Source organism: Juglans microcarpa x Juglans regia, chromosome 1D (genome assembly GCF_004785595.1).
Source record: "Juglans microcarpa x Juglans regia isolate MS1-56 chromosome 1D, Jm3101_v1.0, whole genome shotgun sequence".
NCBI lineage: Eukaryota > Viridiplantae > Streptophyta > Magnoliopsida > Fagales > Juglandaceae > Juglans > Juglans microcarpa x Juglans regia.
Window position 1 is genome coordinate 25642550 of NC_054594.1, and position 72089 is coordinate 25714638.

At 36.7% G+C, this 72089-nt stretch overlaps 3 protein-coding genes and 3 long non-coding RNA genes across 11 annotated transcripts in view; 3 read left to right on the plus strand and 3 right to left on the minus strand.

Annotated features, from left to right (window-relative positions):
• Positions 1-1936: 1936 nt before the first annotated feature.
• On the minus strand, positions 1937-39210 carry LOC121254360 (prolyl 4-hydroxylase 1-like). 3 transcript variants are annotated; one of them, XR_005938614.1, is made up of 14 exons: positions 38917-39195; positions 38072-38119; positions 37115-37177; positions 36654-36706; positions 33037-33102; positions 32205-32279; positions 30243-30317; positions 29032-29102; positions 28891-28942; positions 28672-28761; positions 21956-22048; positions 21423-21602; positions 2751-2762; positions 1937-1946 (listed from the first exon to the last, which is right to left on the minus strand). XR_005938614.1 is itself a non-coding variant. In XM_041154379.1 (12 exons), exons 3-12 carry the CDS (start codon positions 38072-38074, stop codon positions 21495-21497), a joined length of 696 nt encoding a protein of 231 aa, XP_041010313.1. In that variant the 5' UTR covers positions 38075-38119; positions 38307-38766; positions 38917-39210; the 3' UTR covers positions 21308-21494. The 3 variants fall into 3 exon arrangements, 2 of the variants coding, with proteins under 2 accessions (XP_041010313.1, XP_041010304.1); XM_041154379.1 differs by lacking the exons at positions 1937-1946; positions 2751-2762; positions 36654-36706 and adding an exon at positions 38307-38766 and having other exon boundaries at positions 21308-21602; positions 38917-39210; XM_041154370.1 differs by lacking the exons at positions 1937-1946; positions 2751-2762 and having other exon boundaries at positions 21308-21602.
• On the plus strand, positions 6061-13718 carry LOC121254389. Its single transcript, XR_005938620.1, has 4 exons — positions 6061-6196; positions 8559-8562; positions 11331-11336; positions 13706-13718. It is a non-coding gene; the product is annotated as an uncharacterized LOC121254389 (long non-coding RNA).
• Positions 39211-40845: 1635 nt separating the features above from the next.
• Positions 40846-42095, plus strand: LOC121245845 (protein FAR1-RELATED SEQUENCE 5-like). The gene is made up of 3 exons (XM_041143735.1): positions 40846-40947; positions 41038-41197; positions 41275-42095. The coding sequence occupies exons 1-3, from the start codon at positions 40846-40848 to the stop codon at positions 42093-42095; spliced, it is 1083 nt and encodes a 360-aa protein (XP_040999669.1).
• Positions 42096-47211: 5116 nt separating this feature from the next.
• LOC121254378 lies at positions 47212-49516 on the minus strand. Of its 4 annotated transcripts, none has more exons than XR_005938617.1 (4): positions 49496-49516; positions 49349-49400; positions 47594-47765; positions 47212-47496 (listed from the first exon to the last, which is right to left on the minus strand). It is a non-coding gene; the product is annotated as an uncharacterized LOC121254378 (long non-coding RNA). The 4 variants fall into 4 exon arrangements; XR_005938618.1 differs by having other exon boundaries at positions 49354-49440; XR_005938616.1 differs by having other exon boundaries at positions 49349-49440.
• Positions 49517-50165: 649 nt separating this feature from the next.
• On the plus strand, positions 50166-52426 carry LOC121254392. The gene is made up of 2 exons (XR_005938621.1): positions 50166-50615; positions 52073-52426. It is a non-coding gene; the product is annotated as an uncharacterized LOC121254392 (long non-coding RNA).
• Positions 52427-71298: 18872 nt separating this feature from the next.
• Positions 71299-72089, minus strand: part of LOC121254397 (mitochondrial import receptor subunit TOM40-1-like) — an 11325-nt gene continuing 10534 nt past the window's right edge. The window contains exons 10-11 of the mRNA XM_041154421.1: positions 71771-71866; positions 71299-71622 (exon numbers count right to left, since the gene is read on the minus strand). Of these exons, the coding sequence (XP_041010355.1) occupies positions 71566-71622; positions 71771-71866 (153 nt within the window). The 3' untranslated portion in view covers positions 71299-71565. The remainder of the gene's footprint in view (positions 71623-71770; positions 71867-72089) is intronic.

Consider the following 72089-nt stretch of genomic DNA (forward strand, 5'->3'; position numbering starts at 1 on the left):
TTAGAGTATAGCCTATACACTGATTTTTCTACCCTTATTACTTCCAAATGTGTATTAGATGTGGAATTCTTCTTTTTTTGCATGGACTAAAAAAAAAAAAAAAACAGAGAGATAAAAGGAAAGAACATGAGTTACAAGGTGTTGAAGTGAGTGAGCTTCAAAAGCAAAAATATCAAAGCTCGGTAGAATAGTAAAATATTAGGGTGACATAATTTTTCACCAAATTATAAAAAAATGAAAAAAAGAACAAAAAAAAAGGCATAAGAAAAAGAGGCATTATTCGAGAAATGTGCTTTATTGAAATGTTTAATAACGTTCCATAGATATGTACTTGGAAGTTTTTTAATCCTTTTCCTTTTCTTGTGATATAGCCTAACCTAAGTCATATTACAACCTTTTGTTTTGACAGTTCTGATCCCAAGTAAGCTTGTGGAAAGAATGATTGAATTCTCATTTGTTGGTGTTCCTATCATAAGATTAATACTTGCTTGTTGCTTGTTCATAATTACTTAAACCTCCATGCGAATGTGTGTACATCACTTCTCAACTCCATAGAGAGAGCCCTTAGACGAAACACTATTATACCCATGAGTTATGGAGTTGAACATTTTGCTTGAGACGTTTTTTATATTGCATGCGTCAAGGTTAGTGGTAAGATGGTTATGGCTTGGAGAACACACACTCCGTGAATTGCTATAGGTGAATTGATCTTGATGAGGTTGTTGGATTCATCAGTCTGTTTTGATATGTGAATTGGGAAAATGTGATTTGGTGGCCTATTTTAGTGATTCTCATCTCTTTCATCTCTTTCATCTCTTTTGTCTAGAAATTACTAGGAACTAGCAATAAACAAATTGGGGAGTGTGATGAGTGTACAAAAGTGGACTCGAAATACCCTATTATTGGACTAAAATATTAAAATGTGAATAAAAATTATTTGAATTAATTTATAATCTTGGATTTAGTTTCTATTTATTTTGAGATGTTTCTAAGTACAATTTTATATTTAATTTCAGAGTCTAGAAAAGAGGAGAGACCTAAGCCCACTCAAATGAGAGCTATAGCCTACTAAAACCCAATTTAGAAAGGAAGTTGAATAGGTGATGTGCTAAAATTTGAAAGGCTGACTGTTGGGAAGTTGTGCACTATTTCAAGTTTTATGATCTGAACCATTTGATCTCTAGGAATCTTAAAGAAAAGAGAAGATGGGTAGGTGAGGTATGAGTAAATTCAAATATACTGAATTTTATGAAAGTTGGTAGGTGGGTAGCATTTAAGATGGATAAAATCAAGTAGGATCACTTTCAACATCGGGTGGACTTTTGAAAAATTAGATATGGATTGGTGAGGATACGAGTGATTGTCAAATTCAAATTAAATTCAATGTGTGGTTGAGACTACAACACGTGAACAACAGAAGTAAATTCAAAATTTAAATGGTGACCAAGACTGCCAACGTATAAGGGACTCTTCAACCATTTGACGGCACGTACGCAAGGAGTTTTAAGATTATTAAGGGTTTTTCTTTGGTTGTTGTTTTGGAGAGTTTTTGTTGTTCTTGCTCAAATGGACAACTAAATTTTCAAGTACGGTTAGGGATGAACTTGCACATAGATGATATTTTTAATTTATGTATTTGATTTTCAATTATTAAAACTCTTTTGTTTTATCATTCTCAATTCATTGTTGATGTTTTCTTCTCCAAATAATCATATAATTTATTTTGTTTATAGATTCAGTCATGCTTTTTCTATTGAATGGATTAGCTCTTTGATTATATTTGAATCAATTATTTATATATATTGATTTAATTCTTTGCTGTAATATCGCTCCCTGAGTATATTGTCGTCGTTGGATTTTATCAATAGTAATAATAATTTATGTATTTTAAAAGTGGTGAATGATTTTTCAAATGGTTACATTTGGTTTAATTTTGTTTTATAAATCTATACATTCCGATTGAGAATTTTGGAAATTGAATCCCCAATTGAGTTATTCAATGAATTAAGAATAATTAAAATATCGAATTTGTGCAATAGATTCCTGATGCTTTACTGTTTGTCAAATTTGTATACTTTTTCCATTAGTCACTTTGCTTTAAAATTAATCTTTGTTCTTCATTAATTATTTAATATTTTTCTTTAGTTTATTTGTTCATTCTACTATTCTTTTAATTTGTCTCTCTGTGAAATTGACACCCCAAAGTTGTGATACGACTATCGCGTTATTCTTTGGGCATAATCATCTATTAAAGGAAGAAGCAGGCAATGACATATGGCAATCAAATTGAATATGAGCAAGGCCTATGACCATGTGGAATGGAGTTTTTTGAGAAGGGTAATGCAGAAAATGGGGTTTAATGAGAATTGGACCAAATTAGTGATGGGATGTGTTTCTTCTGTGTCATACTCTCTTATTATCAATGGATCCCCACAAAGATTCTTTGAACCATCTAGAGGTATTAGACAAGGGGATCCTCTATCCCCTTATCTATTCCTTTTGGTGGCATAAGTCTTTAGCTCTTTACTCATATGCACAATTTGTTAAGAGCATTCATGGTCCTATGGGAAAAGGTCATATTACTATCAACCATTTGTTTTTTGTGATGATAGCTTACTCTTTTGTAGAGCCAATGCTGTGGAGTGGACTAATATCCACTCATTAATGTGTCTTTATGAAAGGGCCTTAGGTCAGGTACTAAATAAGGACAAAACAACAATTTTTTTCAGTTCAAGTACTCAAAAGGGAACAAGGGATTATATCTTGAATGTTGATGGAACTCGAGCAACTACTAGTTATGAAAAGTATCTAGGCTTACCATCTCTTGTGGAGAGATCAAGAACTCAAGCTTTCAAAAGTATTCTGGATAGAATTAGGAGTAGGGTTAGCATTTGGAAATCCAAAATTCTTTCCATGGCAGGGAAGGAAATTCATCTAAAAGCAGTGGTTCAAGCACTTCCTACCTACTGCATGGGAGTGTTTAAACTACCAAAATCATTGTTGTTAGAAATCAATAGAGTCATGAACCATTTCTGGTGGGGACAACATTATGGGGATAGGAAAGTACATTGGATATCTTGGGGTCGGTTGGGGAAAGGAAAATTAGCAGGTGGTGTTGGTTTTAGATATTTGCAAAGTTTTAATTTAGCTTTATTGGCTAAGCAAGCATGGAGAATTCTGCATTTTCCTGATTCCCTAGCAACCAAAGTACTCAAGGTAAAATACTTTTCAACTTCAAATTTCTTCCAAGCTAAAGTTAGTAATAGACATTCATTTATTTGGAGAAATCTATTGGCTACAAGAGAGCTTATTGTACAAGGCTCCATGTGGAGAATTGGAAATGGTCAAGATAACAAAATATGAAAAGACAAGTGGCTTCCTAAACCATCTTCTTACATAGTTTAGCCTCAAAGCCAGATTTTAAATGAGGAGGCCAAGGTAGCTAATTTGATTCTAGTGGACAACAAGCAATGGAATAAAGAATTGATATTAGACATGTTGGGTACTAGAAATGCTACCACCATCCAAAAAATTCCTATGAGTGCTACTGGTGCAAGAGACAGACTTATATGGTTAGTCACTAAGGATGAGAGCTTTACTGTTAAGAGTGCCTATCATCTTCAAATGGAACTCAATGAAATCCATCTTGGACAATCATCTCGAGGAGCTCAAAACAATAAAGACTGAACGTGCTGTTGGAAATTAAATCTTCCTAATGCAGTGAAGGTTTTTGTGTGGAGAGCTTGTATGGAGTCCTTGCCAACAAAGATGAACCTTTTTAAGAAAAAGATTATAGACTTTCCTTTTTGTCCTATATGTTACATGGAAAAAGAAACAGCTACTAATATTCTATGGAATTGTGCTTCAACTAGAGATGTATGGGGTCAAGGGCCAACACTTTTCCAAAAGAGCTCATTGAGAGTAGATAGTTTTATGGAGATTTTTGAATCTCTAATTGTTAAATGTGACAATCAACTTGTGGAACTATTTGCTGTAATAGTAAGAGACATTTGGTATCGAAGAAACAAGTCAATTTTTGAAGGAATTTTTTTGCATCCCACTTTGTTAGCTCAACAAGCAGTTCAAGATCTTGCAAATTTTTAAGCTACGCAGGCAACTTTAGAGCCTTCTCATAGATTTACTTCTAACCAAGTTGTGCATTGGATACCCCCTCCTCATGGTCAAGTTAAGATTAATTGGGACGCAACTTTGAGTGAGTCTCAGGACAGTATTGGCCTTGGCTTGGTGGCAAGGGATCATGTAGGAGGTATCTTAGCTACTAAAAGAGTGTCAAAAGCAGGTTGTGTAACCCCTTTACTAGCTGAAACAATATGGGGCTTTCAAGCTGCAAAGTTAGCATTAGAATTGGGTTTAACATCAGTCATCCTTGAAGGTGATTCATTTCAAGTTGTTCAAGGCCTTAATAGACACCAAGCCAAATGGGATTATGTGGGATTGGTATTAGATGATACTAGAAATCTGCTATCTACTTTCGAGACTTGTGTAATTATGTTCGTAAAAAGAAGTGGCAATGATATTGCCCATTCTCTTGCTAAAAAAGTTTTAGATCTTAGAGTGGAATTTGAACAATTGGTTCTTAGAAGTCACTGTAATGGTTATCCTGTAATGCTACACTGATCCATGTAAAACAATATATACAATGATTTTCTGGAAAAATATATAACTAGGCCCATGCCGATTTAAAACACGAGTCCAATTTAAAAATTAAGCACATCATAATATATTTTAATAGCTTTATGAAATACATGAAACCCAACTTATTGCAAAATTTAAGTCAATATTCGATAGGTGTCTAAGGTTGCGTTTGAGTAGTGAGGTAGTCTCAGATATTTTGTTAATAGTAGTGAAAAATAATGATAGAATATTGAATAGTAGTGCAAAGTAGGTAAAAAATAATAATAAAATAATAAATAAAAATGAAATATTCTAATAATACCTCAGATACTCCCAGTACTCAACTTAATATTCTTCCACTATAAACTTAACTCAAAAACGTAAGTCCAATAAAATCAAGCCCAGCCCAGCAAAATCATGCCCAACATAAGAGCAATTCACTTCCGGTCATGATTTCTTTATGAGCAATGTTACACAACCTCCACACACCATATTTTTTAAAATTTTAAATTTTTTTATTATTTTTTTAATTTCTTTTGAGTTTATTCTTTTTAAACTAATTCAATTCTTCTATTCATTATTCATATATTAAATATTTGATAAAAGAAAAAAATAATAAAAATTAAAAAAAAATGATGTGTGGAGGTTGTGTAGATTTTTTCTTTCTAAAATAGGGCTAGTAACATAATTATATTTATAATAATTTCTCCAAGATGCTTCACAAAAGAGCTACACGGCTAAATGATTAAATGGCATTCAGTTCTTCTACATACAACCGGCAGTTGCAACCATAGGGAAATCGGCACTTGCCATGTCAGTAAATATATTAAAAAAATAAAACTGGGGAAAGGGAAAGAAAGAGGTCTCGGTTCTGGAAGACTATTGGCCACACATCATTTTGCTTGTATCTTCCCAGCAATGTCCTTTGATATGGCTGTCCTACAATATCATTTTGCCTAGAATTGGTCAACAATGGTCGTCCTTTGTAAAGTCATTTCATTTTCTCTCCCTTTCACCATTTCTTGAATTTCTTTGACAACTTTTACTAGTATGATAACATGGGCTTTCTTTTTCTTTCTGCTCGATCTCTTTCTTGGACTCTATCACTCCCAAGTTGGCTTGGGTTTTCATCTGACAAACCAGTTAATTACAGAGAATAGGGCGCTAAATTTTGGTCATTTCTTGTTGCTTTATCTGAAAGTTTCTTTGAATGTTGCGTCTAGAAATCAACTATGGCCTTGTAAGTGACAGGAAATAGGGGAAACGTCATATTTTTGCCACCCAAACCCATTTCTGTAGAGCATTTTGAGTGAAAGGAAGAAGACCTTTGACTGAAAAATGCCCAACCCCATTTCGACTATAGAGCATCTTGATTGAAAGTAAGAAGCTGACTTCTACTCCTTCCTCTTCCTATCCCATGTGGTACCTCAACCACTTGTGCTTCAACGAGGGACCCACTTGATGCGAAAACACCATGGATTTTTCTACATTTTTATTCCTCTTTTTTCTTCCATTTGCTAATTTCTTCTCTAATTTTTGGGTATGAGCTGTTGTCCGCTTTGTGGGGTCTAGAGAATGAAAGAGCTCTGTTGTTTCGTGTTGCTACTCGGACTTGAAGCTCTCTACCGGATGTTCAGGTTGCCCAGTGACATAATCGAGGAGTCCCTCTTCGGCCTTGTCGTCACCGTGGACGTCGGTGCCCTTTACGAAAGTCTGGTCGAAAAAGATCACGACGAAGAGGAAGAGTGTGATGGAGAGAAAGATGGGCTAGAAGTAAGCCAAAATGGTGACAAAACTGGGTGCTACGAGGACGATGGAGACGATGGTAAGAGAGAGAGTGAGAGCGAAGATGATGGGGAACTTGTACTCAAGAAGCTTTTCTACGATCTCCATGGCTTCTTGGGTTTGGCAGAGAGAGCAAGAGAAAGAGAATGAGAGGTATGCTGGAGTGGAGAAGACGAAGGGAAGGGAAGGGGTTAGGCTTGGTGAGTACGTTTTGAGTTATCAAATGAAACAGGACATTTCAATCCACGTGGGCAACGATTTCCTAAAGATTCCCCCTGCCGGTTGTTTATAGCATTTTTCAATGGCATTTGCGTAATAACTCTAAAGCTATGGGAAAGCCAAAGGCTAAAAACCACCACTCTGCACATGAACATAATGAAATGCTCACTTGAGCCCAAAGGGACCGTGCAATAACTCACCGAGAAAGAGGCAGAGAGAGGTAGAACGGTGGCTAGGCTGAGGTCGACAGTGGTAGAAGCTTTCGTGTGTGGTGGTAGGGCCCTAGAGAAAGATGGTTCCGGGGCTGTTAGAAGGAGAAAGGAATGGAGAAGACAAAGTGGAGGGAGATCGGGCGTGGGCTTACCGAAGCGGCGCAAGGCTGATGGAGAGTGCTTGGACGGTGATTTCTATGGTTGCCTGGGTGGTTTCTAGCAAAATGAGGGTGGATGCCTCGGGTTCATGCCTTAGGCTCGCTTTTGGTGTTCGATGGCTAACAGTGGCTGTTTCTCATGGTTGCAACGTTGTTCTAAGGCTAAGGGAGGTGCCGTCACGTGGTTGCGGCATGGAGGAAATGGGTGGTGCAATACTGGGCTACCTGTGGCTGCTTCGGCATGGATATGGTGGTACTCTATTTTGATGGAGCAAAACACGGGGCCTTGAGGCTACAGCTTAGTGGTGGATCTGACATGTAGGCCATGGGGCTATTCCCCTTACTCTTACCGAAAAAACTTGTTAGTAGAGGAATACCTCATAAGGATATGTTGGTTTTGATAACCTTGATCATTTGCAGAGAAGAAGAGAGATGAAATGGAAAGGTGCAGAGAATAAATTGGTTCTAAGAAGGTGTGTTGCTTGCATTATCTCATTCGTCCTTTGTAGTGTATTGTACTACCTATTTATAGTAAGTATAAAGGAAAAAAAGAATAAGAATCCCTAACTAATTTGTACAGTCTGTGTAAAACAGAATTATAGCTCATTGCAATCCAGAATCATCTTTGTTGAGCTGAGGTATCCTTGTTGAGCTGGAGCATGTATGAGATGGCTTAGTGTGATGACTTTGAGCTGGAGCATTCTGCTGAGGTGGCAACTCTAACATCCCTCCACAAGATGAAGAGTGTATGTCAATAACTCCCATCTTGCTCAGTAATGAAAAGAACATTGGAGAATAAAGAGCTTTTGTGAGGATATCGGCTAAATGGCAGGAAAAAGGTGTGTATGCAGTTGAGATGATGCCCCCTTGAATTTTATCCTGAATTAGATGACAATGTCATCTAATTTGATGTGCTTGGTCCTTTTGTGGAAAACTGGGTTGGAGGCAATGTGTAGAGCAGACTTGCTATCATAGTGAAGCATGACAGGTTGAGGATGAGGAACCATGAGATCAGCAAATAAGTACTTTAACCAGACAAGCTCACAAGAAGTAGCAGCCATAGAACGGTACTCTGCCTCAGCTGAATTACGAGAGATGGTGGTCTGCTTCTTGCACTTCCATGAAATGAGTGATTGCCCAAGGAACACATAGTAGCCAATGGTGGACTTTCTTGTATCTGGGCATGATGCCCAATTGGAGTCACAATAAGAGATTAATTAACAAGAAGATGACGCAGGAAATAATAAGCCTTGGCCATGAGATTTTTTTACATAGTACATAATAAGTTGCTTGAAGATGTGGAATCCGAGGGGCACTTATGTATTGACTGAGTAAGTTGATAGAAAGGAAAGATTAGGTCATGTGATTATTAAGTAGAGGAGTCTCCTAATGAGCCTTCTAAATTCTGATGGATCATGTAACAATTGGCCTTCATCCTTGGTGAGTTTGAGTTTTGGGTCCATGGGAATTGAGCTAGGCTTGCAAGCAGTTAAACTAGCATCAACAAGTATGTCTAGGCAATACTTCCTTGGGCATAATTGAATTCCAGTTGAGTTGCGAGCCACCTCCAAACCAAGACTTTGCAAAGGGTACAAAACAATTTATCTCGACGTTGGGAGGCAAAAGGTTTGGGGATGTATTGGTTGGGTGAATATTGAGTTTTGGTAGCTAAGGCCAATGTGTCATGGAGATTGGGAATATTAGAGATCTGCTTATGCTTTTCTTCTTGTTGGACGAGAACATAAACTTCACTCAAGGATGGTGTGAGTTTGAGAAGGATAATCTGGGCTTTGATGTTGCCGAATGAGTCATTAAGTCCCACGAGAAATGTCATCATCCAATCACGTTGTTGATTCTCAAGAACATGTTTCATGGCACCACATGAGCATGATGGAATAGACTCAAAATTAAGAAGTTATGTTCATGCTATGCTTGAAAAATATATTTCATGACATGCGCATATGTAGCAAGATTTCATGTGAAAATGACATTTATAAATGCAAAATGCTAAAATGGTGAGAATTTCACATGTCATGTAAACAAGTAATAAAATGTTCAATGATGTTTCATACTCAAAATGACATTTATAATATGAATGTGGTGCTTATACAAGAATCATAAATATACATGGTCTAATAAAAATTTTGATGGCACTTTCATTAAAGAGAGATTGAATAGGGGGTGGCTAATACAAAGTGGTCTGAAGTGTTTAGAAGTGGGGAGGTGCATGTCTTACTAGTTATTAAGTCAGACCAAAGGCCTTTACTGCTCGTGATGGAAGAAAAGAGGCAGGTATGGAGGAGAAAGCAAAGAGTATTTAGGTTTGAAGCAAAATGGACTTTAGAGAGGAAGAAAGTGTTGTTGTTCAAGGGGCATGGAATACATATGTAGCTGGGATGGATCCTCTCCTATAGGTACAACAAAAGTTACATGCTTGTAGAAGAGACCTGATAAGGTGGAGCTCAATTCTGGTTCAGGATGAAAGCAAGTCCATCAGACAAACGACTAAATTGCTGAGAGTGGAACAATAAAATGAAGGAGCCCATAATTCAAAGAACATTAAGAAGCTGCAAGAGGATATTAGTTTTTTGATAGCAAAAGACAATATAAAGTGGAAACAAAGATCTAAAATGGATTGGTATCAAAAGGGAGATAAAAACTCGAAGTATTTCCATGCATGTGCTAACCAAAGAAGGAAGAAAAATTGGATACACCATATTCGAGATGTCCAGAATAGATAGCTGACTGATAAGGCAGGTATAGAAGGGGCCTTCCAGGAGTATTTTACAATAATTTTTACTTCCTCTAATCCATCATTAGAGGTTATTGATAGCTACACCAGTGTTATTGAGCCTAGGCTGTCTGCTGATAAGAATGAAGAGCTAGTTAAGGAGTATACTCAAGAAGAAGTTCATAAAGACTTGAAGCAGATGGGTTCCCTCAAATCTCCTGGCCCATATGGGTTTGGAGCTTACTTCTACCAAACATATTGGGATATTGTAGGGGAAGATGTATGTAATGTTGTCTTAAATTCTTGAAATGGGGGACCATTGGATTCCTACCTCAATTATACTCATATAGCTCTAATCCCGAAGGTTAATTCTCCTAATATAGTAAGTGAATTTCGACCTATCAGCCTCTGTAATGTTCTATATAAACTTGTATCCAAAGTTCTAGCTAACAAGTTGAAAAAGGTGCTGAATGGTCTCATCTCCAACAATCAAAGTGCTTTTATTCCTAGGCGCCTCCTTACAGATAATGTTATGATAGCCTATGAAACAATGCACACTATAAAGACAAGACAGAAAGGCAAATCAACAAGCATGGCATTAAAGTTAGACATGATTGATTGGAATGGAATTTTCTTGAAGTAGTAATGAGAAAGATGGACTTTCCAGAGAGGTGGATCAGGCTCATTATGACTTGTGTAACATCAGTCACATATTCAGTACTTATTAATGGGCAGCCAAGAGAAATTATTAAACCAACTAGAGGCTTAAGGCAAAGGGATCACATTTTTCCTTACCTTTTTATAATGTGTGCTGAAGGCTTAAGTGCTCTTATAAACTCAGCTAAAAGAAGGGGATTAACTCAAGGGGTGGATGTCTCAAGAGGGGGAATAACCATTTATTATTTGCTAATGATTACATTATTTTTGGCAGGGCCAATCTGATAGAATGGTATAACTTTCAGGCACTTTTACACTCATATGAGCAAGCTTCAGGCCAATTGCTCAACAAAAACAAGACTACAATTTATTTCAGCTCTAAAACTTGCAAGGCTGTTAGAAGTCAAATCATTCAAGCGGTCGAGGTTAGGGAATGTGGTTTCTATGAAAAATACTTAGGTCTACCACCTATGGTGGGGAGATCAAAGTATAATACTTTTAGGCACTTAAAAGATAAGATATGGGGGAGAGTGCAAAGCTGGAAAAATAAATTTCTAACATTAGCAAGGAAGGAAGTGTTGCTTAAAACTGTGATTCAAGCTATGCCAACCTTTCCTATGAGCCTATTCAAATTACCAAGGAAGTTGTGTATGGAAATCACTTCTATTATGTCTAAATTTTGGTGGGACCACAAGGAGAATATGAGTAAGATTCAGTGGAGGAGCTGGGTTAGAATGATGGAATCAAAGAAAGAGGTGGTTTGGGCTTTAGAGATGTAGAGTCTTTTAACAAGGCTATGCTAGCAAAATAGTGTTGGAGACTTCTCAAACAACCTCATTCTTTGGTATCTAAAGTCATGACAGATAAGTATTTTAAGCATGAGGATTTGTTGAATGCAAGGATTAGGAGTGGACCTTCTTTTATTTGGAGAAGCCTTATGTCTGCCATGGATTTACTTAAAGATGGTTTGCTGTGGAGAGTTGGTAGGGGGATAAGATCAAAGTCTGGAAAGATAGATGGCTGCCTACTCCTACTACATACCAGGTACAATCTCCAATGATTGCTTTGAATAGAGAAGCCACTGTGTATGAAATTATAGACCATGAGCAAGGGGAATGGAAGACTCAATTGATTATTATATATTCAATAATATTGAAGATGAGGCCATTCTGAGCATACCACTTAGTAGATCGAGTCTTGAAGATCAACAAATATGGTTATATGCAAAAGATGGAAAGTTCTCTATGAAGAGTGCTTACCATTTAGAGCTATCAAAGAGGAGAATGATTCAAAGAGAGCCTTCAGATTCCACTGACCTCACAGCAGGTTGGAAACAAATTTGGAAACTGAATGTGGAAGGGAAAGTTAATATGTTTATATGGAAGTTAGGCCAAGACATACTGCCTACTAGGGTGAATCTGGTTAAGAAGTAGATCAATGTGGATAGACTATGTCCAATTTGTGAAAGGGAAGATGAGACTTCTGTACACATTGTATGGAGTTGCCCTGCAACATCAGATGCATGTGTGGTTTGAGATTGGTAGTCCAATGCATAAATGGGGGTGCCATGAAGTAAGATTATGGACTTGTGGCAAAAGCTAAATGAACTGTTATGTCTGGAAGATTTAGGTGTCATGGCATATGGTATGAGACTACTCTAGTTGAGAAGAAATTAACTCCTCTTTGAAAACAGATTTGAGCATCCAAGAATAATTATGCAGAAGGCCAGACAATGTCAACGGGAATTTAGTGCTGCATAGGAACAACTCAATGCTAAAAGGCATCAACATGCATCTGCTCGAGTTGTCAGTCAATGGAAAACACCAACTGGTTTCATGTGCAAGGCCAATTGGGATGTGGCACTAGATTTATGGAAAAAGAAAATTGGCTTGGGGATCATAGTCAAGAATAGTGAGGGGGATTGTCTGGATGTGTTGTGCTTAACATTGAAGGGTTTGATACAACCAGTAATTGCAGAGGCTCTGGCCTTGAGGAAGGCTTGTGATTTTTGTGTTGATTTGGGACTGTCACGAGTTATCTTTGAAGGAGATTGTCAATTGGTGGTCAAATATGTCAATTGTAAGGAGGAGATAGATACCAACTATGACAGTATCGTTGCAGACATTCGAAGTTTGTTGTTTGAGAGGCCACCGTGGAGCACTTGTTTTACCTACAGAGAATCTAATTCTATAGCACAAATGTTAGCAAAGTTAGCTTTGTCATTAACTGAGGATCAAGTTTGGATTGAGGAAGTCGTTTTTCAAGTTGAGAGTTATGAAATGACTCTGAGTTTATTGAATGAATGATAATGTCAATGGTTTAATTAAAAAAAAAAGATTCACTACGCACATTCCTATTATGAGATCCTTCCTAACAGACATTTCAAAATAATCCATTAATCAATGGCCTGTACTACTACTTATGAGACAGGACCATTTAATCGGTCCATTTTCTAACTCATTGTAACTTTAATTTCCCATGTTGTATTTTCTGCTTGGAAAATGCTATCTTTATACACAAAAAAAAACTTACAAACTTATGTGTTCCCACATGGCATTGACATGCGTCACTACCATGTTAAAAACAACTTAAAAATGAAAGGGATCTTTGTATCTTTGTTTCCGAATCAAGCCGCTTGAAGCCTCAACTCCTGAAACCCTAGCCCCAACCCAGGCTTGACCCTTGAAACCCTAATGTCGTTCACATCCAATATGCACGATAATCACCATCAATTGGTCATCCATATAAAATCTGGCGGTGTGTGACATTGAAAACATGACCTTTCTAGATTTTCCCGATAGTTCTACAACTTTGGTGATGGGTTTTAAGCTTCAGTGATCTAAAATTTGGGGTTTCAAGCTCTCCACCTAAAAACTTACATCCTGACAATAATATCTTTATTTTTCTCATAGTGTATACATTTGTTTAGATTACTTTGTTAATCCATATTCTAGACACACCCTATCACATGAAATCTGAACCATCAAAGGAGAGATGAATGGGGCAGTTCTTTGAATCTTAATGCACTAGTATCAACAAGCAACTTCAACATCTAAGGTCTCACTCTTACAATCTAATTTTGATGACATTATTTTCCATTGGTATCAGTAGGTTCACTGTGTTTGCAATTTGCTATCATTTGTTTGAAATCTCAATATGTATGTTTGCAATTTTCGCACTATCTCCAGTGTATAGGGTCTCTTTGTTGGTTTGCTTTGTTGTGTATTCTCAAAGTGTAAACGATGGTGCTATGCATGCTCAAAGTGTGCACATTGGCTTGGCTGGTTTAAAGTTATTGCTTCTAAAAGCACACACAAGTTGTTGGTTGGTTTTGCTAATTGGTTGGGAATAGCTGATTGGATTTGCTAGTTAGTTTTTAATCGTTAGGACCATAACTTTGTGTGTGGAAGATGTTGGCATCAAGTAGTGACAAAGAGACATAATAAAAAATTGATGAACCATATTGCTATTGTGTTGTAAAAGATTGCATGAAGACTTCCGACAAGAATAATAACTTCAGAAGACGGTTTTTTACTAGTAGAAACTGGTAGGTGGAATGATTTGCTAACATAATTTACATTAGTATGCTATTTGGGAGATCATATAATACTTTTGTTGGGTTGATTTGGAGCTTCCTAATTATGGCAAGAAGATGCATAAGCGTTAGTGTGATATAAATGAACATTGAGTTTGAAAGTTGACCATGTTGGTGAAAATACACAATAATATAATAAAAGTTACATTGAAATTAATATTCAAACGAAGTCAGTTTAGACTGAGACACGAAAATATCTCTCTCTTTAAGGAGATTCAAGCCCTGATCTGCGGTGTACAAAGTCTCAAATTAACCGGTGCAGTAGAACTCCTCTTAACTTGACTCCTCCAGGATACAACAACCCAATTAATTGTCGTATAGCCCGAACCAACTCTGCACAAGTGGTTGAGCTCAAAACTCCACCAAAAGAACACATTTCTTTTATCTGGAAAAACTCTCAAAATTATCTAGGTACAACCCTATTTTCTAGTCTCTCTAGAGATTTTTCTCTATAAGACAGCACCTCACTCAAACGGAAAAAACAATACTCAACGAATCCCCACTTCTCTCAATAAGCTCAACCATTTAAATAAAAAATAAATGTTTTCCTCCATCGATTAGAAAGTACAATATATAGGGTAGCATTGTTGTCTTCATGGGTTATTTTGACAGCACTTTCATATTTTCTTTGCTATTATCTATTGCAAAGACAGTTTTATTATACATGATTTTTACATGAGATGAAAATGGTATTTGGTATGTAGAATTTCTCATTTGGTATTAATATCTATGGCAAATGCATCCAAAAATAGGAACTCAGTTTCTGTTCCAAAGGCAATTGATTTTAAGGTATACACATAACTAGAATCCTCAAAACATGCCACTTTATCCATTGCAAATACAAAGAGTTTTTAGAGAAAATATAAATCAAGTATCCTAAAAGCACAAATGGATCATAACAACAATTAAATACAATTGAAATGTTTGTATCGCATTACATATCCACACCACATATAACTGGATCCTTAAAACACAAATACATAAAAACATAAGTTCAATTATTGAGTATATGACACACTAGCACTCAAGGTAAATGGTATGGCAATTACATAACTTATATTTTTTAGTACATAACAGGGACATAACTTGTATTTTTTAGTACATGGCACTGTGTTGAATTTGCTGTGATGGGATATGGATCTTGTTTCCGGCACATATTATCAGGCTTTCGACCTTCCTCTCGATGTATTCAGTGAATGGGTCTTCTTTCTGGTCTAAAATTTTTCGAATTTTAAGCTTTATTACACACTATAGATGATCAAGCTGCAGGTCGTTCATCTTCAAAAGAAATTACAAGTCGTTTGAGCCTAAAGTTAGAAAAGGGATAAATTGTATTTATTCGAGTTTGCTTATTTCTATCACTCTAATTATTTTTTGTAAATAATTCTTTTTCTTTTATTGAGCTAGATGCTACTTGTAGTATAGAAACAGTTAGTTTATTACACAAAGGTGTATATGTAGGACAGACTGTATAGTGCTCAATACACAGAGAATATTCAGAAAACTCTTCCTTCATCCTTCATGCAATTGCTTTCTATGTTCCTCCTCATCCTTCTTCTTTGAACTCTTACATGGCATCAGAGCTCTGAGAGCAACATTCATGGAGGATTTTGAAGGTTCCGATAGCTCCTCAAACAATTCCTCTGTCCATTCAGGCAAAACCTCAAACACCCATCGTGCCACATTTATGGCCAAATACTCGAACCATGCCGACCCCAACAACCCCTTCCACCTGGATACTAGCGACAACTCTGCCATTATTCTGGTCACCGACTTGCTCACCAGCGACAATTATGCCACTTGGTCCCGCATGATGAGAAGAGCCTTACGTGCCAAAAACAAGTTGGGCTTCATCACCGATTCAATCCCTCAACCCATTGACCCAGACGACCTTCTTCTTGACCTTTTAGGAGCGCTGCAACGATATGGTTGTCTCATGACTTCACAACTCTATTAGCTCATCCATTAGATCCAGTGTTGCCTTCATTGAAGACGCCCACGCCATTTGGCTCGATCTCCAGGATCGGTAATCCCACTAGAATGCACCTCGCATCTACCAGCTCAAAAAGACCTTCGCCAGCCTCCTTCAAGAATTTGACACTATAAATGTGTACTATGGCAACCTTAAAACTCTCTGGGATGAATTGCTCATTTACGATCCGATTCCCATTTGTGCTTGTGGTTCAATGAAAACCCTCTGACCTTTACCAATGTGATTGTGTGTTTCAATTTTTGATGGGTTTAAACGCCACCTATTCCTCTGTTTGAGATCCTCTCCCTCCCATCACAAAAGTTTTTTCCCTCATTCAACAGCAAGAACGCCACCACCAACTAATCCCTAATTCTAGCCCATCTGACTCAATGGCTTTTGCCATTCGAAAACCTTTTCAATACTCTACCAGAAACTCACCCCAACCCAAATTAAAGAAAGAAAGAGCCTATTGCTCTCACTGCAAAATCACAGGACATTCCCTTGATAATTGTTTCAAGGTTGGTAAAATGCTGAGGCACCTATTTGTTCTCATTATCACATGTCTAGACACACCATGGAGAAATGTTACAAGCTCCATGGCTACCCCCTGGACACAAACTTTTTTATAAGTCTCAAGGATCTAATGCTCTTGCTGCTCAAATTGCTCTTGACCTTGAGGACATCAGTGATGATCGAGTAGGTCTTACTAAGTCTCATACCAGCAATTAATGGCTTTACTTCAACCAAAGGAGTCTTCCACCACTATTTAGCCCTCTGCTAACCAGATCTAGTCCAACATTCCCTCTACTTCGACTGCCCACATATCTGGTATCCCTCTTTGTTTATCCACATGCACACACAATTCTTGTTCTCTGAAAGTGTCCCTTGGATAATTGATACTGAAGTAACTAACCATATGGTCTGTTGCACCACCTTCTTCACTACCATTACTGTCAATGTATCTCACTTTGTTAAATTACCAAATAACACAAATGTACATGTTACACACACTGGCACAATCCACTTAACACCCTCCATTTGCCTCACAGAAGTCTTGTGTGTTCCATCTTTCAATTTTAATTTAATTTTAGCCAAAAAGTTGGTTGCCAATCTCACTTGTTGCCAAGTATTTTTTTCTAATTTTTGTATAATTCAGGACCTTTTATCTTGGACAGCGATTGGAAAGGGTGAAGTGAAGAATGGCCTATATTACCTACTTAACACTACTATCTCTCCCTCTACACTGGTCACCACACTTTCACACTTATCAAATGTCAAGAACTCTGCTACAACTTCTATCTTACATACTGAAAATGTTACTAACCTATGGCAATGTCACCTAGGTCACCTTTCCTTTCCTGTTTTAAATCTGATTTTAGATCCCATTGTAAAGCAAAGCATTTCTACTTCTAATACAAAGCATTGTTACATCTGTCCATTGGCCAAATTTCGTAGACTTCCATTTCCTCATAGCACACATAAAACATCAAGACCCTTTGAAATTGTGCACTATGATCTCTGGGGACCTTGTTCAATCCCTGCTTATGATGGTTCGAAGTATTTCTTGACATTAGTTGATGACTTCACTCGAAGTACATGGCTATATCTCCTTCATACTAAAACAGAAACCAGAAATAACATTGAATCCTTTGCCAATATGGTTGAAACTCAATTTAACCTTGAAATCAATATTTTAAGAAGTGATAATGGAGGAGAATTTCAAATGCAAGCATTTTTTCACACCAAATGAATCATTCATCAAACTAGTTGTGTTGCCACTTCACAACTGGAGTTGTGGAGAGAAAACACCAACACTTGCTTAATGTAGCTCGTGCCTTAAAATTTCAATATGGCCTCTCTCTAGAATATTGGGATGATTGTGTCTTAACAGACACATATCTCATAAATAGGACTCCTAGTCCTTTACTTCAAAACAAGACACCCCTTAAACTCTTATTTAAGTCCTCACCCACTTATGCTCACTTAAAAGTTTTTGGATCTCTTTGTTTTGCTGCCACACTTTCCCAAGGTAGAAAAAAAATTTGATCCCCGAGGTCGCATGTGCATTTTTTTGGGTACTCCTTTGGCACCAAAGGTTATAAATTACTTGACCTTGAGTCCAAAACCACTTTCATCTCTCGAGATGTGCTTTTCCATGAGTCCATCTTTCCCTTTCAATCCTTGCCTCATCTCTCACCAACTCCCTCTCAAAACCCCTCCTTCGTCATTACACAACCCTTGCCTGATTCCCTTGATATTCCTACCACATCTTCCCCCCCTTAAATCTGCCACTTCTTTTCCCCACTATCCAGCCACTTCACCTTCCATTTCAATTCCAAACCCATCACACCCACCTGTCACTACATCCCACAATTCCCTCCCATCTTCTCATCATGATGACCCTTCCATTTTCACCCATGGTTCCCCACCTTCTCCTCCTCTTCGCAGGTCAACAGGATGAGGAGAGCTCCACAATACTTGCAAGAATTTCACTACCACCAGAATTCACTTCCAGCCCCTTCTCAATTGATGTCCAGGTCTCCATCATCCTCTACTGGTAATCCTTGCTCCCTAGTCAATTTTCTGACATACCAGAATTTTCCCCCATCATTTACTACTTTTTCCAATTCCATTTCCATTGTTTCTGACCCAACAACTTACAATCAAGCTGTCAAATATCCTGGTTGGTGTCAAGCCATGAACACTGAACAGTCAGCCTTAGAACAGAACCAGACTTGGACTATCACTAACTTGCCTCTTGGAAAAGAGGCAATTGACTGTAAATACATCTACAAAACCAAATTTCATGTTGATAGGTCTATAGTAAGGTTGAAAGCAAGGCTTGTTGCCAAGGGATTCACACAGCAAGAAGGAATAGTTTATACGGAGACTTTCTCTTCAGTAGCCAAGCTTGTTATTGTCAGAGTTTTGTTATCTGTGGCGGCAGTACAAGGCTGGTCACTTCTCCAATTTGATGTTAACAACGCATTTCTTCATGGCGATTTGGATTAGGAAATAAATATGTGAAAACCTCCTGGTTATAACAAAGGAGTACCCACTCAAGTATGCAAGCTTCTTAAGAGTCTTTATAGCCTTAAACATGCTTCTAGACAATGGTATTCTAAATTTTCTTCCTCTCTTATTGCCTTTGGATTTGAGCAATCTAAAGCTAATTACAGCTTGTTTACTAAACTAGATGGTTCATTCTTCATTGCCTTACTAGTTTATGTAGATGATATTATTATGGCTAGTAACTGTCCTTCTTCCATCACATCACTCAAATCTTTTCTTAACACTTAGTTTAAGATCAAAGATCTTGGTTGTTTGCGCTATTTTCTTGGTTTGGAAGTTGCAAGGTTTTCCAAAGGTATTCACTTGTGCCAAATAAAATATACCTTGGATATCTTGGCTGACTCATGGACACTTGGTAGCAAACCTTTCAAGCTGCCACTTGAACATAATTTTAAGCTAAGCAAATATTCTAGTGCTCCACTCTCAGAACCGAGCTCTTATAGAAGACTTATTGGTCGTTTGCTATATCTAACCATCATTAGGCCTGATATATGTTATATTGTCCAACTCCACAGTCAATTTATGAATCATCCCACGACTTCACATTTGGCTGCAGCTCATAAAATACTTCGGTATATCAAAGCAGCACCTGGACAGGGCATCTTGCTCTCATCTTCTTCTTAACTTCAACTCAAGGCCTATTGTGATTCTGATTGGGCCTCATGTCCTAACACACGTCGTTCTGTTACCGGGTATTGCATTCTTCTTGGATTTCTTGGAAGTCTAAGAAACAATCTGTGGTGTCTCGTTCTTCAGCCGAGGCTGAGTATCGCTCTATGTCCTCCACATGTTCTGAGCTCACTTGGCTTTGATATTTGCTTCTTGATCTTCAGGTTTCTCATCCTCAAGTTGCATTACTTTATTGTGACAATCAAGCAACCCTCCACATCGCTGCCAATCCAATCTTCCACGAACATACAAAGCATATCGAGTTAGATTACTTAATTAGAGACAAGATCCAAGAGGGCATCATCATCACAACCCATGTTTCCTCAAAATGTCAACTCGCTGATATCTTTACAAAGGCTTTGCCTTCCTTTATTCTTCAGTTGCATTTGTCCAAGATGGGAATAGTGAACCTCTATTCTCTATCTTGTGGGGGGCTATTACACACTACAGATGATCAAGCTGTAGGTCATTCATCTTCAAAAGAAACTACAAGTCATTTGAGCCTAAAGTTAGAAAATAGATAAATTGTATTTATTCGAGTTTGCTTATTTCTATTACTCTTATTCTTTTTTGTAAATAATTCTTATTCTTTTATTTAGCTAGCTGCTACTTTTAGTATAGAAACAGTTAGTTTGTTACACAAAGGTGTATATGTAGGACAGGCTGACAGAGAATATTCAGAAAACTCTTCCTTTATCCTTCGTGCAATTGCTTTCTACGTTCCTCCTTCTTCTTCTTTGAACTCTTACAAGCTTGAATGAGAAATGCCGACGAGGTTGCTCTAGTTTCATAAGAGCGAGGCTAGGGTTTTCGAGAGGGTCTAAGGAGGGATGAATGAGGTAGGGAAATTTTGAAACTGGAGGGGCTTTTTCTCAAGTAGTTTTTTTTTTTTTTTTTTTTTTTTTTTTTTTTTAAATAAGGTGACAATGGCACATGTCATGACACATCAGCACATAAGAAACCCATGTTTTTGTGGGTACATATATCACCACTCTTTTTGCTTTCTCCCACCACTCCTAATTTTTTCTTTGCATTGCATAAAGAGCTACTAATTCTGTTTTCTCGCACCTCCTCTAATGAGTTATTTTACAGTCAAGTTCCTTTAGATCAGATGGCATATGACTTGATCTCCAAATAGGAGAACCAAGGTTCAAATCCCCTACCCCCTTTATAAATATAATAATAATAATAATAATAATAATAATGAGTTATTTTATCTTAAATCTATATTATTAATCAAGTTGCCAACTTGATTTACATCACATTTTATGGATATAAATTATAAATTTTAATAGCAATCGGCACTTGTTTTTTATCATAAATCCATTAGATTCACCCCGTTGGGGCGTTCGATTATCAGCAAGAAGCCCCACATCTTCAGCACACAGCGCGTCATCACAAGGTCCAAAGCTCAACCTGACTAATCATTGATTTGAGTATTGGTAATTTCCCAAATATTAATATTAGAGTTTCGGTCCGGTTTGGATATACAAAATCATCTTATCTCATTTTATTATTATAACTTTTTCAAACTCTCACACAAAATATAATAAACAATTCAATTTTTTCAAATCTAAAAATAAAAATTATATTAAAAAATTATATTCTAACAATATTTTATTCCACTTTCAACAAAATATTTAATTTCATCTCATCTGAACTGTCAACTGTATAACCAAACGAGGCTTAATACATCTGAAAAACTATTCACAATCACTGGTCAGGAGGAAAAACCCAGGAAGAGGGATCCCTTTCTGTATTTGTGAGAAATGGGTTAGCAAAATTGAAATCAGTAAGTAGTTCTCTGCCTCATCCATTTTGTGGCCGACCACTTTTCCCCTGCCAATACCTCACATCCTCCATGTATGCTATTTGGATCCGACACTCCATCTAGTCCCTGAAAGATGATGCAAGTAAATAATTATTAAGCTAAAAAGGCAAGATTAGATCAGACATCCAGGTACAAAGTTTAATTGAATCTGGCCCTTTTAACTCTCAATGGCACATTGACCAATGCAAGCCATACACCATTCCCTATTCCAACTGGGAAATTTTGATGCCTTGTGCTTAGACCTATTTCGATCTATCACCCTGTGCGTTTCTTTTAAGCACAGGGCAACATTTCCTTCAAATATTAGCTAACTTGTGCCGCCCACCGCCCTCGAACCCCCATAAAAAGGGTCATCTGACCATCTTTCACAAGAACCATAAAGATGCACAAATTTAGCAAGCAACATTAAGAAAGCAAACCATGCTCCAAAAAAGCACAGCATCTCCTTTGTTGGGATTTACAGACAACCCTTTGACAATCTTCCCACCACAGCTACATTCACCCGAACCAGCCTGAGAATTATCAGTCAAAAGTTAAAACATATACATCTCTTTGTTTCCTTCTTGGTAAATATGCAATAGAACTTTAAAGAAGATATAACACTAACTGATACAGGATTGAAAGAAAATCAATAATAATCCTATAGATGAATGTTTAACTTCAACCACGAATCATTTGCAATAGATTTATGAATAAAACGGGAAACCAATCTGCTGTATTTCCAATAACATTGCTGGCTTTCAAGGGAACAGTAAAGTAACAACCACAATATTAACATCAATATATAATATGATGAAACAAGGGTACTTTTTGTTTAAAAGAATGTAGTCTCATAGTTAAAAAAGAAAAAAAGCCTAATTCATAGCGGGTTTCTTACCTGAGAATACGAAATCTCTCATTCAAAGTTATGCATAACTCTCTCTCTCTCTCTTCCTTTCGCGTCTAAGATAACAGTTTCACTAAATTTGGAAGGACTCAGTTTTACCTAAGGTCTGTACCACAAATGTTTTACATTTGGAGCATGCCAATGTAAGAGAAGCAAAATCACATCTCTAATCACAAGATATTCGTGCTGCTCAGGTCTGGGATATACTTAACTTCTCCCAATTCACAACATAAATCATTAACATTTAGAGCATACTTGTTCCCGCCTGCCCAATTGGAGATACTTCTGATACTCGGTGCTATCCCCAACCAGTCTCCTACAAACTTCCCACCTTCCCTCCCTGGCACACAAACTCCGACCCGGAAAAGCATGATGAAGGCAGGATCTGATCTGAAGTCTCTAAGATGAATAACAACTGGCAATGTGCTCTCCAGAACAAAATTTAAGGATTTTTAACCAATACAATTTAAAAATCCAGGCAGGAAGCGATTGCTACCACTAGATCAATAGATAATTATACAGGTGATGTCTTCTTTCTCAGCAATTAGCAACCCATAACTATTTTGAAGCACAATATCAACTTCCACAGTTTACATCACTGAAAACTGCCTCATCAACCGTAATAACACAAAACTCTGCTCGCAGGCATCACCAAGGACTGATTTTAGGAAATAACTCAAATTAAGCCATTCATATCTCTTTGGTATTTTTCTAAATGCTGCAAGCAATTAATTTTTCCGTCTCTAATATACACTGGCCAATTCCAGCATTTATGATTCCCATAAATGATCCACTTACCAGAGCATCTTCATTTCTTTTTACTTCCATAGATGCGCCCAAACCCATAAATATAGAAGTATCAGGGTGATAAATCCTCAAGAAACCATAAGTGCCTATCTAGGTGCCTGGCTAATGTCCAGGTGTTAATTTGTCAAGTAGCCACCACACACATGAACAAAGGAGATGATATCGATAATAAACTCCAGTTATTTGAACAAAATAACAAAGGAATGAAGCCACCAAAATGCAAAACTTAGAGAAGCCTTAGACCCTGAACTTCTATAGAAAGAAACAGAAACTCAAACACCAAGATCGTGGTAAACTTTTTCTCAGCTCATTTTATAACTTACTTGACTTGAGAATTATCAAGCAGCCCTGAACTCTTTTTTGATAGGTAAAAGTAAAGTTTTATTGATATAAGAGACATCGCCCAAGTCCACTGGTAGTATACAATTAACATGCCTAATTACATCAAAGCACTAGTGAGAGATACAAGCAAATCATGAAGATTGCGTATATTACAAATAATGGCCAAAGCCCAGGAGAGTAAAGTCTTGTAAAAAAATCGCTTCAGCTCATCCAAAGAATGCTCCATGTCTTCAAAGCACCTCTTGTTTCTCTCCAGTCACGAGCACCACATAATGCAACGAGGGATCATTCTCCACACAGCAGCAATGTGGGCATTCCCCCCGATACTCGTCCAGCAGCACATAATATCCCTAACTCTTCTAGGCATAACCCATGCCACCCCTGTCCTATTAAAGATCTCATTCCATAAATACCGGGCCACCTCACAATTTAACAAAAGATGATCCACTGCTTCCCCATCACTCTTGTACATAAAGCACCAATCTGAAATAATGAGACCACGTTGTCACAAATTATCCGAGGTGAGAATCCGCCCAAGAGATGTAGTCCAAATGAAGAAAGCAATCTTGGGAGGTACCTTCCACTTCCAGATAGCCTTCTAAGGATAGCTATGATCATTAAAAAATCCCAAGAGAGCCTTATAGAAGGAGCGCACAGAGAAGTTTTTATTTCCACTCGTATTCCACAACAGCCTATCCCACATCTCATTGCCAATCAACATTACATATAACGAATCAAAGAAATCAGCAAACATATCCAACTCCCAATCTTGAGCCGCTCTCGAAAATCTCACATTCCAATGGACAGCACCATTAGATAGTATCAATAAATCAGCCACAACAGCCTCTTTGTCGCAAGAAATTTGGTTGAGCATAGAAAACACCTGCTTTAGAGCCTTTTCACCACACCACACATCGTGCCAAAAGTAAACACTACTGCCTCTTCCAATTGCAAATCTGAAAAACTGAGAGAATCTTCCCCATCCAGCTCTTATGTTTTTCCACAATCCCACGCCATGTGTCCCCCTAACTTCACTAGAGCACCAACCCCAAATACTCCCATACGTAAAATCTATGACTTCTCTCCATAAGCCCTCTCCTACCCTACGATACCTCCACAACCATTTCCCAAAAAATTCTTAGTTGAAGACCCTTATTTTACGCACCCCCAAGCCACCACATGGTATTGGTGAGCAAACTTTATCTCAATCCACAAGATGGAACTTAGGCCTCGTTTGTTTTCATAAATATTCTCATCTCATCTCATCTAATCATTACAACTTTTTCGAATTTCCACACAAAATAAAATAAACAATTCAACTTTTTCAAATCCCAAAACAAAAATAATATTAAAAAAAATATATTCTAACAATATTTTATTCAATATTCAACTTTTATCTCAACTCATCTCATCTTATCTATGAAAGCAAACGAGGCTTTAGTTTCCTCCCTCATGCCTCACCAAAGAAAGTTATGAAAAGTTTTCTCAATATGAGAGGCCACACTTGCAGGTAGCGGAAATAAAGATAGAAAATAAGTAGGGAGGTTAGATAAAGTGATCTTAATGAGAGTTAATCTACCACCCTAGGACAAATATATTTGTTTCCAATTAGCCAATCATCTTTTGATTTTTTCTAACACCCCATTCCAAATAGATTTTGTCTTGAAAACAACCCCGATGGAAGACCGAGGTAGTTCAGGGACAGCAAAGCAATCTTACAACATGAGATAGTTTCCAAGCCCTAAATATCATTCACATCACTCACAGGTAGGGGTGTAAATGGTCCGGTCCATCGCCGGACCGGACCGAATACCCATAGGGACCGGACCGGTAGTTATCGTACCAGTAAGGTCTAATCGGTCCGGCCTAATTTTTTTTTTTAAATCAATTAATAAAAAAAATATATTTAAAATACTAAATTAAATTAAGTGATTTACTAATGTGGATTATGTAACAAACTCAATAAAAAAATATTTTATATGGTCAATGATAATAAATTAGATGAAAATTACATTATTAATTTATATAATTACTATATAATTAACTAATTGATATTATATATTAGTTAATTCATAGAATATTAACAAGTGTTAATAACATATTTAAAATTTTATATTGTTAATAGTGATAGGTTAGATGAAGATATATATAAAATATTGTTAATTTAAAGAATACTAACAAGTATTAATAACATATTTAAAATTTTATATTATTAATTGTACAATTATTATATAAATAATATATATAAAATATTTTTTTATTTTTATTTTTTATTCGGTCGGTCCGGTCTGGTCCGAGAAATCTCCACCCCGGGACTGGATTGAAGACCGAAATTCCCTTACTTATTGGACCGGACCGGACCATACATTTTTTCTGTCCGGTTCGGACCAAACCGGTCGGTCCTATCGGTTTCTCCGGTCCGGACAAACCGTTTTACATGCCTACTCACAGGAACCATTTCAGACTTCGAGAGATTTACCTTCAGGCTTGAAACTGCTTCAAAGCAAAGTAATACAACCCTCAAGTATTGCATATGATCATTGTCTGGCTCACAAAAAAGTAGCATGTCATTAGCAAATAGTAGGTGAGATATGATAACGCCTCCCACAGAAAATCCAGCAATAAAGCCTCCATTAACAGCTGCACTCAACATACGACTCACTGCTTCCATAACAATGACAAACAACAAAGGGAGGGGGGATCCCCTTGTCTTAATCCCCTAGAACTGTTATAAGAATCCTTTCGGTGCTCCATTCACCAAAACCGTCTCCATGTCCAGCTTGAACAAGAGTCTGGGTGTACCCTCATTGATTCTGCAATCTAGGCATTCGTTGGCAATCAACACCGAATCCAAGATTTGTCTCCCCTTCACAAACACGTATTGAGATTTTGATATAATACTACTCATAACCTTACTCATGCAATTGGAAAGCACCTTTGAGATAATCTTATACACCCCATTAATGAGACTAATAGGCCAAAAAGCTTTCACCTCCACTACCCCAACTTTCTTAGGGATGAGCAATATAAGACGTATTAATCCCTTTTTCAAATTTGCCAAAGGTGTATAACTCCTGAAAAACCTGCATTCCTCCCCCACCACGTCCCAACAATCATGATAAAAGGCCATCAAAAACCCATCCGGCCCAAGGGCTTTATCGTTGGCCCACCCAAAGAACCTCCTTTGCTTCGAAAGGTCTCTCTAACCACAAAGAGCTTAATTGATCAATATTCTCAAAAGGCATACCATCCAGTTTCAATCTTCATGTGGATTTTTCAGCAAGTAGGTCTTCAAAGAAATTGACAATATGGTTCTTAATAGCATCATAATTAGAGTAAACCTGTCCCTCAACCTCAAGCACATCAATAGCATTGTTCCTACGGTGAAAATTAGCCATCTAGTGGAAAATATTCGTACAGTGGTCCCCTTCCTTCAGCCAAAGGGCTCGACTTTTGTCTCCGCGAGATTTCCTCCATTAGTAACACCATCTCCAACTCCTGAACTCTTCCCCATCCATAGTCACTCATCTTGTCAAGTGAACAACAAATAACCAGAAACCTTGTCTTACATACCTCTTGTCCCTCCTTTTGCTTGTGGTGACAATTTCCCTAGATTAGAGAAATGTGAAAACCAAGCTAGTAGGCAGCAAGTAGTATGTGTGCTCAAGAAAAATGATAAGTTGATCAAGGGCACTTTCAAAAGGGCAAAAGATACTTTAAGTTTGAGAATATGTGGCTAAAATCTGAGGGTTTTGTGGATGAGGTGAAAGAATGGTGGACTTCGCATAGCTTCCAAGGTTCTTCTAGTTATGTTTTGAAACATAAACTCAAAGCTCTAAAAGCTGACTTCAAATTTTGAAATGATGAAGCCTTTCAAAATGTGGGGAGACAAAAAAAGCTCCATCTAGATGAATTCTGTATCTTTGAAGTCATCAAAGTTACGAGGATGCTAGATGTTGGAAGAGAAAACAAAGGATTTCGAAAAGGCCTACTCTCCAATAAAGAGGTTTTTAAGGAGACAAAAATCAAGGTTCTCATGGTTAAGGGAACGGGATATGTGTACAAATTTTTTTCACTGAATGGAAAATCCACACAGAAGGAAAAAAATTCAGACTCCTTGAAAGTAATGACATAAAATTATCCAATCATCAAGAGACTAGTGACCATATTGTACAGTTCTACAAGAGGTTGCAGCATTGATAAAGAACACTCTAAAACCTACCCACTTACCTTATAGCTATATCATCCCTCCTTGTTGGCAATGCCAGCTGTATTATAAAATTGCAGAGGGGCTTATTATGGGGTAGTAAGGGAGAAGAGCTGAAATTCCCTTTAGATATTTGGGCCAAGGTTTGTACCATATCTCTGAAGATATTGGGCATCAGGAAATTGATTAGATTCAATAGAGCTTACTAAAGAAGTGACTATGGAGCTATACCAATGAAAAAGACAGCCTATATAGATCACATGTGGCAGTGGGAGGGGTGGGTGGTGTTCCAATGAGGTAAATGGAAAATATGGGGTTGGGCTATGGAATAACATCTACAGGGGTTGGGAGGAGTTTTACCAATACACTAGATATAAGATGGGAGATGGATCTAAGATAAAATTCTAGTATTATTAATGGCATCAATATCAACAACTTTAAGGGGCTTTGCCAAATCTATTCAGCACTGCTCGGATTAAGGATGGATCAACATTTTACAGCTTTCAAATGGCTCTCCTTAAGGGGACGTGGATTTTATTAGAGTGACAGAGAACTGTGAGGTGGACCTCTTTACCTCATTCTATGATTGGTTGTATTCTCTTCGAGTGAGATAGGGTGGTGAATAAAAGATGCTCAAATCGGAAAATAGCTCAAATGTGAAAACTATAATATAATGTTATACATTTTCTTAAAAATGAAAAGCATGAAAAAAGTGTAAAATAACTTCTTCTTTTTTATAAGTAATAAGATATTTTATCGATATAGAATAGGCATAGCCCAAGTACATAGGAAAAAAAAAAGTGTAAAATAACTTGAAGCACCTATGGTTCTAACCTTCATCTATCTAGAAAATGATAATAAGAATTAAGCGTCAAATTTTAAAAGGTAATTACCATAGGGAAATACGTTTCTCCTCCTTCAACATTGTCACTTAAATACATAAGGACTGTTGCTATTCGCTGACCACCTCGCTTCACATTGAACTGACCAAAAAAAAAACAAGGGAAGATTTTGATTCCTTTTCACAACACCAAGTAAAGGAGTTAAAGACATGTATGAGCAATGACTACAAAGGATATAAATCCAAATAAAATCCAGGGTAAATAACTTACAGTATCCGAAAAGTAGTCATGATGGGGTTTGTAATACTGACTCTTTTCGTACCTGCGCTGCTGCAGCTGTTAGCCTTGGTACTAAAACATGTCTTCCTGTTCGCAAAGAATGCATTACTAGTATGCAAATTAGATTCCCACCTTAATACTTGTATGAGCTCACCATTTTCTACTGGTACTTGAGAATAGACAGATATTCGTTTTTCAATTGCCTGATTGTGCAAGAAAAGACGATTTCAGCAGAGAATTCAATTACAAGTCAGCAACATAAAGAAGGCCTACCCCCAATCAATACAAACTAAAAAATAAAATTATATGAATGTTCAGTACATGATAGCACGTGCAAATTATATTCTTGAAAACCTCTCCCTGCTCTCATTCTCTTCGGGTACCACATCTGTGAACATTACTCCCTCCCATGTCCCAAAATAAAAAGAGTAGAGAAAAATAAAGAACCAAAACAAGAAACGAGGCGTTTTGTAGAGACTATGGCCAAAAGTGAGATTTTAATCTTAATCAAACATTAATATTCCTTATTCATAACTTACTTTTGCTCACCACTCAAATGAAGTAACATTTCTCAATGAATCAGGCCCGAATATTAAATGCAAAGGTAAAACTTCAAAGAGTTACTGCTCAACTTACAGCTGTAGCCATGCTAAACAGCTACCACAAGGTGGATATTTTTTCCCCGTGTTTTTTTTATTGGTAAGTGACATGCGCACCTAGTGGATTTTGAGCCCACTACCTCGTTGTCCGCTTTGCCCCAAGGGTACCATTTAAGCTAAAGCTCACGTTGCCATAGGAGTAGAAAAATAATTCCCCAGTTGTTACTTGCATGCATGCGCACACACATATATAAGCTCCACTAGAAGACCTCTCAAGCTGGCCATGGGCATAGAGTGTTTCCAAGGACAGATGCCATCCACTCATAAAGCATACCTCCAACAGGGCCGATTGCCCCTGGCCAAGAAGTTGTAATGATTCTATTTGACAGTTTTGAGTTGCTTCATGTTGAACAAGTTTAAGAAATCAAACAGAAATTTAAGAGAGACATTGTTTTTTTTTTTTTTTCAAAAAATTAAATAAAATACTCGGTGCATGCTCCTGTTCATGTTGAACAAGTTTAAGAAATCAAACAGAAACATTGGCTTTTTTTCAAAACATTAAATAAAATACTCGGTACATGCTCCCGAACCCGAACTGTTCAACAAAATGCAGTCTTCGATGAAGTTTGCATTTCAGTCTAAATTCCATATCTTAATATAGTCGTAGAAGTTCATAAGTAAACTAGACAGTAAACTTTGTTGACAAGTAAAGAAAGCAATAATCAAACTAGACAGTAAACTAACCTGTATCATTGGATACTTCTTTTCTTCAGGACTTAAAAACATACCAGAGCTAGTCCTAACACCACTTTTGATTCCCTGAAATAGGCAGGCACACTTCAGTCATTGCAACTTAAAAAAATAAGGTTATCTTAAGGCAAGAAAACTTTTAGCATCAAGAGCTCTATTTCGATTGTGATCGAATGATGACAAAGCTCATATAGAGAATTTTGCTTTATGAAATATTTCTGGCGTGAAAGGGTTCCGGCATCCCACATTACCACAGCACGGGAATGTGACAGTATCAGATAAATTACTACATTATGCTCATTTCCAAGTCTAACAAATTAGGACAACCTCATCTCAGTTTTAAGTGAGTGTGTGCGTGTGGATGGATACTTTCAGATTTATTTCATTGACTACCAACATTATTGTAGATTATCGGATCTTTATTAGGTGAAACAAAGATAAACAACTTGTACGAGTGAATTAAGTCAATCAGGTTTGAGACCCAGAACCTAACACATACTAGAATGGATGGGAAGTTTGCTGCATATCAGCATTATTTTCAATACTTAACCACTTAAATAAGAGAATCAGCTGACTTACCTCCCTACCCTATAGGATCTAGGTAATGACATGCATGATCAGTCTCATGGCTCATGCTGCTAATATGTGAATTCAAAATACCATTCAGAAGTAAATGGAATTCACAATAACCAGGTGACTCTAACCATATTGTGACAGCTTTTGCAACACAACCAAATTTTTTTTTATAAGTGCATCACAACCAGATATATTTCGGTAGTCAGAATCTTCCCCAACGCTGTTGTCCAAGTAAAGAAGATCGCTTTTGGAGGAAGCGCCGATTAGTTATACTAGACTGGTGTTGCATGTGCAAGAGATCTGGTGAGACAGTGGCACACCTTTTGCTACATTGTGAGACTACTAGAGCCTTGTGGGTCGAAGTCTTCAGCCGGATAGAGTTAGCCTTTGTTATGCCTGCAACGGTGGTAGATCTATTGGCTAGCTGGACACTTCCGAGAGGAGCGCAACAAATCAAGGCAGTGTGGAACATGATCCCGATCTGTATTATGTGGTGTGGCAAGAGCGCAACCATCGGACTTTCGAAAACAAAGAGCAGTCCCCGGTGGAACTTAGAATGCTATTTTTCCGTACTTTATTCCTATGGGCCATTGCTTTAGATTTTAATGGCCAGAATTTTCATGATTTTCTAGTTTCCCTTTCTTCAACCTAGATAGGTTTCATCTCTTGTATACCATCTTGTGTACTTGGGCTTTGCCTATCTTTATTAATACATCTTTGATTACTTATAAAAAAAAAAAAAAAACATATTTTCCCTTTTATCATTAAGTAAATCAAGCTTGGTTTTCCCAAAATTACCTAGTATTCTGTTAGTTAACATCTGTAACCATTTAGTTTCCCAAATCAATTGGAAAGCACAGAATTTTTTTTTTCACCAGAAAAATTTTTCTTCATCATCCTCCCTTTTTCTCTCTCTTCGTGATTCCTAGTAAATTTGCATGCACTTGATAGTCAATGAAATAAATCTGAAAGCATACCGATACAAATATCATCTACAGCTGATATGAATCTACCACATTAGACAAGTTATCTGTTTGTAAGACATAAATGACAAAAACTAATAATTAGGGAAATGGAAGATCACACCCCATATGAGCCTCTGCTAAGACAAAGAAGCCACATATTTTTTTGATAATTCAAAGAAGCTACATGTTAGGCAGATTGGAGCATATGGGTAAAATGAAGCATCTGAGAAGAAAATATTTCCCGATGCTAACTCTATTATCAAAGTTAAAGATAAAAAACAGAGAGAAGAGGAGAACATATCATGAAATGAAATCACGCAACAGAAAATCTACCAAATATTTGCAAGAGAGAATATTAAATTTAACATTATGGGCCAATAAAAAGATTAATTAAAAGGAAGGCCATTGTCTCTACCTTCCCAGTTTTTGTATCCACTACAGTGGAAATATGAAGTCGGGGGAGGGCTATAGCCCTAAGGTAGTCACATTCCTGTAAAACAAACAAATTTTCCATTTTGAATTACTAATTTTGTAGATCTATCTGTAATTTTTTTTAAAAGGAAAAAAATTAAAATTCACAGATTGCAAAAGAACACCCTTAAACTATTCAAGAATCAAGCAGAGAATCTTCAATTTCTACCAAAGTTTAAAATCCAGCATATGTTGCCAAATTACATTGATACAGTCCCTGTTGGTTTGAGATCAATCATCTCGTATGGGAGCTTCTACCCATGTATAGGAAGATCATTTTTAGTGATAGATTTTACTATTCAAGCTTTGGAAAATAACTTTGGAATAAACATAGATTACAAGGTAGCAAGGAGTAGAATGTACTACGCAATAGAAAGATGTGGCCTAGCTTGTAATTATGTGGATGTTTGGAAGCAGATGAGCAGAGGAAGGCTTAACATCTACACTTTATATTAGTTGCTTTCTGTTAGTTTAAAATTCTTTGAAATAAAGTTTAAATCCTTGCTATAGTTTTTGGGGTCATATATAATATACACTGCTGGTCAAAGACACCAGGAAACCTTGGTTCTAAAGAATTTCATTAAGAATGATACCATGAATTATACAGTTACAAGCTTCAACATTTATAATTGTCATATTCAAAAGATTCAAGAAATAATATTCAGCTCCAGATTTCCAGTTGCTCAAAAGTACCTTAGCACCCCCAGAGCCAGCATATTTAATAATAAGTAGCATGTCAACATCAGAAGATGCTATAAAATAGAGCATACACTTACCTCCATGCTCAAAAAATTATGAAGTACAATTATTCGAGGTGACCAGCTAATTACTTCAGGTTTGACCTACATAAAGAAAAAAAGAGCATTAAGCATCAAAGTTTCCAAAATGAAACATAAGTACTGTTTTCCAGAAAAACTGTAACACCCCGTTCCCATAGGATAGAGATGTTACTAACATTCATAACATAATGCCCGGTAAAGAGAATCATATCTTGAATATACCTCATTTATTGAAAAGCGATAAAATATTAAAAACTGATTTGAACATAATCATCTCAAAAACTGAACGTAAAGTAAAAGAACATAAATTAATCCTAGGAATGACGTAAAAGACGTCTTATTCTTGTGTGAATTATCATCTATTCCTTCCTAATCCTTTGTACTAAATCTACTCCTGGCCATCCAGCTCTGCATCGTCATAAACATCATCTGTAACAATTAGACATGAAAGAAACAAGAAGACAAACAAGAATGAGTCAAATACTCAGTAAATAGCACATTATACTGTAAAACATAATCTGGCCTAGCATGGATTTAGTTTCTGAAGACTCTTAACAACATATATACATATATCGTCATATATTCACATAGCACATATCTATCCATCATCATAAGCTGAAGCATGCATAATATGTAACGTGAATGTATAATAACTTGTTTATCTTGTTTAATATGGAGTGAAACACGCTTGAGTCCGTGTTTCACTTAACTGGCATAACATGGAGTGAAACACGCTTGGGTCCGTGTTTCACTTAACTGAGTAACATGAAGTAAAACACGCTTGGGTCCGTGTTTCACTTAACTGAGTCATGGAGTGAAACACGCTTGGGTCCGTGTTTCACTTAACTGAATATCATGGAGTGAAACACGCTTGGGTCCGTGTTTCACTTAACTGAATAACATGGAGTGAAACACGCTTGGGTCCGTGTTTCACTTTACTTGTGGTTAACTACGCTTGAGTCCGTGGTACTGTATTAAAATTTCTTATCTTTCTTAATGCATGAGAATTTACTAGGCTTCACGAACTTTCTTAACATGGCATATTCTTGTACATGGCATAACATAACATGACATAGCATAACATGACTAGAACTGAACATTTTATGACATTCCATGGCATACATGATCTAAGTATTACATGAACATGGCATACATGATTTACGTGCTACATGAACATGGCATACATGATCTACGTGCTACATGAACATAGCATACATGATCTAATTATCACATGAACATGGCTTGCATAATTTGACTATTCTATTACATGGCATATTTGACTTGAATTACTACATGAACATCTCATGGCTTTCATATGATTTTAGTAACATTCAATCAATCAAATAACAAATTCATTCATTCAAGCATAATCTCATATTTCATCAAAGATCATGAAAGGAATCTAACATTGACTTCGAGCATAGATAATCATCATAAGGACATCATATTTTCATACATAACAATAATATTCACAGTACGCATGCATTCATATGATCATACTATTTACCTCTTAGCGTTGCTTCCTGATTTCCAACTTATAGCGCGCTACCTATACGAGGTACTAATCATCACTAACCTTTCTAGAAAGATGTGTCATAGCATTCTAAATACTTAAAATCATATATAATAATATTATTCAAAACTCATAACATGTTCCTTAAATAATTTTTTAAAATTCTTAGTTAAAAGTCGATTGGAATATTACTTAAATAATGGACTCAAAAGATACTTTAAAAATTATACTTTAAAATTATGCTTTAAAATCCCTTAAATACTTATCTATAAAAAATGAGTCTATGACTAATATATTTGTTCAATTAAAAGCTTCGGCCCACTTAAAAATTAGCCCAGTTTAAACCTCAAACCCGCATGAAATCAACCCACTTAACCTAATACTATAGTTTCTGTAATAATACAAGTCCAACCAGATTTATAAGCCAGTCAAGTTACAACTAAACCCAGCCCCAATAGAACTCAGCCTAATAGAAAGGGTATTTTGGGAAAACTGAAGCAAAAGAAATAAGAAGAAAACAGGTTTACGGGAGAAGGGCTGTGCGATGCTCACCAAGAGAGAGCTGAGTGCGACGGCGGCTCTGGGTGGCTGGGAGTGACTGGCGACGTGACTGGGGGTCCCTATGGTGGTGCGACACCAAGAGAGGGAGAGAGAGAGAGAGTTTAGAGAGAAAACCAATAAGCCGAAAAACACTAGGGAAAGAAGTTAGTGGCCAACGGCAATGGGCTTACCGGAAGGGAGTGGGTGCGACGGGACTAGGTTGGCCGGCGTTTTCTGTGGTGGTGTTGGAGGTGGTCTGGCGAGGTGACTCTTGGTTGCCGAGAGGGGCTATGATGGTGCTTGCAGGAGTAAGTTTATTTTCTCTGCATAAACGAGTTTTCTCTAGCAATTTGTGTGTGTAATTCAGAGGCTTTGTGGGTTTCTTATAGGCGATGGGAGGGAACAATGTGAACCTTCAGGAGATTGGCTGAAATTTGAAGTTGCCTAGACTTTAGGAACCTATTCTTACGAGGATACAGATTCTGAGAGGATTTGAAGAGTTTGAGTTGGAGTTAATCTCAAACTAGAAACCGAGTCTAACACGGGAACTTAATGGATAAAGTATACGAAGGTTTTGGATAGGGAAGGAATCACTAATTTAATCTATCTATTAGCACATTTTCTAAAATGATAATAAAAATATAAAACAATAAAAATAAATAAATAAATAAAATACTAGTTTTAAGCCCTAAATTTGGATCCGTATGCTACAAAAACAGATTGGGAAAAAAAATTCAAGAGATGAGAGATGCAGGAGAGTGTCACATATTAAAATCGAATATATACCGGTTAACCACAAAATGAGATAAAGGGTATTCTGCATCTATTTCTGTGGAGGGGCAGAGAGAGAGAGAGAGAGAGAGAGAGAGAGTAATCTGTGATGCATTGGCTATGCATCACAGGAACTTAGGACAAATTCAAGATTTGGGACAACATCAAACAAAACCATCAATACCCTCCTTTTATATTTTCTCCATATCCCACCCCATTTCCTTTAGCATAACCTAATGAAAGAAGAAAATATAAAGAAAGAAAGAAAGAAAGAAAGAAAGAAGGAAAAGAAGTAAGAAACAACCATCAACACAAAATAAATAAACACACTACTTGTAAATGACACATCTCTTACCTGTCCTAATAAGTATATACAGTTAACTTGCTCTAAAAATCTTTACCTAATTCATCTATAACTCTAAATCCTTTCATAAATATGCATTTACCGAAAATAAAATAGATATTTCTTTTTTATGAGCAAAATACAGTATATATATATTTATATTTTTCCCCAGTGGAACGTAATAATCATATGGAGGCAGAATTTCCATCTTGGTCTGATAGTAGCATCAATTATGCTTAAAAAAATTGCTTGCATATTTCTAATTTAAACATTCATATTTTAAAAATTACCTACAAAAAATGTACTACTTCAAAATGCAAGCCATTAAGATTATAAGTGAACTTTTCTTCCTTTATATAACCCCACCCCCCCCCCCCCCCAACCATCTTTGTGCATGAGATACAGAGGCCATAGGATTTAAAATAGATATTCCAATCATGAACATACATATCCAAGACGTAAAATTCTTGCTTCCTTGTCGTTATCCCAGTGGGGAATACCTGACAATAGTAAACAGATAAGAGATCAGAGAAGAAGTACTCCCAGACTCCACTAAATTCTTTTTGACACGTGCACTAGTTCACCAAAATGATGCTGTATCAGGCATCTTCTCCATGGGAAAAATTGAAAATGCTATAATGTTGAAAGCATCCTTATTAATTTTTTTACTGAACAAAATAATCGTCACAAAAATAACCAATAAATCCTTGTGTTTACATGTTTCAAACTCAGACTACGTAAACTGTAGATGCCATAAATCCAAGTCAGTATGTGCCAATCTAAATAAGCAACTCATCACATGGTCCACTTTATGGTTCACAGATGCAACCGATTTAGAGTACAACGAAATCAAAATTTCTTATGCAAAACTCAATTTTGGGAAAAAATTGGTTAGGAAGCATACTGACCTTTGGGCAGTTGAAGGTAGCCATCATTCTGATTTCCCCGCAATCTTCTAAATGATGGAACCTCTGTGCCCATAAAGGATATCATTCTTAAGTTTCATTCGATAAAGTAGTGATAAACAAAATATGACTAAGGAAGCATATATATCAACAGAAAAAACTATTTTTTTAGAACAAACAACATCAATAAACAATCAAAATCTTGGGAATAAAATAATATCATAATGTTGAAACTGAGCTCCTCAACAAACCTTTTATAGAGTTGATTATATGACTATAATGCTATTACAAAAAAAAAAGACACTAATGCTCATTTTGAGGTAACAAATTAAGTTTCATCTGGGGAGGAGATACAAAATCTGCTGCTGTATTGACCGTCAATCAATTCTAAAACCACAAACCTATACCTTAAAATGGCTGACTAGCTTCCTGGAAGTAAGGATATCAGAAACCCCACAAAACATAAATAAATAATCATATATCATCTAATCTCCTGCAAATTTCATCATGCCTACTTCTCCCTTCCATTTAATGTTTAAGTTTCTTATCTTCCAATCATCCGTACCGCCCAGATAAAGAAGTAGTCCTCCTACAAGTATGAGAATATACAATCTTCCAAAATATGCCCCAAACTTCTTGATTATAATTCAGAGTAATTTCAAGAGTCAAATTTCCTCCCTACCACCTAATACCTTGTAATTGCCAGCAAACCTAAAATATATGATTCAAGATTTCCCTAACCTACATTGGGTGCAGACTCTTCAACGTACTGTATAATAATAGGATAGAAAACATATGTCAAGAAGTAATTTAAGAAGAAATAGTAATTCAGTAGACAAATATAAAGAAATTATTTTACCAATCATTTAAAAGATATAACATAAGTATGATATGCAAGGAAAGGACAGATAAAATAATTGCTCAATATCATCTGAAAGATGCAATGCCCGAGAAATATACCATAGGAGTCTTCCAACCTTCGTATGAATGCTAATTGGAACAAAGCACCTACGATTCCCATACAACATGTCAGCACGAATATACTAAGAGAAAGCTCTCTATTGGCGGTTTATAAACCATTGGGAGCATAATCAATGTAAAACATCATTTTAGGGAAGGAATTGAGTTTTCAGTCCATTAAAATAAAGAAACAAACGAAAGAAATATACTTGATCTCCTTAGCAAAAGAACTAACAATAATATAATCCACCCCTCACTATGACATTTCCAGCTAGACCTGAAACCAATGAAACTCGTGAAATTCCGTAATTTCAAACTTTGTTGAATTCACTCCGGCGGCTTTTCCTTTCCGAGTTTATTTATGAAAAATCACTTGGATGGCCGTAGACGAGTGATCAAGATCGTTGATATTTATCGGAAATATATCAAACAACTAATACTGGCCAAGAAATTCATGGAATAAACTCGGACAGCAACATAAATAGTATAATCCACTGAATATGTTAATTTCATTCACTCTAAGCTATAGAAACCGAATAACTCGTATTAGAGCTGAAAGGTATGCTTGTAGCCAAGAAAAATGGAGGGAAAGCATAGATGAAATCTCTTCTTCGTTTACTCTTAATTTGCGCTCAGAAAAGAAAACGAACGTCCACAAACAACCAAGCTGTTTATTAAACCGAATCCTTGGTACTCTTCCAACAACAGCACAAAGATAAAAGAAAAGGAAAAGAACATAAGAACTTGACCATAAAAGTAAAGATTACTTGGAGGACAGAGACCAGGATTTTGGCAAATAAAGCATAATGTATGTGAGAAATGAAAGAAAGGGTTCGATTCTGTACCAATAATCATTCCGACAGTGACGAGTGTTAGAAGCCCGAACGCGATCTTCATCGTGGCCGCAGTCATGGCTCACTCTTTCGTTTTCTTTCCAAACTCTGGTCGTTCTGGAGGAAGAGACAGAGATACTGTTTTGGAGGGAGAGAGAGAGAGAGAACGAGTCGCGGAGTCTGGCGATGGAAGAATCAACGTTTGACGAAACAAGAAGAAACCACTCCGGCCCATTGCTTTCGTTGCAGGTTTTTATTTACCCACCTTTTTAAAAAAAAAAAAATTAATGTACTCAGAGATTCGTATGGGGGATTTTTTATAGTGGAAGGTGAGAGCATATAACATTAATTAACAACCAATTTGTTAGCGACAAAAGATAATGATTATAAATGAAGAGTAAATCTATACGGAATCCACTGTAGCCGTGCACTCAGTGCACTCAGTACGTGGATTTCATTTTTTTTTTAAAAAAAAAAAAAAATCAAAACGTGCGTTTTGATTGAAGACTGGTTTGAAAATTCGTTTCATTCGTTTCTGCCATTTGAATTCATGCCGCGAAACCCCTGCTCCATCGCGACCCGCGTCTCCTTCCACAACCCATCACCTCCCGGCGACGCCATCTCTCTCATCAGTGCCACCGAGCGGCAGTCCTCCGAATGCCCAGTGCCTCCACTGTCCCGTGAGTTCATTTGAACGGAGCAAAGAATATTTGAATCCCGCGAAATCCCCTTCCTCGCCACGAACCCGCGTCCGTCGGCTTCCGCTTGCTAGCGCCACCTCGCGACGACTTCTTCTTCCCAGCGCCACCTCGAGACGCTCGTACGTCTACCCAGCGCCGCCGCTCCCCGCGAGCTGATCGAACGGACCAAACCAACGACGGGTAAGAGTGCTCTGTTTCGCCAAATGGTTTTGTAGGTAAATATTATACTACCATTTTCCCGTCCATACATGCTATGTACATCATGATTTTTGTGTTTTCTGAGATGGGTATGCGCTTAGGGCATGGAGAAATTTCCAGAAAATGATATTTGCTATTATAATCTGTATTTACATGTGAAAACATTGAGGAAAACCTGTGTTGTCTCCTAATGTTATCAAGATGCAACTGAGGTTGTCATTAACAAATATGCTAAATTTTAATTTTCAGATTTAATATTTATGCTGATGTGTGAAAGCTTGATCAGAAGTTGTTTATTAGTGATCATAGTTAATATTTGAGCTTATTTAATTTTGGTTGCTTTAAAAGTTGTTTATTAGTGATCATAGTTAATCATTCCAATGAATTGTTCCGTCCGAAACATATATTTTTTTAAGAGTATAATTAATTAGAAGAAAATGTGGTAAAATAGAAAACAGTTTCATGTCAACAAAAGAACAAAATCTTTTAAACTTCATGTGTAGTGAAGACCAATTTGATTAAACAGTATGAGAACAAAGCAAACTTTTGACTTCTTAAATAATAGGAAGTCTCAAAATATGGCTATAGCATAGATAGGATGCTGTCAAAGTAATTGTTTTTGCAATATTCATAAAAAAATAAAAAATAAAAAAAAAAAACTAAATGTGTCCAATAAGTGTCTTGCAATAGTTTCATGAAAACACTATTAGAAACTATTCCGAGCACTGAGATTAGAATATATTTTAACTCATTTTTTTTGTTCTTGACAAGTAGAAAGACATGAAAATAGACTAACTAAATACTTGCTACATGATTCGATGGATTCCATGAATTGGAAAGATCTGTTTCTGCTCACTGAGAGTGATTTGTTTCTATTTTTTCCGTTCAAACAATAATTGTACGTTTGTATTTCATTTACGTAGAAAGTGCTTATATTTTCAGATTTTGCATTACGTATGAGGGTTTAATCTTTATTTTTCTTCTTTTGCCATCTTGGAAGACTGGATAGAAATTATCGGAAGACATTCTTAGCCTTATTGTGATGGGGGAAAATGAAGATAGAATGCATCCTTTTGATATAAATATGCCCTACAATTCCCCGAGTACTCATGTAGATTATAGCCCATTTTCTGATTCATTTGAGGTATATTTATTTGAATTTTTATATTTCAGAAGTTAACATGTTAAATTTTTTAGAGTCATCCAATTTTCCCTAACAACGTGCCTGTTGCAGCATATGCCACCTTATATGTCCTACCACCCTCCGCCGAGTAATCCAGATGACTTGAGGCAAGAAGTGCCCCCGACACCAACTGTGCCAACCGATACCACATTTGAACAAAATCTTGGAAGTACATCACGGATGACTGCTGAAAGTTGTCTTGATGCCGATGGTAGTACAGTTTTATTTGCCTTGATTATAATCATTGTAATTTTGTTTTGATGCTAATCCATATGTTTCCATTTTTAGACATGGTCTTCGACATAAATGAATATTTAGAGGGTACCACTGTTGTCGATGATGATGAAGTACGAGTTGAAGCACCAAGATCTGGGATGGAATTTGATAGTATGAAAGATCTTACAGCCTACTATAAGCAGTATGCGAAGCAAGAGGGTTTTGGTGTACGGACACAAAGGACTAGGAAAGATGATGAAGGGAGGCCTGTGTACGTGACTGTTGGTTGTGCCCGTGGCGGAAAGTACAATCCTACGAACAATAATATCTCGAAGCCACGACCAACAACTAGAACGGATTGTAAAGCGAGAGTAAATGCGACATTGAGGAAGAATGATAAATGGGTTTTCACCACTGTTGAAAATGTGCACAACCACATAACTGTGAGCCCCAAGAAGACAAGATTCTTGCGATCTCACAAACATCTAGATGAATACAGTCAAAGGATCCTCGACCTAAATGATCGAGCCGGTATACGAATGAACAAGAATTTTTATTCTCTTGTCGTTGATGCGGGGGGTTTTGAGAATCTTCAGTTTCAAGAGAAAGATTGTCGGAATTTCATTGACAAGGCTCGACATTTAAGGTTGGGTAAAGGTGGTGGCGAAGCACTTAATCAGTATTTCCAAAGAATGAGAGATCGGAATGATGGGTTCGTTTCTAACATGGACTTGGATGATGAGGGAAGGTTACGAAATGTATTTTGGGCTGATGCTCGGAGTCGAGCGGCGTATGAGTATTTCGGAGACGTAGTAACATTTGATACAACGTACCTAACAAATAGGTACGGGATGCCTTTTGCGCCATTCGTTGGTGTTAATCATCATGGTTAGTCCATATTATTAGGAGCGGGATTGCTTTCAAACGAGGACACTGAAACTTTTGTGTGGTTGTTCCGAATGTGGTTGGATTGTATGAATGGTCGGGCGCCCAAAGCCATGATAACCGACCAAGATCGGGCAATGAAAAGTGCTATTGCCATTGTATTCCCTGAAACTCGTCACAGATATTGTTTATGGCATATAATGCGCAAACTTCCAGAGAAGTTAGGATCTCATGCGCAATTCAATGCGGGGTTGAAGACTGACCTTCATACTGCATTATATGACTCACATACCAGCGGTGAATTTGAGGAGAGCTGGGGTCAAGTAATTGTGAAGTATGATCTCCACGACAATAAATGGCTTCAATCCTTATATGAGGAAAGGTCTTTTTGGGTTCCAGCTTAGTTGAAAAGTGTATTCTGGGCTGGAATGAGCACAACACAAAGGTCGGAAAGCATGAATGCATTTTTCGATGGGTATGTCCATTCCGGTACCACGTTGAAGGAATTCGTCGACCAATTTGATAATGCTCTTAGAAAGAAGGTGGAGTTAGAGACAATGGCTGATTTCAATTCTAACAACCAAACTATTCCCTGCGTGTCCCATTTTAATATTGAGAAGCAGTTCCAAAGGTTATATACAAATGCAAAGTTCAAAGAAGTACAAAGAGAATTACTGGGCCTAATGTGTTGTAATTGCTCGTCGGTAAGCACAGAAGGGTGCATTTTAAAATACCAAGTGTTGGATGAAATATCTACTGATGACCACATCAAAACCTTGGATTTCTGTGTTTACTATAACGAAGAGGAGGTGGAGGTCAAATGCACGTGTGCACTGTTTCAGACGATGGGGATTCTATGTAGGCATGCACTTAGAGTTTGCCAGTTGAAAAAGATTAATGTGCTGCCAAATGTATATGTGTTGGATCGTTGGAGAAAGGACTTAAAGAGGAAATACACATTAGTCAGAAGCAGTTACGATGACCAGCGGGACAGAGCAGATGCACGGAATTATGAGCGGGTGCTTAAAAGATGTTCAAAATTAGCCACCAAAATATCCTCTGATAATGAAAAAATCAGTGCTTTCTTGCTTGTTGTTGATGAGTTTGAGATAAAATGTGAAGGTTCAACACTAGAGTCGGCATATGAACAAACGAAGGCCAAAGCAAATGTCGTCTTGGATAAGGGTAAGAAGATACGAAGCCCCAATGTGGTTCGAGGGAAAGGGAGACCCCCAAGTAAGAGGAAGGTTCCACCAGTGGAAAAGTTGGCAACAAAGAGAAAGAAACCGGTATGACATCATGTCTAATTTTACATTGTTTTAAGTTAATATTATGAATCTAATATCTGTCTATTTATGTCTTGGACCTCAGACTTCCAGGAAAATCTTGGTAGATGAAACACAATTGGGTGAGACATCGGGATCTGAACAACACCAATTTGATGATGGGGTTGATGTTGGAACACAAAATAGCATTTTTACACAATCAACTGCAGAGGTTAATTGTGTCTTTTAAATAACTGACAACCATGTATGACATCATGATGCACACTTGTAACCCTACGATTGTTTTATTTCAGATGTGTCACCATCTCGATGCACACTTGTAATCTCATGGTGATGAGAAGCCACATTTTTTGAAGCTCTTGGAGAGGGTATGTTGTAGTTAAAGAGGAAAATATCATGACAATTTTGAAAATGATGCAATCTTTCTATTTGAAAATGATGCAATCTCATTTCTTTTTTTTTTAAGGAGAAGCTGGAATTTGGGAGTTCGGGGAGTAACTTGACTCTGGGGCCGTAGCTCATTCTAATTATCTCGCAATTTTTTTTCCCCGTTTAGTATTATTTTGCATGATTGGCTCTGTCGATTTTTCTTTAAAGTGTTCTTTTTAGATACTTGTATTTCTCATTGATTTGTCTTTATATCCTCTAACATTGTATGATTGTATTTCTCAGATCTGCCGCCGGGATTGAGTTGCTGTTTTTTTGTCTTTTAGAGGGTTGGGTGGTAGTTTTGTGGCTTTATATCCTCCTAGTGCAGTTTTGGTATCCATGGGTGTATGTCAATGGTAAGGTTTTTTGTGGAGATGCAACGAGTAATTTGTTGTACCTCTTGGAGATTGGAGATCAAATGTGTTTTGCTACCATGAGCCAACAAGTTTTGGAGGAGTACTACAAAATTTTGGCAGTTGATGATGATGCAACTGAGGAAAATATCAGTTTAAATTACCTAAGTTTTGCACTGGTTAGTGATCTCTCTTTCAAGGTTAACATGTATGAATGGTGGTTTTTCCATTGCTTCATTGTCAAAAGTTCTTGTCATTAACTTCAATGGGACAATGGGTCAGCCGTCTTATTAGTGATTCTGTGGAAGGCAGCAATGGCTACTTTTGCTGCGTAATAATCACTTTTGTTGCTGGTGGAAGGCAGCAATGGCTGTTTTTTATAACTTCCTTGCTTTTTATATCATGCAGTTAATTGTGTTTTTTTATCATAGATTGCCATTTTAGAAATGTAGGCATGATTTATTTTTCAATACTTTTAGATTTGGTACATTTGAACATGACTCAGTAATCTATTACTCCTATCAGCTTCCATTTCTTTGACTTATTCATCTCATTTCTTCATTGCACATATGAGTTTATAGTTTGGTTGGGGTGATTTTTAAATGAAGTTTCCTTCCAAGATAATTTATGTTCTATTTCTTCATGTTGTTATCCAACTCTGCGAGCAATTGGTTCTTATGCTTCTATTTGAAAGTAATGTGTATTTTTTCTTTTCCAGGGGCTTCTGTAATACTAAAGAGTTGGCAATGGAAGCTGGTTTGCCTAATGGTGTCTTAAATTTTGTTCATGGCACCAATGTATACTCTCTCTCTCTCTCTTCTCGACCAATGTATGCTCTTTAGTTCAGCACTATTTTACTAGTTGTTGGTTCACAATGCTCGGAGTCCCATGCCATTGCACTCAATGACACTCAGCACTCAGCATACATGTCCCATGCCATTGCACTCAATGTATGTTGTTTAGTTCAGCACTGGTTTTGGTGCTACTGGCCAAAGGTGCATGGCACTCAGTTTAGTATTATTTTATATTAGTCTATCTTTTATATTGTGTCTTTTATATTAGTCTATCTTTTATAATACTACTTTTGTACTTTGATACTTTTGTAGCTTGAGGGTCAATGTCATGTTTATTATACTGAATATAATAGTAAGTGCATGCTGTACGTACAAGTAATTGAAAATTTTCATTACTCTCATATCCATTACTTAGTCAACGGTTCCACTTTTATCTTGAAATAATCCTTGGTCATTATGGTGATATTTTTTTTTTCTCATCCTTTATGCTGCCATGTTACCCATTCAAGTTTTGGATTTCTTAAGTTCCTTTTTGCAATCTTCTATTTAACAGATGTTTTATTCTGAGAGAAGTCTATTATCTTTGTTACAATGCAGCTTCTTGTTTCTTTTCTCGGTTCAAGTGAAGATGGTTGTTTTTCTAGAATGTTCCAAACATTCCTTGACACAACAATTCCTTGTCTTGAAGTAAATTAAGTCTAATAAATGCTGGAATGTGCCAAAGCTCTCAAAGTAAATGCTGGAACAGAGCCTGAAGTAGATCTTGGTCCTGTAATTAGCAAACAGGTTAGGCCTATTTCCTGAGATCGACCTGTCTGTAACTAGTATTGGACCTTTCATAGTATACTATTAATTGCTTATGTTGTGTCTTGAATGGTTGATTCGTTGATGTCTTATGCAAGAAGCATACTATATGTACTTTGCGATATAATATTCAAATGGGACATAAGGTACCATTTTATCATTGGTACCTTATGTGCATGTGAAACTGAAGCTTATTTTATGGTCTGTTGGTTGTTGCAGTTCTAGCATTTTCGATGCCAAGGCTGGAATTGCACAGAATGACAACTTTGTGAAGCTAGGCGCTTGGTATGACAATGAATGGGGTAACAGGTAATACACGTTTGCACAGAATTCACTCATTCTCACAACTGATGGGGAGTTATTGCCATAGTCTCATGGTTCTAAATTTTGGATGTTTAAAGTAGAGGTTTAGTGTCTATTTTTACTTATTTTAAACTGGTTGTTTTTGCTGCAGCACTGGTGTCGTTGACCTGATCCGACACATTGCATCTGTTCACTGAGGGCTGTTGGACATAGCAGACTGAGATCGACCTGATGTTGAGCTTCCATTTCCTCCTGCTAGTTTGCAGTTGACTTTGTTTAAGGAGTGAGGTGTTTTGGAATAATGGTGTTTTTAGGAGGGTATTTAGTTGGTTATATCTCATCTGGTCTTTTATCTACAAATGGGGTGGTCATTGTAGTACGAAATTCTTTTTTCTCCATTTGATGCATTTTGACCAAATCATCTTAAAACATTAATTGGAGATATGCATTCAGCAAAGGTTAACATCCTCATTCAGATTTTGAAGTTATAACATATTGAAAATCCATGGCATTTTGTTGTGAATTATTAGATGTTCATCATAATATTCATTCAACCAGCAGTGACACTTTTGATGCCTCTGGCGTGCTACCACTTAAAGAAGAATACAGTTCACAATATTTTTCATTAAAATGACAGGAAATGGATACATTCACATGCTAATTGAACCGGTGAATTCAATTAGCATACAATGGAGATGGGGAATTGAAAGCACGCCTTTTGGAGAATTATGCAGAATTATAGGGAAATAGAACTGGAATTATACAGATGAGATGGGTGTCTTAAATTCGGTTCTAGACATACTAATAATTCCCTGCCCTTCCACTTTACTTGTTAACCTTTGGAGCCAATGGCATGACCTTTACTTTTGCCAACACCCCTGTGACGAGTGAGTTCTTTTGGCGTCAATGTGAAGGGCAAATCTCCATAGCTATATTTCACAATGAATATGGAAAACCCAATCACAATTGAAGAGAATACAATACCTCAATTCACAATATTCACCAAAAAAACAAAGCCATTTAATCTTGAAGAGAAGGGATTCAGCTCATTTAATCGAGCTCAGCAGTAGCTTCAAACTGTTATTCTAACAGATTAGAGTAAGTCCTAATTTATACAACATGCTTTTTAATCTAATGTGTCTACATCAAAAATTACAAAAATTACATAATTTATACAACGTGCTTTTTACATTACATTTATCCAAACCAAGCAAACAATATTACAAAGGTGATAATCCAGTACAAATACAATAACTTTCGCTTTTCCTTTTTCAGATTCTTCGCTATCTCTCTCACTTTTTCTTCCCTTTTCCGAACGGCATACTCGCGGCATAATACATCATCCCATGTATTACGCCGCGAGTTCTATTTTAATAACATGTTCTCCACTAACAACTGAAAAATATCCGCCCATACGAAGAATTCACACCTCGCATCTTCCTGCACACAATACGAACTCCCAAATTAATATGACACAAAGTACAACCCGCAACAGCAAATCAATTAGTTTAATATGACAAATATTAAGTTGCTTTACCGTATTATATTTGGGGCAGGCAAAAAATCTCCTTCCTGGATTTTTCTTAGTGTAGGACGTCTTTAGTGGCGTTTTCAAACCACACCAACAAGTTGGTGACTCCATCACAAAATCATTATCTAAAGATGATGATTGAGAAGATGCCATAGTGATTCTGTCAAAGGAAAGACAACTACAAACACAAGAGTCTGTCTCATATGAACAAAATTGAATACATAGTAATATTGCCTAGTGAATGTCTGATTAACTAAGACCATCATCAAATTTAAACATAACTTGATTTCAAGTAACCCAACACTAGCAGCTCATTATCATGTTTATGACAATAACCACACACTTCCATTCAAGGATACAATATTTATAAAGTTAAAATAATTAATGATGTAGTTAGTCATGGTAAATGTATATCTAAGTACACATTAGTGTTCCCAAATGGATAAAGATGCCAAAAAGAATACAGATTTGGATATTCAAGTTGCAGGGTTCAGTTTTCAGCTAGGAAAGTCCAGTTAATTGCAACATGATTGGCCGTTTATTATTATTTATTTGTATGGTTCTATATACAAGTACAAGTAGAGAAGATTAATTTTGAGTCATGGAGAAAAAATAAAGTTTCAGGAAAAGAACAATCACAACACAAGCAAAGAAAGGTGAGTCTAAATAGACATGCATTTAAAATGTGCCACTTAATAGATTTGGTTAAAGAGACAAAATTTAAGAAGATGAGTTTTACTCATATCTCATTTCTAGGTTACTTTCACTGCAATAGCCTTATTGTGATGGCATTGCTACTCAAACCTTGGAGAGTGCAATAATTTTTTTTCTTCGGTAAGGGGGTTTAACTACACTAATAGAAAGCCATAGTCTAATTTTCTATTAACTAGTGTCAATAAAGTACAACCACATGCATGGTCTATTTCAAAGTAATCAAACCCAACCTAGGTAAGTGAAGAGAATATGCATTTTATTCTAATGAGAGTTGGACATATTGCTGAAGATACTCAAGAAGCTTGTCTTGTTTTGATGACTCTCGAACCCTTGCAAAGCTCTCAGCTAGTTTGTTTCCCTATGCTTGCAAATATATATATATATATATATACACACACACACATATATTCTCAGATCATCTCTGGAAAATGTCAAGTAGATTATGCCTTGACATTTTTTTTACTAAAGAGGAAAAAATAATAAGGGTAAGTTATATTGGATGAGCGAGTTTGGCTCCAAGGAAAGGGGGGGTTGAGGCTGGAAAGATGAACTGGAATTTACATATATCATACATACATAAATTATGGTCTTTTTTGGTAAGATGGCTGATCTGTAGCCGATGGAAAAATTGTTTCTCAAATTTGTTTAACCTGATATAAGACATTAACACATGGAAGTCCACTATTGTACAAACCCTTTCTAATAATCTCTTTCAAGCTTCATCACGGATTCTTAAAACCTGTGCTAATATGCTTGCCTAGATAAATCTCAGACTGGAATGTGTTTATAATTGGTTAAAGAGACAGTTTCTTCTTTAAGTTTCATATTGTTTGCCCAGTTTGACACATTACTGCTATTGAGGATTTCTCTGCTTGTTCATATATTTGACCAGTAAACCTACAGCTCATATAACTAAACCCTAGAGGAAAAAAAATGCTGTAAACACAGAGAAAAAAAAATAATCATATGACTAAACCCTAGAATCAGATAGGAAAAAAACATAATACATGAAAAAGCTTCAGGAATATTATTTACAAGAAACTGTACATTACCCCTCCCGCAGCTCTGGGCTTCGTGTCGGTGGATTGAGGGCTTCAATCTGAGTGTGTCGAACACAGAGAGAGAGAAGAAGAAGAAACCTTAGCGAATAAGTGTAAATCTTAGAGAAGGAGAAGACGAAGAAGAAGATATAACCTGCGAGGAGCTCGGCCTTCGGGGAGGAACTCAAAATCACGGGACAGGGCCTCCCTTAGGGCAGAGGAGTCTCGGGGTGGGGGGGAGAATAAGGAAAGAGAAGGGATGGGAGACAAAACAGGAGGGAGGAAACGCGGGGGGTTGGGGGAGAGTGAATCTTGAAGACGAAAGGGCAATCTCGCGTCTGGGGGGCTCGGGGAAACGACGCGGTAGGGTTGGGGGAGAGGAACCAATGTTGAAGACGAACCAATGTTGGGGGGAGGGGGGGGCTCGGACACGTCATGTGTGTAAATGAGTGCAGCAAACAGTGGATGTATAATAGACTTTCCGATAAATGAATGTAATTCACTAATTGAGATATAGTTGATTCTTTTATGGTGTATGGAATCTTGTATGCACTAGAAGGCACGCCCAACAACAAAAGCTGAGTGGCACAGTAGAAGGGTCCATGGGGAATTTACAACAATCATTAAATATCTGATCTTATACATTTTAAGGCTCCTCTACCTTCAATAGCTCCTAGAGTTCGTCTGTACGTTGTTGTAGTCGGTTCTTCCCCTAATGTGTTGAATTCATTATTAGGACCCACCAGCTCTTCAAATAGAACGTACACTTTCACATAATTAAATGCTTTGCAATAAACTCTTGAATTCTGTGTATACTAGGATTTTCATATGATATTGTCGAGTGAAAAACTTCCAGATAGATGGGTTTCAAATCCAATTTTACGCCTAGTCAATAGATGGACGACACGTAAGCACTTCAAAAAAATGAAAGTCAAACCTGCGTCCACCCAATTTCGCTCTCCCTCCCTCTGAATCTCTCTTCCTAACCCATCTCTGCACTCAAACTTTTCTCAAAAAAATAAAAAAACCCCTCCACGACTCACAATGACGAACCAAGTAAAAGGAATACTCATGCCGGAACGCCCACCACGACTCACAACGGAAGCCCCACTAGACGCGACGCCCACCACCAGCACCCGTCTTCAAAGCCGACAAAATGTAAACTCTGAGAAAATGGGGGCATTGTTTGAATTTCGATTTCCTTTTTTATTCATTTTCCTCTCTGTTAATTAGCTTTCTATCTCAACTGGGTTTCTGGTATTCCTCCCTAGTAGGTAAACTCTGCATCCCTAGTACAATTCTTTGTTCGAATTTCAGATTCTCTACATTAGAAATGAGATCAGGGTTTTTTTCTTAATCTAATTTGGGCACCTCTCTAATTTGTTCGAATATAACTGTATATACATCATATTTTTACTTAATCTTCATCAATTACATTACTGCATTTTTAATATGAGAAGATTTTTAATATTTTTGCTTAAACTTCATCAATTACATCATATTTCTAGTATTACACTTGTTAGTGTTTGTGATTCCACTTGTGATGTTTGCTGGCGTTGGAAACTATTACGATTATGTTGGCAGTTTTATTTAGAAAGCCTGCATTTGGACATGGCTTAATCTTCATCAATTACATTACATTGATGCTACTATTGATGATCAAAAGATGTTTGTTGGACTGTGAGTAATTATCAAAGATTGGGAAGGCCAGATTGTGGCAGCTTATAGTGGTCAAGTATAGTTAGTATCAAATTCTACAATGGCTGAGAGTTTAGCTTTGAGGAAAGCTGTGCAATTGTGTTATGATTTAGGCCTTAATAAGGTGCAATTTGAAGGAAATTCTCAAGTAATTGTGAATTCTGTAAATAAAGATGAAGAACTTTGGACTTGGTATGGGCAAGTGCTAGCGGATGTCAAGCAGTTTTTCAAACTTATGTTACATTGGAAAGCATCTTTTATCCGTAGGTCTAGTAATGGGGTAGCTCATTTATTAGCCAAACAAGTTTTATCTATGGATGGTTGTAAAATTTGGGTAGAAGAGGGTCCTTCTGTGATAGAGGACTTCTGAAATGCCTTGTATATGACTGTTTGAAGTAATGAAATGTGTTGCAGTTTATTAAAAAAAAAAAATTACATTACTGCATTTTTAATATGAGAAGATTTGATTTCATATTTTTACTATGGCTCTCTGGCTCTTGATTCTCTGTATAAAGATAATTTTAAAATGCAAATGCAGTGGTTAAAATTCTTCTCTGGCTCTTGGTTCAGCTGTAAAAAGATTAAGTAGAGTTTTTGGATCAGTGAATGTGGGTCATTCCACTTGTTAGTGTTTGTGATTCCATTTGTGATGTTTCCTAGTGTTTGTGATTCCACTTGCTATTTCTAGTTTAGCAATCCTATCCGTCCTTAATAATGAAACAGTAAATTGCTGCATTAAGATAGGATGACAGAACCTGTAAAAATAACAGGTGGCAGAACCCACTAAATTGTTCATATCTTATGGTCTTAGTATAAACCTAACATGATTAATCAAAAGGACAAATTAATAACTGTTTAAGGTAGAATTTCAGAGAAATTGTTTGAGGTAGACTTTTAGGTAGTCACATTAGCAACTCTATGGGCATCAGGAACTGTTTGAGATAAACCCCATATGAACAGTTTAGTGTTTATTTATTTACCTAACATTTCATAATCAAAAGTGTCTATATATTTTTATTCACTTTTTCTGCAGCAATATGGAAAGTAGTGGAGAAGACACAATATCTAGCTTACAGTCTATGAGAGCAGGAGATGATGTGATATCAGGACAAAAACCGATATGTTATTGCGGTATTTTCTCAAAAAATGAGGACGTCGGGCAACCCAAGAAGTTTTGGTTGGCGATTTTTCAATTGTCCAAATTATAAGGATAAAAAACAGTGTGATTTTTTCGAATGGGTTGATCTTGTAATGGAACAACCAGATTGTTGTAAATGAACATTGGAATTAACACAATGAAGAAATGAGAGAATAGCAGTTGAATGTGCAAGAATTGAACACATAAAATTCCAATCGGTGAAGAAGAAGTACAAATGTGTCTTGATTGTATCTTGGATTCTATTTATTGCGTTATTTCATACTCTGAAGTTTTATGAACCTTCATGCTCTATAAATCGTTTAATGCTACATTAAGATGTACTTGGCTTATCAGGACAAGTTGTATTTATTTTTTGGATTAGTTTTTGTAAAAGACTATATTTTATGGGATTAGTAAACGTGGGTTATTGAAATTAATAGACTATTTTTTGGATAAGTTTTCAGATGCTTTTTGCATTTTTTGGAAATGTTGGTATGAACTCAAGAAACAGGGTGTATGAAAAGATTAATAGTACGATATTATGTAATAGATTAATAGAAGCATATGTTCGTATCGGAATCACTAGGTTGTATGAAAAGATTAAGAGAACATAGGAAGGTGCCATTTCTTCGTTCAAATTCTGCATTATAGCCAACATACAGCCAACTTACAACCAACATATGGTTACAAAAAATATCATGTCTATATATAGCTAACATATGGCTACAAAAAATGTCATGGCTACATACAACCAATATTGTACTACAAAAAATATTGAATGGCTACAAAATATTGTCTACAAAAGATTCATCATTAATTCTCTTCCGAAAAGTGAAAACTCCACGATACTCCATACTTCTCATCTTGTGATGCAGTTGGGAATTGCATATTCCTACAAACCAAGAAAAATTTTCACGAAAGGATAACAATAAATGATCAAATCAAATATTTAAATATAAAATAAATAAGATAAGATTAATATTAATACATATCAAATGTTGTTGACATAGCGGCCAAGTCTGGAGGTAATATAGTTGAACTTGGTTTGTCCATACCACTATAAAAAAAAAGATTTCATCAAGTAAAAAGATTCACACAAGGAACATACAACATAATTAGAAACATAATTAAATCATTGCAAGCACCTATGTGATGGATATTTTGTTCTAACATGCCCTTTCTGTGTACAAATGATGCATCATCGCTTCTTTCTTGGCACATTTTCTTTTTGATTCTTTTGTCATAATATTTTGGGTCTTTCTTTAGAAACAATGATTGAGAGGTCTTGCAATTAAAAGTTTAAAACTATTTGGCTCTGGAGTGCATGTCCCTTCGTGTTATTTATTGTGTCGTCATCATCATCACTCATCAAGAGAAGCTCTTGATGAATAGTCTCTACTCTCTGTGAAACATGCCCATATTTCTTAATAGAAAGTGACCCCATCTCAACAACTATGTAAAATTGTCTTATCAAACATTGTTTTTTTATCAAATGTAGTTGGGATTGTCTCCAATGGCCCCTCATCGACACATATCCCATATACCATGCGACTTTTTGCATTGATCGTCCACCTCTTTAATGCATATAATTGCAGTACAAGGTTCAAAATAATTTTTCTTGTCAAAACTTGTAAGATGTGCCGGCATAGAAAGCTAATAACTTCAAACTTAAGACATGTGCAAGACACAACATTTTTATCGTTCTCAAGTATTGCTTCATATGCCGTCTTTTCTTTCCCAGGAATGACCACCAAATATATTTTCCTTCCATATTACTCACATGTTTTATGTGCCTTGAACCGTTGGCTACTAAATAACACTTATTGAAAGATTAAAAAATATTTTCTTGGTATAGAACTTGGTCACTTCCTCTTCAATACTATAAAAAGCTTTCATAATTGGCCTCGATGTTTTTATCTTCACATTTTTCTCTTTCTTATTTAGATAACGAGCATTCAAAACTTCATCATATTGATGGACGAAGTCACTTACCATCGTACTTGAACAAACATAGTTTTTACAAAACTTATTCGTACTCTCATTTCGTTGAGTTGTGGACATTCAGGGCAAAATGTAGATCTCAAATAAGCGGGCACCCACTTTTCTCTCTTGACATAAATAGTTTGCAACCAACTATTTTCTTCTAACTTGTGCTTCACTAACATTTCAGTCCACTCAAACTTAAACTCCTCAATAGTTATCGTGTCATGAATACAGTGGTTAAAATCATATTTAAATTGTGGATATTTGTTATAAACATGAGCTAAATATTCGAGGACTTTTTGTAGGATATGCCATAAATGCAATTTGTGAGTTGTATCGGGCAATACCTTCACAATGGTCGTAGCTATTGACTTGTCATCATCAGTTAATATTATAGAGAGAGCACGACCAAGCATCGCTTCCAGCCATGTTTTCAATAACCATGTGTAAGATTCGGCTGTCTTATTTATCAATAACGCACATCCAAACATCACAGATTGATGATGATGGTTAACTCCAGTGAGTGGAACAAAGGGCATCTTGTAGCGATTTATTAGGTACGTAGCATTAAACGTAACGACATTTCCAAAATATTGATGTGCAGCTCTTGATCTACCATCTGCCCAAAAATAATTTCCCATCAACTCATCTGCATTAACTTGGATCGAATATACAAAGCCTGGATTATTACGTTCGCTTTCCAAAAAGTACTCATATAACTTTTGTGCATCTCACTCTTCAAGAACTTGCTTCCTTTGATTGCCCAAATAATTATGAATGTCCTTAGAAATGTAACCAACATTATAATCACCACCGTGCTCCTTACTCAACACGTACATTATTTTCTATGTTGGTATCTCCGACTCATTTAGCATGTCTATTAAGTTTTTTTTGTGCCGGTGTCACCTGTTTATGCCCACAAAGCAAATTTGTACTCCTAGGTGTCAACAACTCATGATTATGTTGGAGTACAAATTTGGACACAACCCATTTGTCTCCATTATTTTTTATTGTCATCATCGCCTTACAAGCACACCTTGTTTTTGGAGTCTCGGGTCTTGCTCTCTTGTTAAGTTTATGATTATACTGACGAAATCATTCTTTCGAACACACATACTCTATACCAATTAATGATTTGTATATACCTGATAACCGAGTATGATTTGTTCAAATGCTAAAACTAGTTCACCTAGAACTTTATAACAACTAAGTGCATCCTCTACATCGTTAAACTATAGCCCCACATATGGCTCCAAATATGAAGATGACGTTGTATGGCCTTCCTTGGGTATGTTCATATCGAGTTCAACCTCACCATCCTCTTCAATCATCTCAATTTCATCAGCGCTAGAATTAGAACTGTCTAAAATCTTAATATGATCTCTTGATGTACTCATCATTCACGCAACCTGATATCATTTACATGGCAACGATAGCTCAATAGACAATCAAAGAAAAGAACTTTCACCAACTATAACATATATCCAAACATTACCAAACTAATCACAGGAAGCCACATTTCAAGAATGGTCCATGTAAAGCTACTGGGGATGCAGAGTTTAAAGATAATTCGGTGGTCACAGGTTTATTTATGGTTGAAACGCATTTTTGGCAATAAGTTCTGGCCCTTGAAGAATATTATGAGGACTATACAAAAACAAAAAATTAGGCGATTCTTCTATACACTTTGACTATACTTAGGTCTGTCATTTTACTAATAAAATTTTTATACTACTTATTTTTTGTAAAAAAAAATGTCAAACTGAAGATGTCCTGCACTCAATGCAGATCACAGTGATCGGGGCCTTATTAGAATGAATTATAAATCAATGCACTCAATGCAAGATGTCATGCACTGAATGCAAGAATGATATGATAAATAAGTCAAACTTCTAGCTCGTTAGAACAAATTATCTTTCTTTCTCCAACATTAACAATTTGGGAAAAAAACCTATAAAAACAACAATTTGGAAATGAACTTGGGCATAAATTTACCTATACTAGGCCTCGAAAATCTCAACTAACTGTATCTAAGCTCATATAAAGCCATGAACATTTCAAATGCAGAGTTTACCTACTAGGGAGGAATACCAGAAACCTAGTTGAGATAGAGAGCTAATTAACAAAGAGGAAAAGAAATAAAGAAGGAAACCGAAATTCGAACAATGCCCCCATTTTCTTAGAGTTTACCTTCCGTCGACTTTGAAGACAAGTGCAGGTGGTGGACATCGCGTCAAGTGGGGCTTCCGTTGTGAGTCGTGGTGGGCGTTCCGGCGTGAGTGTTCCTTTTGCTTGGTTCATCATCATGAGTTGTGGAGGGATTTTTTAATTTTTCTAATAGAAGTTTGAGTGCAGAGATGGGGGAGGAAGAGAGATTCGGAGGGAGGGAGAGCGAAATTGGGTGGACACGATTCAACTTTCATTTTCCTGGAGTGCCTACATGTCATCCATCTGTTGGCTGGTGTGAAATTGGGTTTTAAACCCATCCAACTGGAAGCTTTTCCCTATTGTCGAATTTGATTCAACTCTCATTGAGTTCTGGTTTAACCATGAAAATATTACTTCATTTAGAATGGCATCCACAACTCAGCCCATGTTACACTCATGCATACATATCTATAAGGAAATGCTACATGTAAGATAGGGGCACCCATAGTGGGGCACCCATTCCCCTTCTCTTGGAGGTTATAAAGTAGCTCTTAAGCCACTTCATGAGCCTTGATGATTGACCCTTAATGGCCAGTTGAGGATTACACTTAAAGGGGCTATGTAAATAGCCTCTTCTCCTTTGTGGATTACTTCCATCACAAACAATCTCTCTCTCAAATGGTTCTCTCAAGTCCCGGCATCTAAACTGTGGAATTTGTGAGTATTGCTCTAGTATTACCACGTAGCACACTCCACTATTGATATGAAGATTGTGGATGAACAATGACACTAGAGGATCTGTGGAACAACCGCACTATATCTACGATTTACCAACGAGATAATATCGCTTCCATTATATATTTTGATCTAGTATTTCTAACTTTGGTATCGGAGCATAAAATTAGTTGTTCCCAATTTTTATTTGACGTGCCTATTGTGATTTCTTTTACAGAATTTTTTCTGCATGATAGAATTTTTTTCTTCATGTAACCATGGCTCTCGTGAATAGTCATAACAGCAAGAGGTGGTTGTGCACCTCAGTGTATCTCACGAGCTGCAGAGCCGCTCCATCGATAGCCGCTGCCAGCACTGCATAGTGCAAACCATAGGTGATGGGAGCATTTTGGTGTTGCGCGCATGCCAGATGGCAGCAGCATGCACCTAAGGTGTTGCGGCACCACGTGCTGATGTTGCAGAACAAACGGGGTTAGTAAATTGCTCTACGGCAGTGCATCGTACCCATAAGCTTGCGATGATGCCTCGCAACGTGCTCTGTTGCATGCAGATATGTGCACACGGTGGTGGTGTAGTGGATAAAACGGCATGCACCAACAGGATGCTACCACTACAACACACACGAAGGGTTGTGACACACGACTTCTTCAACGAACTTGCCATGGGGTACAGCACCTGCAGGTGTGAGAAGCACCTAGGAATGGCATGGCTGCCTCTGTTACAGCATAGCTGCTCGCACCATGGTGATGTTGTGAGCTTTGCTGCGTACAGAGGATCACATTGATGCCACGATCAAGGTGCAGCATTGCCATGGAACCATGATGCCATGATACGTAGTGCACCTGAAGTTGTGGGGAGCAACTAGATGCAATGGGGCCTCTGCTGCACGTAAAGCCATGGTGGTGCCGAAGGCTTTGCTGCGGGCAGGACTGCATGCAGGGCCGCATGTAGAGCTAAGTGCTCTGCGCGGCACTGCACCTTGACGTCACGCACCTAGAAGTGCAAGCACCTTAATGTAGTGCGGCCGCTGCTTTGCACTTGGCCAGTGCAACAAACTCTGCTATGGGAACAGTTATGCACGAGGTTGGTTCAGCAAGATCTACTACATGCATAGCCACTCGAAATGGCAGTGCAGCAATCCATGCAGACGTTGCGGGCACCAGTTGGGTGCAGTCCACAACACAAACGATGGAGGAGTAGCGCCGCATGCTATGCCGCATGAGGAAGTGCTATTACGGTCCATTAATTCTAGCCATGCTACAATATGCAATGGTTACAAGTAGCTGTAAAAAAATGTTGGCATCAGTTGACCTGGTATATAAATAAATATATATTTCTATATATATATGCAAGATTTTTTCATTACAAGCACACTGTAACCGTTGGGTGGAGGAAGATAAACAATGATATTTTTTTTATGGTTTTAGTTCTAGGACTAAAAAAATGAGTATGTCCAACCTATCTTGTTATTTATTTTATACTTCACCCATTTCTTTCTCTGTTTATTAAAAAAAAATAAAGGTAGCTTTTTTAGTAATTGGGACTTCAGCCTCAACAGGCAATTAGGACCTACATGGTTGTTGGGCTTCTAGTTAAGCAGACCATGGGCTTTCTGGTTTGGCCCAATGTGCTATGTTTAAAAAAAAAAAGTGGCCACTAGGAGATTTAGGCTGTGAGCCGAGCAGCTACGTGCCCAAGTGGGTTGGGCCTAGTGGTTGTGTCCAAGATCAATGGCACATAATTTTTTTTTTTGACAAAATGTTTTTTTTACTAATTCAACATCTAATTGTGACATGAATATTATTCTTGAATATTTTTTGCATGTGGTTATTGAATACATACATGACATGATATTATGAGATATATTATCGCATTTGTTAGGCATTTTATTTTATGTTTTAAATTGCCTAGATTATTATTTTTGCGAATAATATTTGGAAGAAATGTGATAATGTTTTGTACATGTATTGTGTTTACACGTCAAAATATGAGTTTATTTTATCACTAGTATTTGCTAGGCTAATTTTAGAAATTAATCTTCAAATTGTTAGAATGTGATAAAACAGAGAATTAAGTAGACTGAGTATGAATAGTCCATGCTTATTATTAGCCCAAAATGAAATTCTTCAATAAATTGTATTTGTATGTGATTAACTTGGTTGATTGCTTATCCTAGTGGAAGTATAATTGAGAATGATTTGGAATTAATCTTCTATATGCTATAAATTTGCGTGAAAATTAAGTTAGAAATTAATAATTGGGCATTGTGGTGCAAGATATGATTAGGAAGCTTAGTGAATTTTCGATCTTGTGGCGTGCATTAATTATTTTTTTTTTTTTTGTTATGACTTAGATTAACAAGGCAAATTTCATAGATTTGTGTGCAATTAGATGAGTATAGGTTAGTAACTTTGAGATAATCGAAAAGAAAGTCTAGAGATTAATTATGCGACTTAATTGTCTCATTAATCTCCTCCATGAACAATAGTTGGAAACGAATGACGATTATTATGAGTGTCAGATAGTCTTAAACCATCATTATCCTTAAAACCTCTGAAAGGTTTAGAGTAAAATTGGAAGTTCGTGTGAGACGCATGCACTACAATTTTCATAGAAGTTGATCTAGATCAACCATTAGATATAACTAAACTACTATTTTGCCTTTGAAAATCTTGTGGGTAATAATGGAAGTTGGGCGTTGTTTTTTTTTTTTTTTTTTTTTTTTGTATCGCGAAGATTAGTTGTTCCTATATTTAAGGTTGAGCATTATAATCTTAAAACAACTTAGATTACCTCATAGATAAGAACATACTTTCTAAAATTTGCTAGTATGTCCTGACAAGTAAAGACATAAAAATCTGAGTGTGCAATGGTGTTGAGGACATTATTGATTAACACATTCATTTTAAAAATTTTATCAGTGCACCTCTCTGTAGTATTAGCACTGGTAATCTTGCTTAAGTTTTCTTTCTTTCTAACAAGAACAAATAGGTTCTTACAGATAAATGAACTTAGGAGCACCCTTGAAAGTAATGTAATATCAAACACCTTGGAAGTTTGTATGGTAATTATGGCAAAAGTCTGAATAATTAGGTACAACTTAATTAAACTTAAAAATCTTGCTTGTGGTTGCACTGATGTAAGATAGGTTTTAGGTTAAGATAATTTATCGCAAACTTTTTTCTTTTTTCTCCTATAGTGGATTGTAGAGTATGAAAATATCGAGTAAGCAAGAAATTGGGATATATCGCTAGTTAGCAATTACAACGTCACATATTGCATTTGTTGCACAAAACGATATTTTTATTAGCGCTTTTAATGCGATATTAGAGAATTCTAGACCTAATTTGATTTAAGAGTCATTGAAAATAGTGGTATTAGTGAGAATTTCTAGAGGTTTAGAAGTTGGATGGTCACTCATTGACTCAATAATATTATTTCTCGGGTGGAGAGATAATATGCTAAAATGTGCCGTGGAGGCATAGGATCATGGGTATGAAGTTTGAGAAATTGAAGTTTTTTTCTCGCTAATGAGATCTCTCTCCTTTATTTAGAAGAGTCAAAGAGAAAAAACAAATATGAGCATTTTCTATGTGAAAGTTCCTATACATGCACACTAAAGACTTGGATAATAAAAATATTGTTTTGTCATATAAATGCGCTTCATTTCAAAATCACAATCAAATGAGTTATATGATGAGAACAATTATCTTGCGGTTTAATGATTTGTTGAGAACGAAATTATAAATGAATTATGGCACAAAACAGTTGTTACATCACACTTGGGTTGATGTAATATGGGGTTATAGCCTTAATTCTAATTTATTGTCTTTAGATTTAGTTCATTCGATTTTGAAAAAGGTTGAGTGACTATTTTTTGCAAACGTGAATTCTATTAAAAATCTAGAGGATTTATGCTGGATCATTTTTTTGTTGAGTCAGGAAAATTACTCATATTTTCGACGAGAGTGGGGAATTGTGGTTTTGAGATTTGAGTAATACTTGTGTTTTGGAAAGAACGTTTCATTCCACATTATCTTAATATTAATATTTTCAATTTTTTTATAAAAGAACGTAGAAAATAGTGGGAGTAATTCAACAATTAGTGTGAATATACATTTGAGTGATGATGTACCACTAGTAATAGTGACTCCCAAAAGTTATAGAATATAAAGATCCTCATAAATAGTGTGGAAGTGATATACCAATATTATCTCGTCGTTTAGAGATTAGAAAAGAATATTTGTAATATGACTCCAATGAAGGTATTAAATTCACATAGTAGGAATCTCAATAAAAAATCTTAGATTCACTCCACTTATATGATCCAACCTGGGTTGTTGATCTGATTGACATAGGAAAAGTGAAGTTGATAGAGGTATAGATTCCCCTGTTGACACTAATTAAGTTGCCTTTAGATAGCTATTGATCGCATATTTATTGAAACTTTTCTTGAATGAGTTAAATAACTGATTTTCATAGGAGAATTAGATGGTTAGCTTTTGTGGTATTTAGGCATGAAGTACATTGAGCGCATAATTATTGCTAGTACTATTTTGGTACAGAAAACGAATGAATGCTGCTGGTGCCGTTTACATGCGGCCTAAACAAACTATCTATTCAAAGATACCCAATGTACCTAGTTGTTTTTATTAACGACCTACTGAATAAAATGAGGTTCTTTGAACGCTGCTGACAATTTTAGAAAAGTGTTATCTTAAGAGATATGACGATCCGGTTGTCTTAGATTATTAATTGTCACCTAATGAGAGATTTTCCATACTACGAGATAGTAGACATGGGTTTATGAAAAGTAACTCAGACTTCATATCTAGTGAGACTGTTTACAAGAAAAACAGTTTCTAAGAGCTTTTGTTCAAAATCCATAGACAATTAATGAGATGAAAAATACCAAAAAATCTAGTTTTGCCTATACTATTTGGTATTTCTATTATAATTTACTCATGAGAGTTAGATGTTAAGATTTTGTTAAAGGGTAAATATGATTTACTTAATTAAGTGAGTTTGTAATGCGATTGTCATTAAAAGTAATGACTAGACTATTATGATTGTTTTTGGGGGCAAAGGCCCTAATCGTTTTACCATTAGTGAAAAATAAATTATGGTCATCTCACATGCTTTTATTGAGTACAAGAGATTTATATGAAACCTTGAAATCGTAAATTAAGTTTGCTGAATGACATTTATAGTCACTTTATAGATTCTTAAAAATCGCAGCTAGATTTACTGACTAGAATTTAAGATTTATATTGTGAGTTTGACCTAAATGAGATTCGTGATGAGTCGTTGCTGACTTCATGGTTGTGCAAATGACTTTTATATGTAAAAGCAGAGTCTCTTGATAGGAGCATGTTTTTGAAAAGTTTCTACATTAAAATGCGCATGAAGAGAAATGGTCATTAAATACCATTTGAGAGTTGTGGTTTAATAATTTGCAGTTGACCATGTGATTTCTCTTTACCTCATGGTATTACTTGTCATGCACATGATACTAATGTGTTCTATGATCTTGTGGCGTGAGTGGAAATATTTTTAGTAAGCACACACATTCACCATAAATTTAGGAGTTATGATGAAAAATATATGTCGACGAGTATAGATCGGCTCACTCACACAAGCGATCGCCTTTAGCTCTACAAAGAGGTGGCGAGCAAAGATGAGATAATGTGTCACTCGGTACTTGTCCAGGGAGGGATAAGTTGTAAGACATAAAAGATATATCGATTTAGTGGGAGATAAGATGAGGTCCATTATATTTTAAAAGGACTGTGCATGGTTTCTCACAATCCATGTAGCTCGTAGTTTAGCCAGATGCAAGATCCTCTTTGGTGCTTTGGATAGCGAGCAAATGGAGGGACTCAGATTATGCGCTAAGATAGCGACTAGATTAAGATCTGTATGGTGAATTGAGATTAGATATATGCTCTTTCTTTGGAAAGAGAACTCCACCATAGCATGTATTTCATACTATATGTGCTTTTGCGACAAATAGTAGAAGTGAGTGAATGGATCCTTGTTTTCTCACCGTGTGAGTCTTATAGGTCATAATTGATTAATTTAATTTATTTATGCCTTTAGGAGACCTTTGACTATGTCAGAAGGTTGATGTTTTAGTTACTGCTACTTTGTCATGTTATCTATGACGATAAATGATACAATCTAATGAGATATTGCTGTGAAAGCGGCTGAACTGAAGCTAAATGACATGAAGGCAAAGGGAAGACTATTTGATAACACATCGATATTGGTGTGTACTCACTACGAGCAAGTTATGTTACTTCTTGGAAGTTGCAACATAACTGTGAGTATATTATGTTTTATGGAGATTAAGCATTGCTTTGAGTCATTTGGACTCGAGAGGGATTATGGATGCTTAGTCTGATGTGACCAAATAAGTCGGGGCATAACGAGACACTTTTAGGGATATTGTTATGCTGGTACTCTGTCTAAGATATTTGGTATAGTGCTCCCATCTTTTTTTACAAATTGTGCTCAATGGTCGCACAGCCTATTTACCAGTATGAACTAGATTGAAAATATATTGAGAGATGCAGACCAGGGGTCTTGCCCACTATGTGCGAGTGAGAGATGTAAGATAGGGGCACTCATAGTAGGGCACCCCTTCCCCATCTCTTGGGGGTTATGAAGTGGCTCTTATCATGAGCCTTGATGGCTGTCCTTTAATGGCCAGACATGGGTTACACTTAGAGGGGTTATTTACATATCCTATTCCTCCTTGTGGATTACTTGCATCATAAACGATCTCTCTCTCAAATGATTCTCTCAAGTCCCAGCATCTAGACTGTGGAATTTGTGAGTGTTGCTCTAGTATTACCATGTAGCACACTCCACCATTGATATGAAGATTGTGGATGAACAATGACGTTGGAGGATCTGTGGAACGACTGCATTAGATCTACGATTTACCAACGAGATAATATCGCTTCCACTGTATACTTTGATCTAGTATTTCTAACACTACATATATTGCTTTTGATAAGGTTGGAGCTACTGTATCACAAGAAACTTCTTTTTTGCTAGCTCAATTGCTCACTAAAGTTTTAAAAATATAGAATTGATCTTTTTTTTATAAGTAAAAAAAAAAAAAAGTAAATTCCATATGCTTACCCATAACATCTCCCCCCACCCCAAAATAATAATATACTCGACGGACTTCTCCCTCCTTCACTCTCTCTTTATCTAATAAACCATATCTCTTCCCCTCCTCCCCTCCGTCTCTCCATTTTCTTCCTTTTTATTTATCTTCGTATTTTTCCTTAGATTTTCCCTATTCTTCAAGCCATTAAGGCTTGATCTAGAATACTTGGTCCACCAACTCATCATACCATCACCATCTTTGGAGGTGTTGCCCTATCTTCATCCCCCCGTGACCACTCATATTTTCTGCCTTCAACGGCATTACCTTTCAACTGCCCGACCAACATGAATCTTGACACCTTTTTTATGTTAGCCATTTTAAAGTAACTGTCAATTAGCTTTCTAGCCATGTTACGTAGTTTTTCTTTTTTTTTTAGACTTTCAGCCTTGGATCTGTGTCTAATCGTCATCCACCTCCATACACATGCCCTACCAGGAGGCTCTTGTGTCCAACTCCATGTCCATCATCCAACGATGCAAGAGAGAGATCCTCAACAACTACCCCAACCATGGATAGTTTGGATACTAGTGTCAATAGATTCTTGTTCAACGTACAAAACTACCTTTATGACCTTTATATGATCCAAATTATTCGATTCCGTTTCTCAATTTGGTTTTTTTTAACAATAATGTTTGTTTTAATATTTGATGGAGTTTCCACCTTCCACTATTGCTAAGTTGCTATGTATTTTTCAAATTTAGTAATCTATTTTGCCCATTAAAAAAATGGTAAGGTTTAGCTATATGCATAATTCTTTTTTAGTAAATAAGAATTTTATTAAAAAGTCGAAACCAAGTACACATGACATATACAAGAGCAACGCCTATACATGAGTCTCTAAAAATACAAGGAAATCATGTACATTTGTGACATTAAAGTCTATTACAATTGGCCAATGGAATAAAATATGAAGAAAAAAAGATCTAATCTTGTCCATTGTCCATTTGTGATCCTCAAAACCTCAATCATTCATCTACATCCATGGGCACTACTATAGACATATTTGTATCATCTTCCACATAGTTGCAATTTGAGAGTTATCTTGGATGCCTTGCTAGCTGACCAATAAATCAACAACCCTTCGTGGAATCAACCAATGAAGCCCCGCCCGCTCTGGCAAAGATATCATTTCACAAACTCATGCCTACATCGCAATGCAATAATAAGTGATCTACAGACTCCCCACTTTTCTTGCACATATAACATCAATCCAACAGAATGAGCTGACGTTTCCTTAGATTATCTAAAACCAACCTTAGTCTTCCATGGGAACGTTCTGCTCTCCCATTCTTGGACAGTGACCACAAAATTGTATCAGCTCCTCCATTCACTCTACAATTATACACAAGATTGAGGAAATATATAAATGTGTTAACTTCCCAGTCTTGGGTAGCTCTAAGGAAAATGATATTTAATTGAGGAGAGCCACTAGATAAATCCATGAATTATGCTATGAAGCCTCTTATCTTCGTGCGATGCGGTATTTTGTTGGCTAAGCTTCCGTAAGGATTTAATATCCACACCATAGATCATTCCAAACATGAGAATGACGGACTCAAGGCCAAGGCCAAGCCTAAGTCCATGGCCTTATCCACTTGTTGGATCATAGAATTGGCCAAGCTTCTCAATTGTAGCAGTTCTTGTTTAACAAGTTGAATTCCCTCAGAAATAGAAGAATTAGGACGAAAATAGAAAAGTGATTTTGGTGAAGAGATTGTTGGTGGATCCTAAAATTGCTTTTATTTTCTCTATAAAGGAGGATAGTTCCATCAGAATCTTAGAGAGTAGGAAAGTTAGTAAGTTTATTTCTTTTGGTGGGGCTATGCTAGAGTGGCTAGTAGCTTCGATCAAGGCTTGTATACAGGTTGGGAAAATTAAAGAGTTTTATAAAAAAAAAAAAAAAAAAAATCTGAGATAGTTCACGAGCTTTTGTGGTACAAATATGTTTGAACTACTATGGTCATTTTGTGATGGTGGCGGAATACAAGGGTGATGGTAGAAGAAATTTTATTATCATTCTAGATAGTGTGCTTGGTAATGGATGAAGGGATTTTTCTGGTTCTATGCATGAAGTCAATTTGTCAAGTACCTCTATTATGAGGTTGGAAAACAGTGGAAAGGCTGTATCATTTGGCAATTCAAGGGGTCGACAAAGAGAGTCTTCGAAGAGATTGTTTCGGAGTGATGCTACGATGGGGGGGGGGGGGGGGTTCTGAATCTTTCAAGGATGTTTTGGTGCGTTCGGCATGTTTTCCGGCTACTCAATCCTTCGCCGACTGTTGATGGGTGGCTGGGTCGAAAGTTGTTGGGGTGGATGTTGAGGGGAGGGCCGATGTGCTTGCCTTTAACCACTAATCTAGCAAGACTATTAGTGGAGAGCTTGTTCCCAAGGGTGGTACGCTTGGTGGCACACTTGGTGGAGAAGACAAAGGGTCTTTGGAATTTTTTAAGAGGGAACTGGTGGAGATTAGAGGATTAACATCTTAACAGTGTAATGCTGAAGGTTGATAAAAACTTGGACTTGGAGGAGGAGGTGGGCCGTGAGATGGTGGGTTTTAGGGAGAAAGCCTAATCTCATTTTAAGGTTGTTGGTCAAGCATTAATGAAGGGCTACATTTTTTACGGCCCTAGGCCTTCTCAGTTGGCTGGTTCTAATAACAAGGTGACTAAAATCCTGTTAGAAATGTAGCCGATGGTTTCGAGTGGGCCTTTTCTAGAATTTCTAGCCCAAATGTGAACCACAATATAAGTTTGTTGTGGGAAGAGCTTGTTGGTATAATTAGTTGGTGGGATGTGCCTTAGTGTGTTGGTGAAGATTTTAATGTCATTTGATTTTTGAGTATTTTTTAGTAAGAACTTGACAGATTCTATCTTGACCTCGACGATGAGGGAGTTCTCTAAGTATATTTTTTAGGCTGATCTTGTTGATTTACCTCATGGGGGTGCTTTTACGTGGTCCAACAATAGGACCTGGTCCCATTTGTATAGGTTTTTGGTTTCTTCTTCTTGGAAATTTCACTTTCTTGAGGTATAGCAGAAGTGCTTGTCTCATATTTGCTTGGATCATTTTTCTATTCTCTTAGATTGTGGTGGTATTCATGGGAGATGCAGATATTTCATGTTTGAAAACATATGGCTTAAGGTTGACGGTTTCAAAGATATGGTAAGACAATGGTGATTTTCCTATCAATTGTTTGGTACCTCTAGTTTCATAATGGCCAGAAGGTTAAAGGCTTTGAAAAAGATTTGAAGGAATGAAATGAGCAAGTTCTCGGGAACTGGGATATACATAAGGAGTCTTTTATTGAGGAATTGCAGGGTTTGGAGAGTCAGACTGAGGGTAGTATTCTTTTGGAGGATGAGATTTTAAGAAAAAGAATAGTTGGGGTTGACCTTAAAAAGGTGATCTTGATGGAAGAGATTTTGTGGAGACAGAAATCAATGGCTCTTTGGTTAAAAGAAGTGGATAAATGTACAAAATTTTTCCATAGGGTGGCAAACTTTCATCAAAGAAACAATGCTATTGAGTGTATTGCGGTTGATGGTGCTATTTTTTCCAATCAGTCCAACATTAATGAGCATATTTCCCTTTTCAATGAGAAGCTTCTTAGGTAGTAACATGTTTGGAGACCTAAACTGGATGGCTTAGCATTCTATGTCATTGATCCTTTTGAGTTCTCAATGGCTTGAACATCCTTTTGAAGAGGATGAAGTTCTTTCTGTGGTAAGAGGAATGGTCAGAGATAAGGCTCTTAGTCCAGATGGTTTTACCATGGCTTTCTTTTAGGATTGTTGGGACATTGTGAGAGAAGATGTGATGAGTGTATTTCATGAACTGTACTCTTTTGGTAAGTTTGAAAAGAGTCTTAACGCAACTTTTATTGCACTTATCCCAAAAGGGGAGGGAGATTTTGATGTGAATGATTTTCGCCCCATTAGTCTAGTTAGTGAAGTCTATATCATTTCTAAAGTCTTGGCCAAATTGAGTAATGTTATGAGGATTATTATTTTGAAATCTCATAATGCGTTCATAAAAGGGAGACAAATTATGGATTTTGTGGTAATAGCAAATGATTGTTTGGATAGTAGAATGAAATTTGGTGAGTCGGGTAATTTATGTAATCTTGATATGGAGAAGGCTGATGATCATGTTAATTAGAATTTTCTGTTTTATCTTTTAGGGAGATGTGGATTTGGAGGGAGGTGGTGTTGATGGATAAAACATTATGTTTCGACTGTTCGTTCCTCAGTATTAGTCAATGGTTCTTCTAAAGGGTTTCTTAACATTTTCTATGGTTTGAGACAAGGGGACTGTTGTCTCCCTTTCTTTCTTTTTCTTTTTCATTGTGATGGATGCTCTTGGTTGCGTATTGGGGGTAGTGGTTGGTGGTGGATTGTTATCAAGTTTTATGATATGAGGGCATCAAGATGGTCTGACTACAATTTCTCATATTTTGTTTGCAGACGATACTTTGTTGTTTTGCAACGTGAATTCTGATCATTTGCAATCGTTTAGAGCGCTTTTGTTTTGTTTTGAGACTGTGTTTAGCCTTAAGGTAAATCTGAGTAAGTCTGAGATGGTATCGATGGGCCAGGTGAGAAATATAAGAAGACTGACAAGCATTTTGGATTTTCAGGTTTCCTCTTTGTCGATTAGATACCTTAGACTTCCTTTGGGGGCTTGATTCAAGGCTAGTATGGTATGGGATGAAGTGTTGGAGAAGGTAGAGAGAAGGTTAGCAGGATGTAAATGGTTGTATTTATCAAGAGGAGAAGAATCAGTCTTATTAAAAGTAGTTTGTCTAATCTCCTTATTTATTTATTTTTATCTTTATTTCTTATTTCTATTGGTGTGGCAAATTAATTGGAGAAGTTATTTCGAGACTTTTTGTGGGGAGGTTTAGAGGAGGAAGCTAAGTTTCATTTGGTTAGCTAAGATAAGATTTGTACTTCTTTGTCATGTGGTGGGCTGAGGTTTAGAAAATTGAGTATATTTACCTCGTTTGGTTACACGGATGAAATGAGATGAACTGAAAGTTAAAAGTTGAATAAAATATTGTTAGAATATTATTTTTTGTTTTGAGATTTGAAAAAATTAAATTGTTTATTGTATTTTATATTTTGTATAAGAGTTTGAGAAAGTTGTAATGATTAGATAAGATGAGATGATATGATTTATGTAACCAAATGAGACCTAATAAAACATTACTTGGGAGGGAAGTGATTATGGAGGTATCATCAGGATTGCAAATATTTATAGAGGGCCTTGATTGCTTTTGTATAATGATTTTTTAGAGTGGTTGGGATGATTTTGTATAATGATTTTTTTTCTTTTTGTGGTTGGTGATGGATCCAAACTTCGTTTTTGGCATGATCCATGATGTGGTAGTAGGGGTGTTATTTTTCCAGATCTCTATCGTATCTCTCAATATTCGAATGCTTAGGTGAGATTTTGGACCCTTCTAGTTGTTCATCCCATTGGAATGTTTAATTTTCTAGAGCCATTAATGACTGGGAAATAGAGGTTTTATTTAATTGTTTGGCTTATTGTATGCTACACAGCTTGGGCGTGATGAATGTGATAAGATAGTTTGGAGGCACACTGTCAATAAGAAGTTTTTAGTTCTTTCTTTGTACAATTTGTTGTCTAGGCCTAATGGAGTACACTCCTTTCCTTGGAAGAGTAAGGTGCCTTCAAAGGTTGCATTCTTTAGCTGGTTTACTTTTTTTGAAAAGATTTGAACTTTGGAAAATCTCAGGAAGCTTGGATGAATTGTTTTGAATTTGTGCTTCTTATATAAGAAATCTTGTGTATTGAGAGATCATTTAAACATTGTGAGGTGACTAGGATGTTATGGTATGAAGTATTTAATAGAAGTGGAATGGCTTGAGCATTGTCAAGGAGGGTGGCCCAAATTGCTGTTGTTTGGAATATGATCCCTTTATGCCTTATGTGATGTATTTGGAATGAGAGAAATGACCGATGCTTTGAAGATAAGTAATGCTTGGTGGATGAACTTAGACGTTTCTTCTTTAATACCTTATTTCTATGGGTTTCAGCAAATGTGTTTAATGGAACTAGTGTCTATGATTTACTTGTATCTTTTTCTAGTTCCTGACTTGTAACTAGGTTAAGTTTTTATATACTTCATGTGTACTGGGTTTTGTCTTGCTACTTGTCCCAAAAATAATTTCTTATTCATAAAAATAAAATAATATCTTGTTTAAGAGAGGAAAGATCTTCAGATCTCTCAGTGTGACTTCTTTCGGTCAGGGGGCTTCTTACCATTTCGATGTAACTTTTGCAGGTTTGAGCAGGTGGCTTACGTCTTCGTCCTTCCTCCGCAACAACACCTCCTTTGATTTCAAAAACTCAGAATTGCCCATCACCCGTAGTACCGCAGCTGTTGTATTTCCCTAAGCACATATTTCCATTTCATCACTTTCGGCATCAAGCCTCGATGACTGAACCACCTCTGCGTAGGAGTTAGGTAGAGCATTCATCAACACTTTACGCAGAGTTAGGTAGAGCATTCATCAACACTTTCTAGGTAGGACTTTGAGCTCTTAACAAACCAATCTGTCTGCCATTTTCCAAGCTTCCATAAGCTTCCCTCAGTGCAACCACCATATTTTCCCACCATTCATTTCTTCAGGTTTGAAAACAAAATTCCTTCTGGTACCACCTCCATATTCCACCAATGCTTTATATCGACCTTGTGCATTGGAACCTCTTTGTGCAATGTAGCTTCTATTATCATCCCGTGAGGTTGCAAAAAACTCCATTTTATCTCCAGTCAAGCACTCCTCCAAGGCTCTAATAAACTAGTTCACCGAGGACATCTCCAAAGTCAAGCGAATCCATCGACTACCTTGCTCAAACAATTTGAATACCTTAGATTCTACAGGAATTTGTCTCAAGAAAACCTTGATAATCTCAGGTTTTGTTTCGGATTGTATTCATTCTGATGTATCGAGGTTGTTTTCAGTTTATGATAACTCATCAATACCTTAGATTCTTCATGTTTTTCCATATCCCGAGCAAGAAAAATAAAGAATCAAAATAAGCACGTTATTAAAAGTGCTAAAATATCTTCATGTTCGTTATTCGATCTCATTCTGAAGACCTAAAGGGTAACAAAGAGTGCAACTCCAAATCAATCAATATGATGATCTCTTGAATTGTGGCAGCATCTGAAGCTACCCCACAAGAACTTTGCCTGAAATAGAAGTAGTACAAAACTGATTCTATGATCTGCGACAATAGGAGAAACAAAGCAAGAGCCCGCAAGGTTGCCACGGACAAATGAGGATATAAAGCAGCACCAAGTTTTGCTCGAATCTACTCGCCAACTGTCAGCCCAAACCCAAATTTATAATCTTTCTTCCTGTGATCTAGCTGCAAGATAGACAATCATTCCGAAAAATTGTCAATATGCAGGCAGGTATAAGCGGATGATTTATAATTTCTAGGCATTGTAGGACCCCATATAAGCACGTTAGCTTGATGTGCAGGTAAGGAAAAAGCAGTAACAATTGTTCCTCACCTCCGACGAAAGAATAAAATTTAGCCCCATATTCAATCGTTCCTCGAGAAAGGCAGATGCACAGCCATTGGAATCAATCTTCCCTCTAAGGCGGCACTGTTAGAACCATATCAATTAGTCAAGCAGAATGATGACTCGAGTTAAGGCACAGAATCCAGATTATCATTCACAGAATATATTTCTGACAAGAACTTCCAACGCAATATTTTAACGTTTTTCCTATTGCAATAACTACGACCAAACTTGTATACATCCCATGTACTTTGCGCTTTCTAAGTTTTGGGGTTATGGACTTCACCTTTTTTAAGCAGAAAGCATA

Bases quoted from the DNA above. Each gene is read 5' to 3' on its own strand.
- LOC121245845 (XM_041143735.1), top strand. From the start codon at position 40,846: ATGGGGGAAAATGAAGATAGAATGCATCCTTTTGATATAAATATGCCC. The intron at 40,948-41,037 runs GTATATTTATTT...TGCCTGTTGCAG, and splicing joins CATTTTCTGATTCATTTGAG to CATATGCCACCTTATATGTC. The intron at 41,198-41,274 runs GTAGTACAGTTT...TTCCATTTTTAG, and splicing joins AAGTTGTCTTGATGCCGATG to ACATGGTCTTCGACATAAAT.
- LOC121254360 (XM_041154370.1), bottom strand. From the start codon at position 38,983: ATGACTGCGGCCACGATGAAGATCGCGTTCGGGCTTCTAACACTCGTC. The intron at 37,178-38,071 runs GTATATTTCTCG...TTATGGGCACAG, and splicing joins AAGGTTGGAAGACTCCTATG to AGGTTCCATCATTTAGAAGA. The intron at 28,943-29,031 runs GTGGGAATCTAA...GCAGCAGCGCAG, and splicing joins GAGCTCATACAAGTATTAAG to GTACGAAAAGAGTCAGTATT.